General features: G+C 41.5%; 1 protein-coding gene across 1 annotated transcript; it reads right to left on the bottom strand.

Moving 5' to 3' along the window:
* Positions 1-343: 343 nt before the first annotated feature.
* ark2ca (arkadia (RNF111) C-terminal like ring finger ubiquitin ligase 2Ca) lies at positions 344-33,350 on the bottom strand. Its single transcript, XM_060828908.1, has 8 exons — positions 33,290-33,350; positions 26,175-26,475; positions 19,668-19,793; positions 18,115-18,241; positions 16,826-16,930; positions 9,783-9,878; positions 4,611-4,717; positions 344-461 (listed from the first exon to the last, which is right to left on the bottom strand). The coding sequence occupies exons 1-8, from the start codon at positions 33,348-33,350 to the stop codon at positions 344-346; spliced, it is 1,041 nt and encodes a 346-aa protein (XP_060684891.1).
* Between the last annotated feature and the right edge of the window lie 24,275 nt (positions 33,351-57,625).

The following is a 57,625-nucleotide window of genomic DNA, read 5'->3' as shown; positions in this document are numbered from 1 at the left end:
GCAACATTGAAAGTTTATGAATAACTTAAGTTAAAATATGCTTGCCCATTAATGATTATAGAAAAAATTCTAATACGAATGATAAATCCCACTATCCTCTGGGAGAACCAGCTCCCAAAGTTCAGTGGTCCAAATGGCTATGTCAATCATGCCCTATTCTAAAGTGACTAAAGCCCTCATTTAACACAAGGCCACCATTGTTTGATTCAGATTTTGCAGTTTCAAAAATAGAACACTCAAAAGGCAATGCGTGGTTACAAGGCTAAACTCCCCACCCCTTGGCATGTTGTGGGATAAAGGTGTTTCCTGCTCATGTGGAATTCTGTTGCGAGCATTTGCTCAATCAGCTGTCTGGTAAGAGCTGTGCTTCAATGTCTACTCGGCATATCGGGCACTTCTTACTGGTAGCCAGCCATTGGTCAACACAGACTCGATGAAAGAGGTGCATACAGGGAAGCCGCCTAAACAAAACACAAAACAAACTATTAACTGCTCAGCATGTTACCATCCGTAATCTGTGACCTACACATGAAACATTCTCGTTATTGTTTGATTTATACCATTTAATTGTCTTCATGCAGTTCGTCATCTTCTGAAGTATACTGCCATACTTTGGCCATGTATGAAGTCTTCATTGCAAAATCTGAATAGTCTATTCCCAGCTTAATCACCCAAAATTCTTCATAAGGACATTACTTTATGGGAACAAGATCAGGCCATTTACTGTTTTTCCATAGAGCTGTTCAGAATTTGACAGGGTATGTGAAAAGAAGCTTTTTTCATTGAAAGGATGGTCAGGATACAGCTTCAAGGAATTAGCAAAAGAATGAGTAGGAAGCTGTGTTGAACATGTTTTAGAACAGTAATTTGCTCCAATGTGGAATGCTGTTCCTCTAAGGTTCATGGTAGCAGATTGACTAATAATTTACAAAAAGGGACTGATAAATCCCTTGGGAATGGAAACATTTGTGTGCCATGAGGAAAGAGTTAGGGTGTAGGAGAAATCGAATAATGCTTTCAAAGAGTCGTATGACATGATGGACTCCCTATCTTCTGTATGATCTCACAATATTTTAAGATTGTTGCTTACGTTTTCTTCCATTATTCTATCATATTGATATCCATTTTAGCTGCATTCTCATCTCACTTCTAACTTATGTTTAAATCTGGTGTGAATTTTGAAATCACCTTCAGTGCAAATTTGTTTTCGATCATATTTTAAATCCTCTTCATATTTGAGAATTGGCTAATCTCCAAAGTTCTTCATGTTTAAAATTTGAACAAGTTCCAACTTATCAATCTTTCATCAGCCTGAGTAGAGATTCAAGTACAGATTTCAGATGGAGTTTGGGTTCAGAATTCAGTTTGTATTACATTCGAACTTCGGTTCGAAACAGTTTCCAGATTAGTAGTTTGGTTTGCAGGTTTGAATCCAAACATTATGTAATTTTAAAGACTGAGGAAAATAATCTAAAAAAGAGTCCAGAGTTGGAGTGCTCAGAAAAGGCAGGAAATTGGAGTTGATGATTGTAAGATCAGCCATGACCTCATTGAATGACTCATGGACTGAAAGGCCTACTTCTGTTCATTCATCTTATGGAATCGAGAACAATGATTCAAATAAGATCATCTATTCATCTTCCAGAGAGCTATTTTGTGTGTCCCATTCCCTGACAAATAGTTCCCTTTTTAAAATTATTCCTTCCACTGCCATTTCTAACTTCTTTTCCAGATCATCACAACCTTTAAGGTTATAAATAAATAATGTCATATCCCTTTAACTTCCTCGCTAAGTCTTAACTCCCTAAGTATTGATTATCAACACTCCTCTCCTTGGAAACAGCTTGAAAATTATCCTATCCAGACAGAATCACAGGAGGCCATTCAACCCATCATGTCTGCACTGGTTTCCCCAAATCTCTGTATACTATTTCTATGTAAATAGTCATCCAAAGTCCATTTGAGTGCATCAATTGAACCTCCACCATAATTACAGTACATTTCATATCCTAACTACTCGCTATGTTACAGAGTTTTTTTCTCCCCATCATTCTTGCCTCATTTTCACATCACTTTAAACCTATGCCCTCTTGTTCTTTTCCCTTTAACAAGTGAGAACTTGTATCGATATTTTCCAGCCCACTCATGATCTTGAAAACTCCAAATCACCTGTCAGCCTTCTCCTCCCTAAGGAGAACATTTCCAACATCTTCAAAATGCCCTCATAGCTGAAGTTTCTCGTTCCTGGACAGATTGTTGTAAATTGCTTCCGCACTCTCTCCAATGCATTCACATCTTTGCAAGGTTTGTGAAGGTTTGTAGGTCAGGTTGAGGTTTAGGGTGTAGGTTTGCTCGCTAAGCGGTAGGGTTGATATCCAGACGTTTCATTACCTGGCTAGGTAACATCATCAGTGGCGACCCCCAAGTGAAGCGAAGCTGTTATCTCCTGCTTTCTATTTATATGTTTGTCCTGGATGGGGTTCCTGGGGTTTGTGGTGATGTCATTTCCTGTTCGTTTTCTGAGGGGTTGATAGATGGCATCTAGATCTATGTGTTTGTTTATGGCATTGTGGTTGGAGTGCCAGGCCTCGAGGAATTCTCTGGCATGTCTTTGCTTAGCCTGTCCAAGATAGATGTGTTGTCCCAGTCGAAATGGTAGTTTTTTTTCATCCATGTGTAGGGCTACGAGGGAGTGAGGGTCGTGTCTTTTTGTGGCTAGCTGGTGTTCGTGTATCCTGGTGGCTAACTTTCTTTCTGTCTGTCCTACATAGTATTTGTGGCAGTCTTTGCATGGAATTTTGTAGATGACGTTGGTTTTGTCCATGGGTTGTCTTTTGAGTTTTGGTGGGTTTGTGTGCTACTAGGATTCCGAGGGGTCTTAGTAGTCTGGCTGTCATTTCTGAGACTTCTTTGATGTATGGTATGGTGGTTAGGGTTTCTGGCTGTATTTGGTCTGCTTGTCATGGTTTGTTCCTGAGAAATCTGCGGACTGTATTTTTTGAGTATCCGTTCTTCTTGAATACGTTGTATAGGTGGTTTTCCTCTGTTTTCCGAAGTTCGTCTGTGCTGCAGTGTGTGGTGGTTCATTGGAATAGTGTTCTGATACAGATTCGTTTGTGTGTGTTGGGATGGTTGGTGGTGTAGTTAAGTATTTGGTCAGTGTTTGTCGGTTTTCTGTAAACGCAGGTTTGTAGTTCTCTGTCGTTCTTTCTTTCGACTGTGACGTCCAGGAATGCGAGTTTGTTGTTGGTTTCTTCCTCCTTGGTGAACTTTATGCCTGTGAGGGTGTTGTTGATGATGCTAAATGTCTCTTCTACCTTGTTTCATTTTGTGATGACAAAGGTGTCATCTATGTAGCGGACCCAGATTTTTGGTTTGATGGTTGGTAGGGCTGTTTGTTCTAGTCTTTGCATTACTGCTTCTGCCATGAATCCTGATAGTGGAGATCCCATGGGTGTGCCGTTAGTTTGTTTGTAGATTATGTTGTTGAAGGTGAAATGGGTGGTGAGGCACAGGTCCACTAGCTTCATGATGTTTTTGTTGGTAATGTGATTGATGGTGTAGTTAAGTGTGTGTGATGATCTCTTCTAAATGTGTGGTGTTTCCTTTGCCAGGTCGATGTTGATGGAGGTGAACAGTGCTGTTACGTTGAATGAGATCATTGTTTCGTCTTCCTCTATTTTGGTGTTTTTGATGATTTTTAGGAATTCCTGGGTGGAGTGGATGGAGTGCTGTGATTCTACTACTAGGTATTTCAGACTTGCGTGTAGCTCTTTGGCCAGTCTGTAAGTTGGTGTTCCGGGTAGGGAGTCTATGGCACTCCAACCACAATGCCATAAGCAAACACATAGATCTAGATACCATCTATTAACCCCTCAGAAAACGAACAGGAAATGACATCACCACAAACCCCAGGAACCCCATGAAAGCAGGAGACAACAGCTTTGCTTCACTTGGAGGTCGCCACTGATGATGTTACCTAGCCAGGTAATGAAACGTCTGGATATCAAACCTGCAACTCAGCGAGCAAATCTACACCCTAATCTTTCCTAAAATATGGTGTCCAGAATACTCCAATTGAGGTCTAACAAGTGTTTTGTACAAGTTTAACATCACCTCCCTGTTCTTTTACTCTCTGCTTGTAATAATAAAGCTGAGAACTCTGTATGCTCTTGCCTTCTATCTTGCCATCTTCAACGACCTGTGCACACGCAACCCCGGGTCCCTCTGCTCCTGTACCTCATTTAAAGTTAAACCCCTTATTTTATTAGGCTTTTCATGTTCTGCTGACCAAAGTGCATAATTTCACACTACTCTGCATTGAATGGCATCTGCCACCTATCCACCCACTGCACCTTGTCAATGTCACATCAACCAATGCCCTCTTGAAAGCCTCAGCTGGACATTGTCAATAATATGCATTCTTCACAGAAGTAACAAAACTTACACCAATCATATGATGTTGCAGATTGTCACTGATTCTTGTTCCCTGTAAGAATAATCATGGTTCTATAAGACAGTGCATCCATCACTTTCGTAAAACGCCACAATTTTCAGCCTTACTCTATGACTCTGTTAGCACTTTGCAATTTCTCTCACTTTTGACCTACCGGACATCTTCACCCTCCTCCAGCATACATAAACAGATCGTACATTTCTCATCAAGGTCTGTTTCCTCCTCATCCTCTTTTGGCTCCTTGAGATTCTGTTGCATTCTCTGCAGAAAGAATAATAATTAATAGAACCATGCGTTCATTGATACAATGGAGTAAATTGCTTATTTCTCTGGAATACAATGATGAATATTTTGCCATTTTAAAATTAATTGCAACTTCATGCCTTTTATCTTTGGTACCCAGATTCAATTCCAAGTCGCTTGATAACATAGGATTACTCACTACCATGGAACAGTATCTGCAATATAATTATGAGCAAATTGCTAATACATTTAAAGCAAAAATGATACTGACTGCACAAACAGAAATTGCTGTAAAAACTCAATCGGTTGGGAAGCATCTGTGGAGAGAAAGGAGAGTTAATGTCTTGGGTCCAGTGACTCTTCTTCAGAACTGATTGTATCACAATCTGAGTTCTTCCAGCAATTTCTGGTTGGGTTACTGATTTCCAGCATCCTCAGTTGTTTAGTATTTTTTGATACTGGCTGTGTTTGAGGGTCTGATAGAACTATCTGAAACTAGTAAATTGAGGACACTGTAAAGCAATCAACTTCTCTAAAAGCAAATCACCAAAGGCCTCATAGAGGTTTATGAAATCATGAAGGGCATGGATAGGGTAAATAGGCAAGATCTTTTCCCTGGTGTGGGGGGAGTCCAGAACTAGGGTTTAGGTTGAGAGGGGAAAGATTTCAAAGGGACCTCAGGGGCAACATTTTCACGAAAAGGGTGTTGTGTATATGGAATGAGCTGCCAGAGGAAGTGGTGGAGGCTGATACAATTACAACTTTTGAAAGGCATCTGGATAGGTATATGCATAGGAACTAAAGGTCTGTTTCCATGTTGTACACCTCTATGACTATGACTCTATGACCATTTTCAGAGAGGTAAATATACTATCTATTTATATGTTTTCCAAGATGGCAAATATCTGGAAAACAAAGAAATACCTTATGATCATCATTGTGGTATTTTTGGTGCCTAGAGGTATTCGCTAGGATATGGTACTGGGGTAAGGTTTGTTTGAGACAGTTTGCTGTCACTAATCCTCCTTTCTCTGTGCATTGTCGTGGAGCTGTCCAGTGTTAACGTCAGAGAATACACCATCATAGAGTATCTACTAGACTTAAAGAAGGTTTATTGCATGAACGAACCTTTTAACTTTTCTATGGTACCACCTACTTCTTTTAAAGCTACCTGGAACTACAGTTGAAACGCCGTAATCTGTAAGGCTATGGGCCAGCTCCTGGAAGGTGGGACTTGAATGGTCAGCTAGTTTTATATTGGTTATTGACTTCGCACACATTAACGGTTGAATGGCCTCTTTCTGAGCAGATCTGTCTTTTTTATGATAGTAATTAGTACAGTTATAATTCATAAAGCATAATTACTAAGACTTTAAGGAGCTAATACAAATACATCTGCTGCCTCTGAAGGAGAGACTAGAACTCCTTGTCGCCTCCACAAATTGCAGAATGTCACTGACTGACACCAGCAGAATGAGTACCAATGAAAAATGAACAGTAACCCCTTCAGACTGATTATTTAATGCAACAACCTACAAATAGGAAGGATAGAAAGGGGGGCAGAAGAGGAGGGGAGTGGTGTTTTTGATAAGGGATAGCATTACTGTTGTACTTTGGGAGGATATTCCTGGGAATACATCCAGGGAAGTTATTTGGGTGGAACTGAGAAATAAGAAAGGGATGATCACCTTACTGGGATTGTATTATAGACCCTCAATTGGTCAGAGGGAAATTGAAAAACAAATTTGTAAGGAGATCTCAGTTATCTATAAGAATAATAGGGTGGTTATGGTATGGGATTTTAACTTTCCAAACATAGAGTGGGACTGCCATAGTGTTAAGGGTTTAGATGGAGAGGAATTTGTGTACAAGAAAATTTTCTGATTCAGTATGTGGAATTATCTGCTAGAGAAGGTGTAAAACTTGACCTACTCTTGGGAAATAAGGCAGGGCAGATGATTGAGGTGTCAGTGGGGAAGCACTTTGAGGCCAGCAACCATGATTCTACTGGTTTTAAAATAGTGATGGAAAAGGACAGACTGGATCTAAAAGTTGAAGTTCTAAATTTTGATGGTATTAGGCAAGAACTTCCAAAAGCTCACTGTGGTGCAGACGTTCTCAGGTAAAGGGACGGCTGGAAAATGGGAAGCCTTCACAAATGAGATAACAAGAGTTCAGAGAAAGTATATTCCTTTTAGGGTGAAAGCAAAGGCTTGTAGGTGTAGGGAAAGCTGGATGACTAAAGAAATTGAGGGTCTGGTTAAGAAAAAGGAGAGATCAAACGAATCCTGAGAAGAGTATAAAGGGAGCAGGAGGGGCAAAAAGGGGAAATGAGGTAGCTTTGGCAAATAGGGTTAAGAAGAATCCAAAGGGGTTTTATAAATACATTAAGAACAAAAGGGTAACTAGGGAGAGAATAGGACCCGTCAAAGATCAGCAAGGCAGCCTTTGTCTGGAGTTGCAGGAGATGGAGAGATATTAAGTGAATATTTTGCATCAGTGTTTACAGTGGAGAAAGGCATGGAAGATATAGAATGTGACATCTTGAAAAATATCCATATTACAGAGGAGTTGGTGCTAGATGTCTTGAAATGCATAAAAGTGGATAAATCTCCAGGACTACTTGATCAGGTGTACCCTAGGACCCTGTGGAAATCTAGGGAAGCGATTGCTAGACCCCTTGCTGAGATATTTGTATCATCCATAGTCACATGTGATGTGCCAGAAGACTGGAGGTTGGCTAACATGATGCCACTATTTATGAAAGGTGGTAAAGAAAAACCAGGGAACTATAGATCGGTGAGCCTGACATCGGCAAAATGTTGGAGGGAATCCTGAGGGACAGGATGTACACATATTTGGTAAGGCAAGGACTGATTAGGGATGGTCAGCATGGCTTTGTGTGTGGGAAATCATGTCTTGTGAACTTGATTAAGTTTTTTGAAGAAGTAACAAAGAGGATTGATGAGGGCAGCATAGTAGATGTGATGTATATGGATTTCAGTAAGGCTTTCAACAAGATTCCTCATGGGAGACTTGTCAGCAAGGTTAGATCTCATGGGATACACGGAGAACTAGCCATTTGGATACAGATGGCTAGCTCAAAGGTAGAAGACAGAGGGTGGTGTTGGAGTGTTGTTTTTCAGATTGGAGGCCTGTGACCAGTGGAGTGCCACAACGATAGCTGCTGAGTCCACAGCTTTTCATCATTTATATAAATTATTTGGATGTGGACAGAGGTAGTATACTTAGTAAGTTTGCAGATGACACCAAAATTGAAGGTGTAGTGGATAGTGAAGATGGTTACTTCAGAGTACAACAGGATCTTGATCAGATGGACCAATGGGCTAGGGAGTGGCAGATGAAGTTTAATTTAGATAAATGTGAGGTACTACATTTTGGAAAAGCAAATCAGAGTACCTCCAAATCAGAGCAGGACTTGTACACTTCATGGTAAGGTCCTGGGGAGTACTGCTGAACAAAGAGACCTTGGAGTGCAGGTTCATAATTCCTTGAAAGTAGAGTCACAGGTAGATAGTGAAGAAGGCATTTGGTTTGCTTTCCTTTATTGGTCAGAGCATTGAGTATAAGAGTCAGGAGGTCACGCTGTGGCTGTATAGGACATTGCTTAGTCCACTTGTGAAATACTGTATGTAATTCTGGTCTCCTTCCTATCCGCAGGGGCAACTTTTTCTCATTGAGGGTGGTGTATGTATGGAATGAGCTGCCAGAGGAATTGATGCACTTAAAAGGCATCTGGATGGGTGTATGAATAGGAAACATTTAGAAAGATATGGGCCAAGTGCTGGCAAATGGAACTAGATTAGTCTAGGATATCCAGTCAGCATGGATGAATTGGACCGAAGGGTCTGTTTCCGTGCTGTACTTCTTTATGACTGTATGACACTAAATAGATAGATGGGCTGATAGGTGGTAAGTAATATTTACATTGCAAAAGCATCAGACAATGCCCATCTCCAAAAAGAAATAATGTAGCCATCATCCTTAACAATCAATGGCATTACCATAATTGAATTATTCACCATCAATATCCTGGCCATTGACCAGAAACTAGGCTAACTGTGTAATCACTGTGGCTACAAGATCAGATCAGATGCTAAAAATCTTGTGGTGAGTAACTCACTTCCTGACTCTTCATATCCCATCCACCATCTACAAGGCACAAGTCAGGAGTGTGATGGAATACTCCCCACCTGCCTGGATGAGTGCAGCTCCAATAACTCTTAAGAAGCTTGACACTATCCAGGAAAAAGGAGCCCTATTAATTGGTACCACCTTCAAGTTAAACCCCTTTCACCACAGATGTTCAGTAGCAGCAGTGTACGAGCCACAAGATGAACTGTAGAAATTCACTAAGGCTCTTCCCTCAGGATCTTCCAAACCTTCAATCTGGTACCAAGGTACAAGATTCCATCCTACGTGCTTCTTTAGCACAGGAAGCACAATGAATACTTATTGAACATTTAAAGCTGTGAAACATTTTAAGATTTCAAAATCAAGGTTTCAATTTAACAGGACATTGAATTGCATACATTAGCCTGATATTCTATACATTAGAAAGTCAGCTATACAGTGATAGACACCTTTTAATTCCAACATCATGGCTCACATTCACCCCACCCATTTCTAACTCTATACCTATCACTGTCCTTTTAGCAACAAACTACCAAACATTCCTCATTCCCTCTGAAGCCCTCTGAACTGTTACTTTCTCATCTGATCCTGAAGTCTCCTCATACCTTTATCCTGTCCTCATCTTTTATTTCTTTCTAAGTTTCTTCCATCTCTCAGACGTTTCTTCCATTTTCTTCTCCAGACTGCTACTTAGATCCTCTCTCATATTCTTTCAGACTCATACCCCTACTCCATTCACATTCGCTCCATCACTCTGTCCTTCTAGTCAATCTCATTATTATCACATTCCTTAACCCAATCCAGTAACAAGCACACCCCCACTGTTTGTCTTTCAATTTTCCGTACATCTCTCCTGTGATCATAAATGAAGGTAGTGCAACAAAAACGTTGAATGGCTCAAGTAGCTGTTTGTAGGATCCATTCTCACCTTCTTGTACTTGTGTGGGAAGGTGCACCTCTCGATCACATTCTGCATTGCTCCACGGTTCACAGAACCGAGTCTGTCCTCTAGTTGTAACAGTTCCTGAAACCAGCAAAACACAATATATTATGACATTAACATATTCACAAGGGTTAAGCATAATGCCTGATGTCACCATGGCTTTCACACCATGTCAATCTGCCATTGTGGATTCAGGGCCAAAAAGATGCCTAGAATAACAATAATGCTTTGTTTCTCTCTGAGTTAAAATCTAGGACTGTCCCAGTAACTGTTAGTCACTCATGTGGAATCTGGGAGTCAAGATTAGAGTCGTGCTGGAAAAGCATAGCAGGTCAGGCAGCATCCAAGGAGCAGCAAAATCAATGTTTTGGACAAACGCCCTTCATCAGGAATGTTGCCTGACCTGCTGTGCTTTTCCAGCACCATTCTAATCTTGACTCTAATTTCCAGTACCCACTTCTGCCTAGTTGAAATCTGGGAGTGTTTGTCATGAGCAGTCACTCATTTTGAAATTTCAATTTTTTTTTGCAATTTTAATAAACTCTTTCCTCCTTTAAAGTAAGAGTAAACATCTCAGCCAGACTATGAGGTAATATAACTCTTAACCTTTTAATGGATTTTTTAAAACTACTTCCTATTAACCTGGAAGATGGTTGAGGCAGTCTTCATATTATCTAACCACACCTCATGCCAGGCCTGTAGTTTCTTCAGACTGATGGCTACATGGAAATCATCATGTTCATGGAACACAGAATTATCTGTGTCCATATGTATTCAAAGTTCTACATATCCAGGGTGGTACATATGACCATAGTACCATAAGATATAAAAGGATAATTAGGCCATTTGGCCCATTTGATCATGGTTGATATATTTCCCAACTTCATTCTCTTGCCTTCTCCCCATAAATCTTGATCTCCTTCCTAATCAAGAACCTGTCTATTCCTGTCCTAAAGATACTAAATGACTTGGCCTCTACAGCAGCGAGTTCCACAGATTCCTCATCATTTCAGTTCTAAAGGGTTGTCATATCACCCTAAGGCTGTGCCCTAGTCTCTCCTACTCATGGAAAAATCTTCTCCACATACACCCTAACCAGGTCTCTATCTAGCCAATCTTCTATTCATGCCAGTACCTTAACCTAACACCATGGGGTCTTATCTTATTTAGCAGCCTCCTGTAGAGCACTTTATCAAAGTCCTTCTGGAAATTCAAATAGATCAGTCCACAGGCTCTCCTTTATCTCACTTGCTCATTACTTCCTCAAAGAATTCTAAGAGATCTACCCCTTTGATAAAGCCAAGTTCACTCAGCCCCATTTTACCATGCATTTATGAATACTCCACAATCTCATCCTTAAAAATGGACTCTAAAATCTTACAGAAAGTGAGGAGTGCAAGTGCTGGAGATCAAAGTCAAAAAGTGCAGCACTGGAAAATAGGTTAGGCAGCATCCGAGGAGCAGGAGAGTCGCATTTCATGCATAAGCCCTTCATCAGGAATGTGGGGGCAGTGGGGGGGGGGGAAGGGGACTGAGAGATAAATAGAAGAGGGTAGGGCTGGAGTGAAGGTAGCTAGGAAGGTGGATGTAGGTGGAGGTTGATGCTAATAGGTCAGATTGGAGGGAGGAGCTGAGTTGGAGGGTTGGATCTGGGATACGATGAGGGGAGGTGAGATGAGGAAATTGGTGGAATTGACATTGTGTGTGGTTGGAGGGTCACAAGGCGGAAAATGAGGCATTCTTCCTCCAGGCCTGGGGTGGCTAGGATTTGGCAGTGGAGGAGGCCCAGGACTTGCATGCCCTTGGCGGAGTGGGAAGGGGAGTTGAAGTGGTCAGCCACACGGAATCAATGTTGATTTCACCAGTTTCCTCATCTCCCCTCTCCTCACCTTATCCCAGATCCAACCCTCCATCCCAACACCACCCTTTTGAACTGTCCTACCTGTCCATCTTCCTTCCCACTTATCTACTCCACCCTCCTCTCTGACCGATCACATCAACCCCCACCTTCATCCACCTATTATCTTCCTAGCTACCTTCCTCCAGCCATACCCCCACTCCCATTTATCTCTCAGCCCCCTTGGGAGCCCCTACATTTCTAATGAAGGGCTTACGCCCGAAACATCAACTCTTCTGCTCCTCGGATGCTGCCTGACCTGCTGTTCTTTTACAGAGCCACATTTTGTGACCCTAAAATCTTACCAGCTATTAAGGTCAGATTAACCAGCCTATAATTCCAAGTATTCTGCCTCACTCCCTTCTTAAACAGAAATTTTATGTTAGCCAGTGACATTCCAGTCCTCTGGGACCCCGAAAGATCACTACCAATGCCTCTCAATCTCCTCAGCTATCCCCTGCATATTCTAGGGTGCACTTCATCTGGTCTGGTTGATTTATTCACTTTCAGACTTTTCAGCTTCCCCAGCACCTTCTCCTTAGTGATGGCCATGACACTCACTTCCGCCCCTGACCTTGTTGAAGTTCTGGTGTGCTGCTGGTGGTTTCCACTGTGACATTGATTCAAAGTACCTATTCAGTTCCTATGCCTTTGTTTTGTTTGCCATTGTTACTTCTTCAGCCTCATTTTCAGCAGCCCAATGTCCACTCTTTTCTCTTTTAAATTTCTAAAAAAAAAGCCTCTGGTAGTTTTCTCCTACGTTACTAGCTAGCTTACTCTCATATTTCATCTTCACCAACTTTTTGCTTTTTTAGTTGTCTTCTGCTGGTTTTTACAGGCTCCTAATCCTCTGGTTTCCCACTAATCCTCATCACATTTTTGCTTTCTCTTTTGCTTTTATGCCATCCCTTGACTTCCCTTGTCAGCCATTGTTGCCTCATTCTCCCTTTTTTTTAGATTGGATTACTTACAGTATGGAAACAGGCCTTTCGGCCCAACAAGTCCACACCAGCCCTCTGAAGAGCAACTTATCCAGACCCATTTTCCTACATTTACCCCTTCACCTAACACTATGGGCAATTTAGCATGGCCAATTCACCTAACCTGCATATTTTTTTTGGACTGTAGGAGGAAACCCACACAGACAAGAGGAGAATGTGCAAACTCCACACAGACAGTTGCCTGTGGCAGGAATTGAACCCGGGTCTCTTGTGCTGTGAGGCAGCAGTGCTAACCACTGTGCCACCATGTACATTTCTTCTTTCTTGGGATGAATTTCTGCTGTGCCTCCCAAATTACTCCCAGAAATTCCTGCCTTCTGCTCCACCATCTTCCCTACCAGGCTCCCCTTCCAGTCAACTCTGGCCAGCTCCTTCCTCATGTCTTTAATCAATTCTAATGTCATCACATCTTATTCAAGCTGCTCCCTCTCAAGCTGCAGGGTGAATTCTAATATATTATGGTCACTGCCCTAGAAGAGGGCATCTGTTAGAATACAGTGATAGTTTCACTTCTTTCATGTGAAAGAAGTGAAACTATCACTGTATTCTAACATGAAAGGTTTAACAGACAATCAATTTTTCAATGTATAATTTCAGTTACATCACACTGCAAATTTTTGCTATAAATTTTGTGTTAGGAATGAGCCCTCCACTATCACCTGATGAAGGAGCGTCGCTCCGAAAGCTAGTGTGCTTCCAATTAAACCTGTTGGACTATAACCTGGTGTTGTGTGATTTGTAACGATATATTTCCATGGCTGTCAATAACAGTGAAATATTTAAAACTGAGATTACAATGAACTCAAATTCAGCTGGAAACTGGACATGAATATAACACCATTTCCTTTTAATGTGTTTGTATGTAAGGTAAAACATTTCCACTTTCAGTATTTACATTCTGCATTGAGCCTTCTAAGTTCAGCTATAGTTCAGACTGGAAAACAGACAGTGTAGCAAACCAACTGATTTCTGTAAGAACATCTTGTAACCTCATAGTGAAGGCGGCATTTGGTATGCTTTCCTTTGTTGGTCAGAGCATTGAGTATAGGGGTTGGGGGGTCATGTTACAGCTGTACAGGACATTGGTTAGGCCACTTTTGGAATATTGCATGCAATTCTGGTCTCCTTCCTATCGGAAGGATGTTGGATGTTGCCAGGATTGGGGATTTGACCAAGAGGGAGAGGTTGAATAGACTGGGGCTGTTTTCCCTGGAGCATTGGAGGCTGAGGGGTTTACAAAATCCTGAGGGGCATGGATAGGATAAATAGACAAAGTCTTTTCCCTGGCATGGGGTGAGTCTAGAACTAGGGGGCATAGCTTTAGGGGAGAGGGGAAAGATATAAAAGAGATCTAAGGGACAACTTTTTCACACAGAGGATGGTACACGTATGGAATGAGCTGCCAGATGAGGTGGTGGAGGCTGGTACAATTACAACATTTAAAAGGCATCTGGATGAGTATATGAACAGAAAAGGCTTGGAGGGAAATGGGCCTCGTGCTGAAAGGTGGGACTAGATTAGGTTGGAATATCTGGTCAGCATGGGTGAGTTGGATCAAAGGGTCTGTTTACGTGCTGTACATCTCTATGACACTATGACTCTAACTGGCAGACAGTCACAACAGTACACATAACATGTGGACTCCTTAAAGGTAAAATTTCTTAAAGACAATGACACTTTCCTTTCAAACACATGTTTAACTATTTGCAATAACAAGTGAGCCTATGAGTCTGTATAACATATGGATAATCTGTTCACACACCCAGATTCCATGATGGTAACTTTGGAAATGTTGTTTATTTCCACAGTCATCAGGTTTATTGTTTGTTATTGTTATTTGTGCTATCAAGCTTTTTCTCATTGTCTGCAGATGTTCGAGAGTGTGTTTCTCTTGATGTGGATTTATTCTAGATAAGCCATTGACTGATTTTGTTCCTCAAGTTATTTCTAGTGGTTCAGATCTTCTTGGTATTTACTATTTTATTCATTTGAAGCCTCTAGCTCATTTTGAGTATTTTAGTTTTATATCTGGGATTCCTCTTTCGTCTGAAACAATTTGTTCTTTCTGTTTTCTTTTAAGGCTGAAGGTTTTGCACTTAGTACAAAAACAGAAATTGCTGGTGAAACTCAGTGGCTGCGGCAGCATCTGTGGGAAGTAAGCAGGGTTAACATTTCAAGTCCAGTGACTCTTCATCACCAGACTTCCCACAGATGCTGCCACAGCCACTGCGTTTCACCAGTAATTTCTGGTTGTGTTTCAGATCCACAGCTTTTTGCTTTATTTTACTCTTCCATCTGCTATTTCAGTTGCTTGGTCTTCTCTATTTCCCTTGGATGAGGACAGATGCCGACCCTGGAATAAATGAGGTTGATCTGTTACATGTTGATGTGCTCTGAATGTTGAACTCCAATCCTTCCCTGCGTGCAGATTATGATCGTGTTCTTGCTTTGTTCTTCACATCCCAGCAACATCACTGGCAATACAGATGCATTCCGGTGTAATGATGTAATGAGGCCCTTGTCACCTTTAAAGAACACACAGCCTGAAGGGGAATCAATAAAAACTGTGTCGTCTAAATGGGCTACTAAATGTCGTGAGCTCCTGGGACTTCTGTACAAGATGTTTTGACCAGTCACCATGCTTAGCATCGAACTTCAGGAGGCACTTTGCATCTGCAAATCTCAGATATAACTTCTTCCAAAATGGGTATTTTGTAAGGGTGCCATTTCAAAGCTGTGATTAGGCGTCAGGAATTGATGCATACTTTCAGAGATCCATCCTTCTTTATGATGTATGTTATTGAGCTACACCAGTCTGCGTACTGCTGTACTCTTTCAATGAATCCATCTTGTTCATATCTAACTCAATCCTCAAATTAGCTTTGAAGTGGACCCTGCATTTACATGGGCAAAAGTGAGAACTACAGATGCTGGAAACCAGAGTTTAGATTAGAGTGGTGCTGGAAAAGCACAGCAGGTTAGGCAGCATCCGAGGAGCAGGAATATAGGGCTTTTGCCCAAAACATCGATTTTCCTGCTCCTTGGATGCTGCCTGACCTGCTGTGCTTTTCCAGCACCACACTGATCTAAACCCTGCATTTACATGGTGAGGCAGCTTGCATTTTTCCTATGTTGCAGCTTCCTTGAAACTGCCTATTACATCAAAACACTGTAGATACTTCGATATTAAGTCATGAATCTGAACTTGCTCTGTTGTCTAATGTCTGACTGATTCCATGGATTGTGACAGTGCTGGATCAGGGCATTGCAGGAAGCTCTGGCAATTGCTGAATCAGCAGCATCCAGGCAGAATGATCATATTTGCCATCCAACACTAACGATTGTGTATGTGGAATTGGTCAACCATTACATGCTGGAGGTTTTACCTTCATTGGTTTCACCATGTCTTCCTATTTCTGTGGACATTGGTCAAACCTTTTAGGTTGCAAGGTCCAGTGCAGCAAAAGTGCAGCAGGTCAGGCAGCATCCAAGGAGCAGGAGAATCGACGTTTCGGGCATGAGCCCTTCTTCATCCTGCTCCTTGGATGCTGCCTGACCTGCTGCGCTTTTCCAGCAACACATTTTCAGCTCTGATTTCCAGCATCTGCAGCCCTCACTTTCTCCCAGCGTAGCAAAGGCTACCATGGAACTCCGACCAAGTTCTAACAGCTGGGACGCCCTCATAAATTGCTTGTTTTTTAATAAAATAATGATTTAATAATCAATCACTCAACAATTTTTCAAGTGTTAGATTGTTTAAAACAGTAGAACACATAATAGAGTTATAAAGCAAACATAACTGATTTCTATTTGTGAAATTCTTGTGCAACCCTCCATTATAGAAAAATCACATTTTAGAAACAGCACTTAAAGTGTTTGTGATATAATCACGTTACATGTTTTCAAAGTTCATGCTTTAGAAACAGTATCCCCAATTTGTCAATTGCATTGCAGTAAACTTGTGTTAACAAAATGTGCAGAACGACCTGTACATACTGCATACTCCTTAAAGGTGAAGTTTTTTAAAGGTAAAGTGTGCATACCAAGAAATCTTCTGCAAAACCCAAGTAAAAAGTCAAAGACAACAATAAGCAAACTCTCTGAATATCTTTGAACATAATGTGACGCACCTCATAACTTTCCCTAACAGCAGGACTCTGCCGACCCCCATTTAACCCTTGCAGAGCCAATAGATGAAGTTGTGGATAAGAGTAATTCCTCAAGTCAGGAATAATCTGGAAAACACAGACTTTTATTATTAAGGATGAATAAATAACCATCTACTGAGCTTTAGAGACCAGAACGGTCCCGCTATTGTGATCGTAATTTGTGATCTGAAGTGAGGTAGCTATTCTCTGCTACGAAGGTGGCTAGAGAACTTTATTTGATTTGCCAAATTTCGCCCACACTCCTCTCTCTACCAAGTGGTAACTGTTTGGAAGGTTTATGATTCTGTAGCTCAGCACTCTTTAGCTATGAGTCCAAACAGTAATATTTCAACCAAAAGAAGAGGTGGTTAGGTGTTGCAGCTGAGCTCAATCCTGTCCTCAAACTAACATACGCACATTTCTAGCAAAGTCCAAAATAGCTCAGGAAACCTGATTCATCTCTTCTCTCCAACTGAGGATTTCCAACCAAAGATTATTTTTCTTTATTCCTTTTTCATGGGAAATAGGCATCACTGGCAATTGAGCATTTATTGGCTATTGGCATGCTACGCCATATCAGAGCACGATCAAGAGACATATGTAAGCTGTACTGGATAAAGGCAGCAAATTTTTTCCAACAATCAATGGTAATTTTGTGGTCACCATTACTGAGGTTAGCTGTCAGCTCTAGGTTTTATGAATTGAATTAACTATATGGTATTTGAACCCATGAACCCAGAACATTAGCGCGGGTTTTCCTCATCATGCAACATGTTCAATACACCACTGTCAGCATTTCACCTGTGGGTAACCAGTGCCACCAAACCCAAGACCATCTACTAACCTGGAATGGAAACCAAAACTGTGATCGTGGGTCTGTAGAGTTGTTACAAACTGGTTCCACCAACTCATTAAGGCATCAGGGAGCTGCATAAATTGACAGGGTATTGTTGGAACATAAATCCATGTTTAGTGTTTGCCTGCAGCTCCATGAAAAGCCATGTGGCACTGCATTATTGAAATATGTTGCCATGATGTAAAGGGCATGCACCTATTGACATTTCCCCTCACCAAGCATGCAATAAGCCTTGTGGTATAGTGGTATTGCTCCCATCTCTGGGCCAGGAAGCCTGGGTTCAAAGTTCCACCTGCTCCAGAGGTATTTAATACAATTTCTGAAGAGGTTGATTAGAAAGTATCTACAATAACAGCAATAATGAAAGAGTAGCCAACATTGAGCATAAACCAAAACAAAGCAGAGTAATCCTTACCACAGATGCTGAAGACATACTTCGAGAGAAATGATGTATCCTGGGTGTTGCTAGGTAATGGTGTAAACGATGTACTGGGAGGGGCTGGTACTGAGTATGGGGCAAACCAGCCTCTACACTGATATCCCTTCAAAAATAACAAATAGGCATCAAGAGAAAATGATAACTGCAGAGATGCAAATATTGTGTTTTTTCAGATTTTGTCAACTCAACTAATGGCTAGGAAATCATCATACCCATTGTGAATACACCACCTACACTAAACCATGTTGGAGAAAAACAATGATTGGGTATAGAATGCTGGCATGAGCACATTGACCCAAAATAAAAAGGCAAATTGCAAACTAAGATCAAATTCAGTCAACTTCACCTCTTCAAAGTATTGAGAGAACTATCAGGTCACAGTCTGTGTATTAGGCCATTTAGGACTGAGTTGAGGGAAATTCCTTCATCCAGCAAGTGGTGAGCCTATGGAATTCTCTGCCACGGCACTTGTGGCCAGAACATTGAATGTTTTCATGAAAGAATTTCATGAAAGAGCTAAAGGAATCAAAGTGTATGGGGAAAAAGGATGCTGAGTTGGATGATCAGCCATGATCACACTGAATGATGGAATGGGATCAAAGGACCAAATGGCCTACTTCTGCTCCTATTTTCATGTCTGTCTGTATCCACCTTTCAATACTTTATTCATTTCATTCATCTTGACAGCTCTGTATTATCTTTCCTTTAGCAAAAACTTTGCCCACTTTATACCAATCTGAAGGACAGACTCCCACAAAGGACATTTCTGTACAAATATAGAAATCCCATCCAGACATAGCATTCAAATATCTAAATATACAAGTAGCTCCTACCCCTCAAAATGAATTATTCTCTGTTCATGGCAAACACATCGACCAATACTGAAAAATACATAGCTAGCTCATACCAACCAGGACAGAAAACACAATGAAGGAGAAAATGTTTGACACTAGGTCATATTTACATATCTCATTCCAACCACTATGTAACTTCTGAGCTCCTAATGTCCAATTACTCTAACCTTGCACTGAGTTTTTCAATTCATCATTTCGTAACTATTTTAATTTGATTTTAAGGAGTCAGCCATATAATGTGCATCTATTGTTGCCCTTCAATGTTAACTTTCTACGAAGAGTACTTTAATAACTAACTGACTTTAATGTGTGACTGGAAATTGTACTGTCCAATAATATCAGAATGCTGACTGGACTTGTATGTTTTTATTCTGGATTAGTGGTGCTGGAAGAGCACAGCAGTTCAGGCAGCATCCGAAGTGCAGTGAAATCCTTGTATGTTTTTATGACAATATTTTAAATGAAGCACTAATCCACGGTTTTGCAGTTTGACTCAACCAAAGGCAGAGCTGTGGATATCAAAAAGTTAGCATTTGTGTAAGAATGGTGCAAGTTCCATTTATCAGTCTTTACAAAATATTATCTTGAATCAAAGAACAGACTAGCACAAGGTCTACCCGTCTAGTCTTCACAACAACAAATCAATAAGGCATGTGAAACATGCCTGGGACTTACCAGTCAGTGCCTTCAGTCAGGTACCTGGGCTGTGTTCCCAATGCTGAAGCAGGATGGAGGTGGTTGCTGAAGTCAAAACCTGCTCGGAGACGGTGGGGATAAGGAGGAGCTCTTTCCTGTGTCCGTCTACAAAGTAATACAACAACACTAGAGGAAGTGACATCGAGGGCAGGCAAAAACCATTCAGGCAAATCTAACCCCATTTTCTATGAGTTTGACCTATTGACATCTAGTCAAAAATGAATCATATTAAAAAAAATTCATGTACTTGCAAGGAATTGGGTGGCAGGAGACATTTAGAAAACCTAATCTTTTATCTCTGGGACTTTGGTTAGATGAAAACCCAAACTTCTTTTCTCTAAAACTAGTGTGCCTGAAAAGTATTTGAGCAGTTTTAACCTAGATTCTAATTAACACAGCTGGGTTCAACACTAGAATTCAACACTTGCCAATACTTATGCTAGCCACTAGACTGCCCCTTGAAATGACAGGTTTATTCAATGACGAGAGATTGAGATGTGTGGGGCATTATTTACAGGAACTTAGAATAGCAAGAGGGAATCTCATTGACGTGTAAACTTCTAACAGGCTGAACTGATCGGATGCAGAGATAATATTTTCCCTGGCCTGGAGTGGGTCTGCAACAAGGGGTCACACTCTTAGATTAGGCAGTAGGACATTTAGGATTGAGATAAGGTGAAATTTCTTCTCTCAGAAGGTGGTGAACCTGTGGAATTCTCTACAGCAGAGGGCTGTGGAGGCCAAGTCACTAAATATATTTAAGAAAGAAATAGATAGAATTCCAGAGACTAAAATTATCAAAGAGTATGGGGAGAGAACATGAGTATGGCATTGAGATAGAGGATTAACCATGATCATACTGAATAGCAGATTGGGGTTGATGGGTCAAATGGACTATTCCTGTTCCTATTTTCTATGTTTCCTCAATATAATGTCAGTTGGGAGCTAAGTGTGGTTCTTGGAAACTATGGTTGAAGATTTATCGAGAGCATGTATTTCAGAGAATTTAATCTGCATTCTGTCTGTGATCATGATCTAGGAATTCTGAGTCTGATACTGAATGGAAGGATGTACAATGTTGAAGTGTTTCATTTTCTCACACTATATGCCTGACTTGGCAGGCATTACATTCATCGAATAATTGATAGAAAAACATTAATGACACAATTACTCAATGGGCTGTGACTACTATGTCTGAAGATTGAATGAGTGCAGTGTTTCTAACAATGCTTTATAAAATCAGAAATTCTAAAATTGCACTATGAAAGACTAAATTTGTTCTTCTAAAATTGCTCTGCTTACCATTATATTTTAATGGACTAAAATTACACGTTTGAGGGGCATTTAGGAATGGCCAATAAATAAAAAGTGAATGCCCACGTCTCAGGAATAAATAAATGAAAAAGCAGTCAGTTTGCCAAGCTTACCATTTCTGGTATCTTTCAACATAATTTAAATTGAATTCCATTGTATAACTTGAAGCTTAAACTCTTCAAAAGTCATCACATAGTTTTATATTTAACCTTTTTTAAAATTCCACAGGTTGACCGCCCTGCTATGGAGAAATGTTTCCATAACTCAGTCCTAAAGAGTCTAACCTGTATCCTGAGACTGTTTCTTGACACTATGACCCCTTGTTCCAAACTTCCCAACCAGGGAAAACATCCTCCCTACACCCAGTCTGTCCAGCCTATTAGAATTTGATATGTTTCAAACAGATCCACTCTCATTCTTCTAAACTCTAATGAATACAGGCCCATTTGAACCGATCTTTCTCATATGACAATCCTAGTATCAGCCTTGTGAACCTCTGCTGCATTCCCTCTATGGCAAATACAGAGGAACCTTGATTATCTGAAGGACACGGGTGGGGAGTATTTCGTTCGGTTAATTGAATTCCGGATAATCAAATGCCAGATAACATAGTTTAGCTGAGCATCGGGACATTGCAATCTTGCCAGACAATCTGATATTCTGATAACAGAATGCCGAATAATTGAGGTTCCTCTGTATAGCCTTTCTTAGGCAAGGACACCAAAACTGGACATAATACTCCAGGTATGGTTTGCATATTTGCAGTTAGGTATCCCTATTTCTGAACTTAAATCCTCTTGCATTGAAGATCATAGCATTTCCCTTCCTAATTATTTGCTACACCTGCTAGTCTGCTTTCACTGACCGGTACAAGGATACCTACATCCCTTTACACATCCATATTTCCCAATATACCACCATTTAAATAACATTCTCTTTCTGTTTTTCAAATCATTTCATACCATTTATTGCACATCGCTAATCGGCCTCAGATGAATAGTTTTCCTTGCATTGTGCAAGAATCTTTCATCATTTTCCATACCTTGGTGGCTTCTCTCAATTAAGTATCAATTACAAAAAGTTCTGTGCCATAGTTCCCCAATTAATAGCTTCTATCTCAAACTCATTTATTGTTTGATCCTCCCATCTTGAATAACAAAAACATTGAAAATGAGCCTAACTTTTTCCATAGGTGCTGTAAAAGTGCAGTCAAGCTCAATAATAGAATAAACTTTAAGATATTTTACCCTAATGCACAAAGCATTCAAAATAAGGTCAACAAACTGTCAGCGTAAATTGATGTAACTGAATGTGATCTCATAGCCATTACAAAGACATGGTTACAAGGAGATCAAAACTTGGGGGCTTAACTTTGAAGAATATTTGACCTTTCAGAGTGACAGAAGGGATAGAAAAGATGGTGGGGTAGCACTGAGAATAAAAAATGAAATGAGGACAGTTGTGAGAGATGATCTAGATGAAATGATGTGGGGAGGTAAAAATCAGCAAGAAGACATTGGTAGGAGTAGTGTACAGACCACCAAACGTCAGCCATGCTGTGGGAAAGGCTATACATCAACAAATAATAGCAGCATGTAAAAAAATAGAGCAGCAATTATGGGTGGTTTTATTCTTAATATTGATTGGGTTAATCAGTTTGGAAAGGGTAGCTGCAACAATGAATTTACAGAATGCATTAGGGATAGTTTCCTTGAGCACTGTATCATGGAGCCAACCAGGAAAGGGACTGTCCTGGATCTGGTAATGGGGAATGAGGTAGATTTAATAAATGAGCTTTGAGTTAAAGATCCACTAGGAAATAATGATCATAATATGCTAGACTTCAATACTCAGTTCAAGAGTGAGAATCTTCAATTGGAAACAGTTGTATTTTACGTAAATAAATGGAATGACAAGAAATGAGGATAGAACTGGCTAAAGTGAACTGGACTGATAGATTAGCAGCAAAGACAGGAAGCAAATAGTGGCAGACATTTTAAGGAGGGAATTCATGGCTCTCAGTAAAAAACACATTCCAGTAAAGAGGAAAGATTGTCAGAGAGAAATGGCTAACCAAGGAAGTTAAGGAGAGTATTAAGTTGACACAAAAAGCAAAAAGGAGGTGAAAGTCAGTGATAGTCCCAAAGACTGGGATAAATTCAGAATCCAGCAAAGGAGGACTAAAAAGATAATAAAGACTGGGAAAATAAACTATGAGGGCAATGTAGTGAGGAATATAAAAACTGACAATAAAATATATAAAAAGGAAGAGACACGCCAAAGTGAACATAGGCGCTTAGAAAATGAATCTGGAGAGATGGTTTTGGGGAACAAGGAAATAGCAGAGAAGTTAAACAGATAATTCAAACATCCCATTGATACTAAAAAAAATACAGGGAGGAATTGATTACGAACACCAGCACAAAATAAGTAATATGAGAGAAACTGGTGGGGCTAAAGGCAGATACCTGGCCTGATGGCTTGCATCCTGGGATCCTGAAAGAGGGAGTGACAGAGACAGTGGATGCATTGATTGTAATTTTTGGAAAACCTTGGATTTTGGATAAATACGAGGGGATTGAAAACCTGCTAACATGATACTCGCAGTCAAAAAGGAGGGAAGGAAAAAGTAGATTGATTAACCTCATATCCAACACTGGAAAAATATTGTAGTCAATTATAAAGGAGTTAATAACAGCACATTTTGAGAAACATAATCTAGACAAGCAGAGTCAGCATAGCTTTAGGAAAGGAAAATCATGTGTAACTAACTTATGAGAGTTTTTTGAGGAAGTCATAACCAGAGTGGGTGGACGGGAACCGGTAGATTTATTGAATTTGAACTTCCAGAGGCATTCAACTAGATACCTCATAACAGGTTAAGTCACTAGATAAGAGTCCATGGTATTGGCGGTGCTATAATGGCAATCTGTGACCAGTGAGGTTCCACTGGAATTAATGTTGGGACTGCAACTGTTTACAATATAGACAATGACTTACAGGAAGGAAGTGAATGTACTGTGTCCATTTTTGCAGACAAAAAAGTTTACAGAGAGACACTGATGGATTAAGTAACTGGGCAAAAATTGGTGAGTAAAATGTGGGAAAGTACAATGTTGTTCACTTTACAGAACAGAACATTATTTAATTTGAGAAAACTGCAGAAAGCTACAATGCAAAAGGACTTGGGGGAGCTTCTGCACAAAACTCAGCAAGCTAGCACACAATTACAGCAGGTAATCAGGAAGGTTCATGGAATGTGGGCTCTTATTTCAAGGGGTTTGGAGTACAAAGTAGAACAAAGAACAGAGAAAAAACACAGGCCCTTTGGCTCTACAAGCCTACGCTGACACAGTTTGCCCTTCTCTACTAAAACTGTCTTCACTTAGATGTATAAGTGTATATGAATATGGAAGTCGTACTGCAAATGTACAAGGTGCTAGGGAGAGACCACACCTGGAGCACTGTGAGCAGTTTTGGTCCCCTTATCTAAGGAATGAAATCATTTCATTGGAGGTAGTTCAGAGAAGATTCACCAGAATGATCTTCAGTATGAAGGGTTGTCTTAAGAACAAAAACTAAACTGGTTCTACTCACTTGAATTTGGAAGAATGAAAGGTGATCTTATTGAAACACTTAAGATTTTTAAGGGGCATGACAGGGTAAATGCTGAGAATATGCTACCCCTCATATCTAAGTCAAGAGGGCATAGTGTCAGAATAAAGGGTGCTGATTTAACATGGAGATGAGGAGGAATTTCTTCTCTCAGAGGGTATGAGTCTTTGGAACTTCTTGTGACAGAGAGTTATGGGGGCAGAGTCCTTGTCTATATTTAAAGCTGAGACATATAGATTCTTGATCACTAGGGAAACCCAGGGTTACAGGAAAGGACAGTAAAGTGATAGTGAGGAATTTTGGTTCAGCCAAGATCCTGCTGAATGGCAGAGCAGGCTCAAAGGGGCCAAATGGCCTACTGTGGCTGCTATTTCTTATGGTATCATGCCCTCCGGTATCTCAAGAAGTAGACTTCAATTGAGAAACGCTGACATTTTTAACACTTTCTGTGACCAAGCTGAGACAGCTACATGGCACTGTGGCACAGTGGTTAGCCCTGCTGCCTCACAGCGCCAGAGACCTGGGTTCAATTCCACCTCAGGGACATTCTCCCCGTGTCTGCGTGGGTTTCCTCCGGGTGATCCGGTTTCTTCCCACAGTCCAAAAAAAATGTGCAGGTTAGGTGAATTGGTCATGCTAAATTGCCCGTAGTGTTAGGTGAAGGGGTAAATGTAGGGGAATGGGTCTGGGTGGGTTGCTCTTCGGAGGGTCGGTGTGGACTTGTTGGGCCGAAGGGCCTATTTCCAGTTAGTGGGTTAGTACAGTGGCTCAGTGGTTAGCACTGCTGTCTCACAGCATCAGGGACTTGTGTTCAATTCTAGCCTCAGGTAACGGTGTATGTGGAATTTACATATTCTCCCGGTGTCTGTGTGGGTTTCCTTTGGGTGCTCTGGTTTCCTCCCACAGTCCAAAGTTGTGCAGGTTAGGTGAATTGAGCATGCTAAATTGCTCATAGTATTCAGTACTGTGTAGGTTAGTTGTCTTTGCCAGGGGAAACGCAGCACAATAGGATAGGGGAATGGGTCGGAGTGGACTTGTTGGGCCACATGGTCTGTTTCCATACTGTAGGTGTTCATACAGTACAGAAAAGGTCCTTCAACCCATTGAGTCTGTACCATAAAAATATTCTACTATTAAACGTGTCCCACTTTCCTGCACTAGGCCCATAGCATTGAATATTGTGCCACTTCAAGTGCTAATCCAAGTATTTTTTTCAAGGTTGCAAGGATTCAACTCCTCCTAGGCCATGCACTCCAGACCCCAACACCATCTGGATGAAACGTTTTTCCTTAAATCCCCACTAAACCCTTTGTTATTGATGTTTTGACCAAGGAGAACAGCTGCTCTCTATTCACCCTGTCCACCCACCTCATAAACCACATAATCTGTACACCTCCATCATAGTAAGTTCAGTTCTGAATTGAACTGTTTTGTAGACCTTATTACTGGACCACACTCACAGGGTCATGTTGGTTGGGGGAGGGCTAACATCCTGCACATGAACCTACTACAGTGTTAATACTTCAATATCATTGCTTATCAATGGCTTTCACATACCTGGGGAATGGCAACAGCCTTCGGTGCTGAGCCTCCAGGAGCTGCTGGTGTAAGAGATATTGCTGGTGTAATGACTGAGGTAAGAAGCTCGGAACGTCCTGGAACTGTGGGCTTGGTAAAGGTGTCAAAGGCTGGTGTACCGGCACTGCAGTCGTGGTGTGCTGGTGTGATGGAGTCAGTTGATTGCTCAGACCTGGCTGAGATTGGACAGAGTGAGACGAAGGGAACTCAGATTGTGGAGGGAGGTGAAGGTGTCTGCAGGACGTGACGTGCGACTGCTGTGACCTTGGGAAAGGGCCACCTGTAGAATTAAGAAGCACCATTATTGTGGCGTTACAATTCAGGACTGACTCATTCGCCTGGAAGATCTGTGGGAGATTAGAGAGATGGCATAAATAGTTAAAATTATTGTTTCCAACAGGTTTGGGGATTGGGAATATCTGGAAGAAATTGAAGATCATAAGTGGAGGTTTAGTGACTATCCTAGTCTGGATTGGAATTCTCATGGCAGATTTCAATTTCCCATGTGACCACCTGATGGACCACCTCATTCCTGATGAAGGGCTTATGCTCGAAACGTCGAATTCCCTATTCCTGAGATGCTGCCTAACCTGCTGTGCTTTAACCAGCAACACATTTTCAGCTGTGATCTCCAGCATCTGCAAACCTCATTTTTTACTCGAAGATTTTAACCTACTGCGAATCCTCTTGCAAGGATGCCTTCCTTGAAGAAGCTCTCTTCCTCCCTCTACAAGGATTTCAGTGAGTCTCTCTCTCACTGCACCCCCCAGGTCATCTCCTCTGCACAGAAACTCTTCAGCCACGTTCTCAAACAGACTCGTTACCACAGCCACATCTCCTTCCTCAGCACCTGCCTAAGGAACCGACTGATCCCAGACAGACTCCGAACTACATTCCAACCAACAAAAATTGGACCCAACCAGGACAACCAGTACCTACAACAAATCTGAAGCCTCCAGCAACAGACCTCCCTCCGGATCCTCCGCTCCACCCTTGCAGCCATGCGTCGCCACTTACACTCTCTGCCTCATTCCTGATGAAGGGCTTATGCTCAAAACGTCGAATACCCTATTCCTGAGATGCTGCCTAACCTGCTGTGCTTTAACCAGCAACACATTTTCAGCCACCACCTGAAAACCTCTATTGTTAAAGAAATCTTTCAGTGATTTGTTATGTTTCTGTATCCATGAGTAAGAGAACAGAAGACTGTATTCAAACAACTCTAGGACTGGAGATGGGAATGTAGAGTACAGAACTGGGGACAAAAATCACCTGAGGATTGAAAGACAGCAAATCAACATAGAAACCTCAGTGCTCCTTCCTCCAATTAAAACAATAATTTGTGTTTATCTGGTGCCTATGTTTATCTATAAAATGAAGGATGACATTGGGCCACCAAAACAAAATTACATCAGCTGACGACAAAATTTGGTCAAAGACATTAGTTTCAAGGAGTGGCTGAAAGAATCGGAGTTAAGGCAAGTCACCATAGTCAAACCAGACTATAGGGTCTCATCATTAGAGATAGACAACTGGTGGTGATTTAACCTGAGGGCCACCACACCTCAGGCAAGGGGAGAGGTTGAGAAGGAGAGCCCTTCATGGTATCATCAGCCAGTACATGATTGAACCCAAGCTTGAAGTTAGCATCTCACTGCTTCACAAACGAACCATCTAGCCACCTGAGCTAAACAAATGACCAGGAGTCAAGTACAAGAAGAGAGAGTTTAGCACCTTAGGCTGCTGATGCCAATGGTAGAGCAATTAAAATTTGAAATTTACAGACAGCAATCGAAGAGCACAGATTATTCAGAGGATTGTGGGATTGGGGAGATTATGGAGATACAAAGGGGCAAGAAGGGATTTGAAACTAAGGATGATAACTTTAAAATCACTACATTGCTTTCACCTACATAACTTTAATAGGAAGAATTACAAAGAGTAATTTGATAATATGCTATAGTAGCTGAAAATGTGTTGCCGGTTAAAGCACAGCAGGTCAGGCAGCATCCAAGGAACAGGAAATTCGACGTTTCGGGCACAAGCCCTTCATCAGGAATCAGATCCTGATGAAGGGCTTGTGCCCGAAACGTCGAATTTCCTGCTCCTTGGATGCTGCCTGACCTGCTGCGCTTTAACCAGCAACACATTTTCAGCTCTGATCTCCAGCATCTGCAGATCTCACCTTTTACTCGAATATGCTACAGTAGAATGGATGGGGTGGGGTAGGAAACCAGCAAAGGCAAGAGCTAGCACAAGGGTTTAGTGGGGATGGGGGATGAAAAAGGCAGGGAGAGTTGAATATATGGGAGTTGTAGAATGGCAAGTGGGACAGGATTAGCAGAAGGGATTGGTATGGCTTGAGAGAATGGAATAAATTGGCTCAAGGGATTCACTGTGGAATTCACTAATGGAAGCAGTCCTAACTTTTCCAATTTGTCCTGCTTTAAAAGTCCTCATCCATTCTCCTGATTCGATTCTGCAGCCTCTCCAATGCCTCCACGGTGAGATACTGGTGTAGTGGTAATGTCATTAGGTTAGTACTACAAAACCCCAGGCTAATGCTATTGAGAAAGTGGCTCAAACCCACCCTCACATAGCAGGTCATAAAAATTTGAATTCACTAACAAGTTTGATTATTGTAAAAACCCTTCTAGTTTACTAATGACCTTTAGTAAAGTTATTCAGCTTAAGGGATGGGTAATAAATGTGAGAAAGCCAGTGACATTCACTTTCCATGTATAAAATTCTTTGTAAGGCATTTCACCCAGACATGGATATAATATTCTAGTTCAGGTCATACTGGTACTTTATATAAGTTTCAACAGAACCTCTTTATTCTATGCTCCTTAATAAAGATGAGGGGTTGAATCTTAAGTTATTTTGCCTGTCAGTTTTGCCTAATTTCGTTGAGGATTTCTCTCTGCAAGGTCTAGCCAATTTTCAACATTCATGAGTAGCAAATGTACATGGGTTGGAGATGTGCCACGAGTGTTCTTAGAGACTGGAACATAGCAGGTGCCAATGTCTGTGGACACGGGGAGCATGTGGCACGTGCCCATGGACCATGCCCTGAGAGGCTGATGTCTGGTGTCCACCATGAAGGGTCTTTGGAGCAAACTTTGAGCTGAAGTTGCCAGGTTCCTGCTCTGGTTTCCAGACTGATCATTCCCAACATGAAACTGCAACAGAAAACTGCACATTAATGGCACAGGATCTGCAGTTATTAAGATCACTAACTACCAATGACCTCAACTTAACAGGCAACTCAACGCTGCCTCGGAATCTTGCCTTGTCACCCAGAACTTAGTTAAACGATGCAGCAAGCTGATCCTAACATCAAGATAGGTTCCATAGACTTCTCATGCAATTTCCCTACAATTCTGGCATAGCCCATGTCGTTCAGACCTCAACAATATTCCACCCTAGGATATTGCATACTTTATTAAATACACTTTCAACCTATCTGTCACCTTCAATGACATATACTGACCAGGTTCCTCTGTTCTTGTACACTCTGGAATTGTGCGCTCTTTATTATACCCAGATAATAAGATATTGATAGGGCAAAGAGTGTCCGAGGATTCAGCAATGTGTGACGAGGTATTGAAGACTTTCTGTGTGAACCAGAAGAAAGCAAAGACTCATTTGTGAATGGCTTATACCAACCATGGATTCTTGAGGAAGAGCTAATCCAAGACTGGATAACATTGTGTGAAGAGGCAAGGGGTGCTGTGAGGGTGCTTTCAGACCTCCTGCAGTCAAAATCATTGCAGCTCGCTAGGCAGTGGGTGCTGCAAAAATAGACCAAGCTCCTCATTAGAGGGGAATGAGAATTTGCAACCAACAGTCGGTGGTTGGTACAGCTGCCCAATTGCAGAGATTTCAATACACCAACTGACACTGGTAGAAGAGAGCACTGTCACCATCAATACCTACTCTTCCAGAAGAGGCACTAAAGAATGTCTCATTACCAATACATTGAAGTTATTAATTGTGTTTAGGGGACCGTGCTGCAGCGGGAATTGGAAAGGCATTGCATAATTTGAAGGGTAAGGCTTCTCCAATAAGAACTCGGAAGGTACCTGAAACAAACAGGCAAAGAGCCCGAGAGAAGTTTGGCAGCAACCAAGTGGAAACTGGGGGGCAGTCTCCCTCCAACTCACTTCGGGGAAGAACATTGATGGGGTTACTTAAGAGACCGGTCCTCAGTCAAATATAGACTGCCTATCCAACATCGGGAAGATAAGAGTCAATGATGCTCACAGAAAGTAGGAAAAGGGTAGGTCCACTCAAAGACAAAAGAGAGAATTTATTGTAGAGGCAGAGGAAGTGGATGAAGTCCTTAATGAATACTTCACATTGGTATTCACTAGAGTGAATGGTAAGGATTATGGTAAGATTAGGGAGGAGTATGTTGAGATTCTAGGGCCTGTCGATATTAAGAAGGAGCTGATGTTGTTTGACTTGAAAAACATTAAGGCCAGGGCCTGATGGGATCTATTCCACAATACTCAGAGAGGCAAGGGTGGGAATTGCTGGGCTTTGCCAAAAATATTTGTATCCTCTTTGGCCACAGGTGAAGACTTAAAAGAATGTCCCTTTGTTCAAGAAGGGCAACAAGAATAATCCAGCTCATCAGACTTATACCAGTGTTAAGGAAATAATTGGAGAAGATTGTTAGGAACAGAATTTACTTGCATTTGGAAAGGAATAGACTTATTAGGGACAATCAGCATGGCTTTATGTAGGAAGGTCTTATCTCACAAATTTAACTGAGACTTTTGAGGAAGTGACAAAGATAATTGAAAAGCCGAGGGCAGTGGATGCTATCTACATTGATTTTACTACAATATTCGACAAGGTCCCTCATGGTAGGCTAGCCCAGAAGCTCAAGTCACACGGAATCCATGGTGAGGTAGACAAAAGTCTTCTTGGTCATAGAAGACAGAGGTTAGTTGTGGAGGAGTGTTTCTTTGGTTGGAGGATTTGTGACCAGTGGAAATCTGCAAGGATCAATGCTGGGACCTTTGCTGTTTATAATATATATAAATGGATGAAAATGTAAATGGTCTGATTAGTAAGTTTGCAAATGACATGAAAATTGGAGGAGTTGTAAATAGTGAGTAAGGTTATCAAAGGATATAGAAAGCTTGGAAAGTCAGGTAGAGGAATGGCAGATGGAGTTTGATCTGGAGAAATGTGAGGTGATGCATTTTCATGAAGTTCAAATTTAAGAGAAAAGTATACAGTAAATGGCTGGATCCTTAGGAGCATTGATGTACAAAGGGACCTTGAGGTCCAAGTCCATAGCTCCCTGAAAATGGACAAGGTGGTAAAAAAAGCATATGGCATGCTTGCCTTCATTGGTCAGAGCATTGAGTATAAAAGTTGGCAATTCATATTACAACTGAATAAAATCTTAGTTAGGCCATACCTGGAGTATTGTGTGCAGTTCTGGTCACCAATTTATATGAAGTATGTGGAGGCCTTGGAGAGGGTGCAAAAGAGGTTTACCAGCATGCTTACCTGGATTGGAATATATTCACTATAAATAGTAAAATGAAAGCAGCTATCAATAGGCGCACACCAGAATTGCAAAGTGGGTAATGCATAGAAGGTCTTACTGTAAGATAGTAATGCAGGGATTCTGGTTAGCTCTGTGGCAGTCTCTGAGCATATTCACAACACCTCACTTGGCTGCTGTTCAGAGATTCCCTGTGTTGGGAACGGCACTGCAAGTGGCCATTGGGACATTATTTGTATTTTAATTTCACTCATTAAGAATCTCCACCATCAGCCCCAAACAGGGCCTCATTTCAGATAATGAAAGACCTGCCTAGAATAACATTGCAAAACCCTCCAAAACAAAACAAAGTGAAAAGAACATCCCCGTGTGGGTGATCACAGAAGACAGGAATCCCATTGAACAAAAGGAAATGGAAAGATGAGACTGAGAGTGAAATGAAGGCAGCTCCTCCTGGCTGTTCACAAAGTAAATCCCCCATGTGGTGTCAGCTGTGCACTTAAGAAAGTTCTCTTGTTCAATCTCAACATTATGTCCCTCAGGGCCAGAGTTAAAGTGATGGGACTCAGTGCTCCTGGCCAGAAGTGAAGAAAAGTCAGCCCTGGGTTACAACCATGACTATCAAGGACAGGCTGGGCTTTGAGTATTTCAGTAGCCTGAGAGCACTCAATAACAAGATTTACAATTAGTAGGCACCAGCATTGGGGAGGACCCTGGAATTGAACCTCAGCTTCCATCAGCTCCTTCAGAAAATGAGAGGGGGAGGAAATAAAAGTCAAAAGCGATTATATTGTCACAAGCTCTCAACCATTAAGAGAGAAGATGGTTTCATCATAGGTTAAAGAGGTCCCTGTTAGACGTGGAATTACAAATCATTGTCAGATAAAGTGGTCTCAATCAGTACAGGAATCAAAACAATTATTTATTCTTCTTCCTTAAGTGCCAAAAGTGAAAAACAATGGAAAAGGGTAACAAAGAAGATAGTATCAGATCCATATTGATCCATGAGCACAGCCGGAACGTGTGCTGTAATATGTGCTTGACAATGGGGAGAAAGCAGGTACTTCTCAGTATAGACAGCAGAGCACAAAGGCAGCCAAAAACCTACAATACCACACTTCACACAGCAGCACATATATGCAGTACATACATACATACATACATGTGTGTGTTTATATATATATGAATCAGAGTTAACAGAAAAGTGTGCGATTAACTCTATTACGTTATTGAAAAATAAATGAGTTGTACTAATACTATATTTCTGAGAGGAAATGAAAGAGGCAGGTTAATAAAGCACCGTTCCTACAAGACTGATCTTCATGTATTACACAAGGTTGCTTGCTTACATTAACAAATACCAAGAATGCAACGAAATGTATAAATCAGTATTTGTCTATAAATTCAAACACAAAGAAAATCTAATCTGTCTTGCAGAATTAACAAGGCTACATATTACTCACAACGTAGTCGATATAATTAGCAAAAGTGGAAATAATATCAGTTGTCACATAAAAAAGCGGAATGAGGGTTATTTTTGATCATTTCTTTCCCCTGAAGGTAGTACCTCTGTTGTTCACAGATCCAAAAACTGGAAGAACAAGATATCCGACATGTACTAGCACCATCCTGGAGCCTTTGTTGCTGACGGCCGCTGAGACAGATGGCCCATGGAGCTGCTGCCCTCCAATCCCCTATATACATTCAAATGTGGAGCTGTGCCTGCAGCTGCCTCTCATACAAAGAACAGCAGGGCAATCATGAACACTCATTATCCAGAGACTTTATATCCTGTGGCACTCCAGCCAGCCAATCGGGGTTACTGACCCTATTGTACATGACCCCCACCTCCCCCCCAGTGTAGCTCTCCCTGTACTCCCCTCCCCTCCCCTCCCCACACACACACATACACACAGTCTCCCACTCTTTCTCTTCTATAGTACATTTGTGTCAGTATTAATATATATGTGTACATGAGTTTGAGAGAATTTGGCTGCATGGGTATGACAAGCAATTTCATGTTTCAGAACTGTTGATGGTACAGGTTGGCTACAAAATACAGTTTCTTTTCAGAGATGCTTTCAAATGAATGACCTTTGTCAGCAACTTTGTCAGACTAAGGGGTGACTTGATTGGAGGCTATAAGATGCTGAATGGCTTTCATAGCATCTTATGGTTGGCTTAGTGGTTATCACAGCTCTTGGCACCCAGGTTCAATTCCAGTCTTGGATGACTGTCTGTGTGGAGTTTTTACGTTCTCCCCATGACTGCATGAGTTTCTTTGCCCAGTCCAAGGATGTGCAGGTTCGGTGAATTGGAGCCTCTGGGTGTGATGCTCTTCGGAGGGTTGGTGCTGAATGGCCTCTTTCCATGCTGTAGGGATTCATGAATCTGGAAGTAGAGGCAGCGTTTTAAAACAAAGTGTTTCTTTTTTAGGAAAATGTTACGGAGAACCTTTGGAGGGTTGTGTGACTCTGTCTTAGAGATGGCAGAGGTGGGGTAATTGAATCTTTTAAAGACCGGTGAATAGATTCATGTTAGGCAGAGAAATCAGAGGTTAACAGGAGTCGATTAGAATGTGGAAGTTGAAACACAACAGAACCACCATGATCTTACTGAATAATGGAGCAGGCTTGAGTGGCCAAATGGTCTATTCCTATTTAAAACCTTAAAGAACTGCGGATGCTGGAAATTATGAGGAGAGATTATTCAATTGGTAACTTTTTCACGCAGCAGGCGGTGTGTGTGTGGATCGAGCTGTCAGAGGAAGTAGCGGAGGCTAGTACAATTACAATATTTAAAAGGTATCTGGTTAGGTATATGAATAGGAAGGACTTAGAGGGATATGGGCCAAGTGCTGGCAAATGGGACTAGGTCAGATTGATCAACATAGGCAAGTTAGACCAAAGGGTCTGTTTCCGTGTTGTATGACTCTGTGACTCTATGACTCTCAATTATGTCTGTTTTCTCTAAGAATTTAGAAGGTTAAAAGGTGATCTGATCAAAGTCTGCAAGATATTAACAGGAAAAGACAGGGTAGATAAAGAAAAACTATTTCCACTGGTTGGAGATTCTAAAACTAGGGGCATAGTTTGAGAATTAGGGTCTGAACTGACAGATGTTAGGAAGCACTTTTACACACAAAGAGTGTTAGATGTTTGGAACTCCCTTCCACAATTGACTGTGGATTCTGGATCCATTGTTAGTTTTAAGTCTGAGCAACAGTATTATGGAATATGGACCAAAGGCAGGTATTGTGTTTCGGCTTCAGATCAGCCACAATCTCTTTGAATGGCAGGACAGCCTTCAGGGGCTGAATGGCCTGCTCCTGTTTCTATGTTCCTACATTTCCTATGAAACCTGCCATTCTCATCCAGTCTGGTCTGATGACCACGTGACACCAGATCCGCACCACTGTGCTTGATTCTTAAATGCCCTTTGAAATGATGTCGCCATTCAGTTCAAGGGCAATTGAGAAAGGCAGTCTTGTCAGTGACACCCACATCTCGCGAAAGAATTAAAAAGATTCCTGAAGATTTCAACTTGCTCTTGAGGATCTAGCTCCATTCAGTCAAGCTTTTATTTTGCTGTTTCTCATCAAAACTGTGCCAATCACAGTTAACATCATCATTGCTCTGAGTCACAGAGCCTGAATATCATGTAAGTAAAATAAATCAAAAAGAAACAGTTATCTCCCTGTCCCTCCAGTAGCCTGCCCTTCTGGTTCTTTGCTGAAACTGCATGTACTAATCTCTCTACACTTTTTCCCATCTTTGTCATTTCTAGTTCGTATAAGAGGAAATTGACAAAATTGTTCATTTTTCACCATGACCCTTCCTGGTAATCATCTTGGTAAAGAAACTGTCTCCAACAACAACATATTGCATTTATGCAGCACCTTTAATTTAGTAAGATGTTTCAAGGCCTTTTACAGAAGGCTTATAAAATACATCACACCACATGAAGAGATATGAGGCCAGCTGACCAAAAGCTTAGTTAAAGTGTAAGCTCTAAGCGGAAGAAATTGAGGTAGACAGGCAGAAATGTGTAAAGAATTGATCTAGAGCTTGATCCTAGACAAATGAAGGCACAGCCTCCAGTGGTAGTGTACTTAATATCCAAGTTACACAAGACCAAAGTAGTGCAGCTATCCCAGAAGGCTGTGGGGCTGGAGGAGATAGGGAGCAACAAGGTCATTGAGGGAATTTGAAAACAAAGGTGAGAATTTTAAAATCAAGTTGTTACCTGTAAAATTGTGGCTCAGAGAGCACATTACAGAGAAACAGGATTTTGTGCGAGTTAAGATATGGGCAGCAATGCATTGGATCACCACAGGTTTACAGGCAGAGGGACTTACAGGGAAGGACTGCAATAGTCAACATGGTGGCTCAGTGGTTAGTATGCTGCCTCACAGCGCCAGGGACCCAGGTTCAATTCCAGCCTCGGGCGACTGTCTGTGTGGAATTTGCACATTCTCCCCGTGTCTGTGTGGGTTTCCTCCAGGTGCTCTGGTTTCCTCCCACAGTCCAAAGATGTGTAGGTCAGGTGAATTGGTCATGCTAAGTTGCCCATAGAGTTAGGTGCATTAGTTAGAGAGAATGAGTCTGGGTGGGTTACTCTTCGGAGGATCGGTGTGGACTAGTTGGGCCAAAGGGCCTGTTTCCACACTGTAGGGAATCTAATCTAATCTAATCTAAATCCAAAGACATCAAAGGCATGAACGAGGACTCTGGTAGCTGATGAGCCAAAGCAGCAACAAAGTCAGGGCATGGAAAGTAGTGGACTTGCTGATGGCATGAGTAAGAGGTCGAAGGCTTATCTAGGGGTTGATTGCAGCAAAACATTGTGAACAGTTTACTCTCAGACTGTTGCCAGGGAGAGGAATGGAACCAGGAGCTATTGGTTGGAGCTTGGACAGGGGTTCAAAACTATTGAGTCAAGCTTGAGTAGTGCTGGAAAAGCACAACAGGTCAGGCAGCATCCAAGGAGCAGGAAAATCAACATTTTGGCCAAAAGCCCTTCATCAGCCCTCCAAAACTATTGACTTCAATACTCTCAGTATTTAACTGGAAGATGTTGCTGTTCACTCAGTGCTGAGGTTCAGGGCAGCAGTCTGGTAAGTGAGCAATAGGGGAACAAATCAGGAGAACTCTGGTGGACAGCAGAGTCCCGTATATCCATTCTATTTGACCAGTCTAACCTTTTATCCCTACTGTCCCTGCTGCTTGAACATCAACTGAAGAAGACATTGCATTGGTATCTCAATACACCTCAGAGTTTTTAACAGCCAAGTTATTGTTTGAGGTTGTGGTCATTATCAGGAATATGGGAACAGGAGTAGGTTATTCAGTCCAACGAATCTAGCCCACCATGCAATATGATCATTACTGATTTTTAATTTATTATTGTCACATGTACCGGGTATAGTGAAAAATGTTGTTTTGCATGCATTACAGGCAGATCATACCATACAAAGATAATAGGGTGATAGAACAGAGCATGGAATACCAAGTTACAGCTGCAAAGAAGGTGCACTAAAAGCAAGATGAAAATTAGATTTAAAATTTGAGAGGTCCATTCAGAAGTCAAATAGCAGCAATGAAGAAGCTGATCTTGAACCTGTTGGTACGCCTGTTTAAGCTTTTGTATATTCTGCCAATGGAAGAGATTGGAAGAGATTAAACCCAGGGTGGGGAGGGGTCTTTGATGATGTTGACTGCCTTTCCGAGGCAACGAGAAGTGTAGATGGAGTCAATGGATGGAAGGCCGGTTTGTGTGAAGGTCTGGGCTGTGTTCATAACTCTCTGTAGTTTCTTATATCTCTGTAGTGTCTCTGTATTAAGCCACAATGCAACCAGAATAGAATGCTTTCTATGGTGCACCTATAAAAGTTGGTGAGAGACTTTATGGGTGTCAAATTTCCTTAGCCTCCTGAGGAAGAGATTGTTGTGCCTTCTTGACCATTGCATCAACGTGGGTGGTCCAGGACAGATTAATGGTGATTGTTGCTCCTAGAAACTTGACCATCTCAATCTTCTCCACCTCCACTCCATTGATGGAGATAGGGTCATGTCCTCCATTTTTCTTTCTGAAGTCAATGACCAGCCCTTTCATTTTGCTGATGTTGAGGGAGAAATTATTTTCGTTGCACCACACCACCAAGTACTCTCTCGTTTTCTTTTATTCTGTTCTTCACTAATTGTGCTCTGTGGGTCAGGAAGTCAAGGATCCAGTTATAGAGGGCAGTGCAGAGGCCTGGGTCTTAGAGTTTAGAGACTGAACACTTCAACACCTTTAAACCTCCTAAACTACAAGACCCTGCATACCACTGGTCATCAGAAATTTTTCAATCTCTATTTTAACTTGGACTTTTCAAGTATTTTACAATATCCAACAACCCACAGATATCCAAAGATTCATCTCCCTCTGAGTATAAATATTTCTCCCATTTCAATCCTAAATAGTCCCTTATTTTAAAATGATGTCCCTGGTTCTAAACTCTCCAAACGGGAGGGGAAATATTTTACGTGCATCTATCCTGATTTCATCTCCACCATAACCCTTCACCTCCTTCTCTACCCAAAATCTCTCTAACTTTGTCTAGAATAAATAAAGCCTCCACTCCATTCTGGAGAATAACATTCCACAAGACCCTTCTCATTTTTTGATCTGTCTCCAACTTCCCTCACCTCCTTTTATCTGAAGGTACTGACAAAAGGGAGGCAGGTTGTTGGGCAGTGATTATACCCTGTTACAATAATTATGTATCATTCTCGGCTGTGAAGAAAGGCTATTTGTTAAATATGGACTTTGACTATTAGTTACATAGCTTCAAGTACATCAGCATGATATGGTATATGTGTTTGCAACAAGTGGCCTGATTTTTTTCGCACAGATGGGAAGGCTCGCCATCGAAGTGAAAATGGCGACGAAGGCTCATGTTCAGAGGCTCTTCTTTGTGCTAGTAGGGTGACCAAAATATGGTTTGTACAATTTGAACTGGTAGGAAAAGGCCCAAAGGCAGTTTGCATTCATTGGAAAGACAAGGTATGCTTTTAGATATGGCCCTGAAACACCTTTGCGGGAGGTCTGATCCTCCTTCGGAGAGCTATGATGCCATTTGGGATTGTTTAAGACAAATATAAATTAGCATAAACAGTGCATAAACTCATTGGTATTGTCAGACTCCTGGGAATCGTAAGGAAAATGTCAAGAAATATACTAATGTAGTTGTCGAAATAACTGTCAAGAAAACTGTTAATCTGATAAGGAAATTTGATCTTTCTTCCGAACATTTGAAAATAAATGTTCATAGTCTTAACTCCATAATTGAACAGATTTAAATAGATATAAGCTTGAGGGTTCTCCTTCCAGGATATATGCTAGATGTCTGATTTCATAACCTTTCATTATCACAGTGGTGTGCCTGTTAGTTTGATTTATAGCTCCAAGTGGTTAGAAACTTTGAAGTGGGACTATGAAATTGACTTCTTTCTTTTGTAGGGAATTACAAGTTAAATATAATGAGTTTATTTCCATCAATGAGATTTTTTAAAAAACTGCGAATTTATCAAGATACTTTAGTACTTTATTTAATCTCAACATCAGTCCTGAAGTCTACCCATGGTGGATACTGGATGTGTTGGCATGGTAGATGCAAGCAGAAAGGGTGAAGTCCATGGTTTAGCTTTAATTGGCTCTAAATTGGCATAGAGCATTAAATGGCCTTGGGGTGGGCATTAGTTGACATAGAGTGTCTGAAAGCTTTGGGTGGGTGGCTATTGAAAATGAAGTAACATGGATTAGGGTGGGCAGTGCATGGGTTAGATGCGTTCGAGGGATGAAGGCTGGTTGGCTGTTTTTAATTTTAAATATTTTCTCATTTCTTGCTAATGGATGCTGCCTGACCCATGCTGTGCCTTTCTTAGTGGCATGCTTTATCAACCTCGATTCCAACAGACATCGTGAGTCCCAGTGAAACTCCCTCTAAACTGTGCCTTTGCCCCCGTTGTCCTGGCCTGTCAGTGGGACACGACATATCCGAGAATGAAGATGGTGGTGTCTGGGACATTGACTTGAGGTATGATTCCTTGAGTATGATTATGTCAGGCTGTTCCTTGACTAGTCTGTGAGACAGCCCTCCCAGGTTTGGCATGAACCCCCAGACGTTAGTAGAGTGAAATTTGCAGATTTGTTAGAGCTGTTTCTGCTGTTGTCTTTTGGTACTAATTCAATGCCAGAATTTGGCATTTGGTTTTGTTTCTACTCTCCAGAGGAGCTAAGAGTGACATCAAGGCTGCATTTGACTAAGTGTGACATTTGTGAGCCCTCGAGAAATTAGAGTCAATGTGAATTTGGGGACAATTTGCCACAGTAATGGCAGGTCTGTCAAAGCCCCTGAAAGTTTGCTGTATACCTGGTGTATTGTGTGCAGTTTTGTTCCCCTTACCCAAGGAGGAATATAGGAGTATGGCAGTGGTTCACCAGCTCAATCTATGGGAAGGTGAATTTATCAAGATACTTTAGTACTTTATTTAATCTCAACATCAGTCCTGAAGTCTACCCATGGTGGATACTGGATGTGTTGGCATGGTAGATGCAAGCAGAAAGGGTGAAGTCCATGGTTTAGCTTTAATTGGCTCTAAATTGGCATAGAGCATTAAATGGCCTTGGGGTGGGCATTAGTTGACATAGAGTGTCTGAAAGCTTTGGGTGGGTGGCTATTGAAAATGAAGTAACATGGATTAGGGTGGGCAGTGCATGGGTTAGATGCGTTCGAGGGATGAAGGCTGGTTGGCTGTTTTTAATTTTAAATATTTTCTCATTTCTTCAACAAAGTGCGAATCACATAGTGCCCTGACCAGCTGTTGCAGACCCGGTCTAGCAGCTATGTCCTTTAGTTTGATCAGTAGTGTTGCTGCCAAGCCACTCCTGATGGTTGATATTGAAATCCCCCACCCAGAGTACATTCTGCTTCCAGCGTAGAGGAATAATGATTCATCAGCCGAGAGAGGACTGTGGTAATCAGCAAGAGGCTTTCTTGCTCATGTTTGACCTGATTCTGGTGACTGGCTCCCCACCAATATCTATTTCAAACCCACTGACTCCCACAACTACCTTGACTACAACTCCTCCCAAACCCCCTCCTATAAAATGAAGGGGATTGGAAGAGATTATACCCAGGATGGAGAGAGGTCTTTGATGATGTTGGCTGCCTTTCCGAGGCAACGAGAAGTGTAGATGGAGTCAATGGATGGAACGCCGGTTTGTGAGAAGGTCTGGGCTGTGTTCATAACTCTCTGTAGTTTCTTATATCTCTGTAGTGTCTCTGTATCAAGCCACGATGCAACCAGATATAATGCTTTCTATGGTGCACCTATAAAAGTGATCCCCTACTCCCAATTCTTCCACCTCTGCCGTATCTGCTGTCAGGATGAGCGATTCCACTCCAGGACATCCCAGATTGCCTCCTAGTCCCAGGACCCTAATTTTCCCTCCCTTGTGATCAACAGTGTCCTCAACTGCATCTCCTCCATTTCCCACACCTTGTCCCTCGAACCCCATCCCAACAAAAATAGAGTGCCCAGGTCCTCACATTCTACCCCACCAATTTCCAGTGTATCATCCTCTGCCACTTTCACCATCTTCAGTCAGATCCCAACATCAAAAATATATTTCGCTCCCTACCCTTACCTGCATTCTGTAGGTAGTGACCCCTCCGCAACTCCCTCATTAGGTCCACACTTCCTACCAACCCCATCTCCACACCTGGCACCTTCCCCTGCTTCCATAAGAGGTGCAAAACCTACGCCCACACCTCGCCCCTTACCTCCATCCATGGCCCCAAAGGATCATTCCAAATCCAGCAGAGATTTATTTGCATATCCTCAAACCTCATTTATTGCATCCATTGCTCTCAATGTGGTCTCCTCTACATTGGACAGAACGAGTACAAACCCATGGAACAGTTCAGGGAACATCTCTGGTCCATATGTACTATCCAACCCATCTTTGTGGTCAACTATTTCAACTCCCCCCTCCCACTCCCCACATGGCATGTCCACTCTAGACCTCCTCCACCACCTACACAAGGCCATCCACAAACAGGAGGAGGAATACCTCATCTTCTGCCTCGGAGCCTACAACCACACAACCTCAACATTGAATTCACCAGTTTCCAAATCTCCCCACCCCGCCCCATTCCAGATTCAACCCACTGACTTGGCTCCACCCTCCTGACCTCTCCTACTTGTCTTCTTTCCCACCTATCTGCTCCACCCTCCTCACCAACCTATCACCATCACCTCCTACCATTGCCCATTTATCACCATCCCACTCATCTTTTCCCTCGCCCCATCCCTACAGTTATTTCTCAGCCCCCTTCCCCCTACTCAGTCCTGATGAAGGGTCCTGCCCAAAACATCGACTCCCTTGCTAATGGATGCTGCCTGACCCATGCTGTGCCTTTCTTAGTGGCATGCTTTATCAACCTCGATTCCAACAGACATCGTGAGTCCCAGTGAAACTCCCTCTAAACTGTGCCTTTGCCCCCGTTGTCCTGGCCTGTCAGTGGGACACGACATATCCGAGAATGAAGATGGTGGTGTCTGGGACATTGACTTGAGGTATGATTCCTTGAGTATGATTATGTCAGGCTGTTCCTTGACTAGTCTGTGAGACAGCCCTCCCAGGTTTGGCATGAACCCCCAGACGTTAGTAGAGTGAAATTTGCAGATTTGTTAGAGCTGTTTCTGCTGTTGTCTTTTGGTACTAATTCAATGCCAGAATTTGGCATTTGGTTTTGTTTCTACTCTCCAGAGGAGCTAAGAGTGACATCAAGGCTGCATTTGACTAAGTGTGACATTTGTGAGCCCTCGAGAAATTAGAGTCAATGTGAATTTGGGGACAATTTGCCACAGTAATGGCAGGTCTGTCAAAGCCCCTGAAAGTTTGCTGTATACCTGGTGTATTGTGTGCAGTTTTGTTCCCCTTACCCAAGGAGGAATATAGGAGTATGGCAGTGGTTCACCAGATCAATCTATGGGAAGGTGAAATTGTTTTATGAGGAAAAATTGAGGAGACGGGGTCTTTATTCCCTAGAGTTTTGAAGAATAAGGGGTGACCTCATTGAAACTTATAAAATTCTTATGATGTACGACAGGGTGGATGTGAAAACGATGTGTTTCCTGTCTGGTGAATCTAAGATTAAGGGATAAAATCTCAGATTAAGGATTGAGTAATTAAATCAGAGATAATGAGAAATTGCTTCATTCAGAGGGTGTTGAATCTTTGGAAATCCATAGGACTGTGGAAATTCAAACATTGAGTGTGTTCAAGACATTAATCTCTAACCAATAAAGGCCCAATGACTTCTGTCATTCCTCAATATCACCTGGAAAGTCAAATTTTTCTGGCCAGGAACTGTACTGTTGTATCAATACCATGGTTACAAAAGCCGCACAGAGGTCAGATACTCTGCTCTTCTCCAGACCTCCTGTCACCTCTTTCCTATATTCCTCTGTTTACCCCACCCACATCACATTCAAGGCTGAAGGACAGCATGCAATTCCAGAAGCAGCTCACAAATCCAAGAAAGAAAATGAGGTCTGCTGCAATTGGATCGAGGCAAGCCAATGCTTTAATATTTGACAAAAACGTTTTAAAAAGTGCTTTAACAGAAATCAAACGAACAATGGTGTATGTGCCTTTGGAAAATTGGGCCAGATTAGGCCATTCAGCCCCTCCAGCCTTTTGCCCTCCCACAGGATACTGTAAAGTCAGTAAAGAGTGTTGCAATTTCTGAGAAAATAATGTATCTAATAGTGAAACCACTGTATGTTTTTGTAATGCCACACTTGGAGGTGAGTATACATACAATTGGGCACCACACACTTTTGAGGGTCAGGACTGTTCAACTGTGTGTCCAAGACTGAAAGAAATAACTTGGGTTTATATAGATCCTTTCACAACCTTAAGATGTTCCAAAGCACTTTGTAACTGACGAAGTTCATTTCAAATTGCTACGCAGTGATTCAATGTCAGGAATATTACTTATGACAGATGTTGGGAGTGCTGTAATAGAATCATAGTCATTTTGTACCGCACGGAAACTGACCCTTTGGTCCATCTTGTTCATGATAACCAGTTACCCTAAATAAATCAAGCCCCATTTGCTAGCATTTAACCCTTATTCTTCCAACCCTTCCCATTCATATATCCATCCAGATGCTTTTTAAGTGACATAATTGCCCGAAACATCGATTCTCCTGCTTCTCAGATGCTGCCTGACCTGCCGGGCATTTCCAGCACCACATTCTCGACTCTGATCGCCAGCATCTGCAGTACTCACTTTCACATAATTATACCCACCCCCCAACACTTCTTCTGGCAGCTCATTCCATACATGCACCACACTCTGCGTGAAACATTTGTCTCTTAGGTCCCTTTTAAATCTGTCCCGTCTCACCTTAAACCTATGTCTTCTAGTTTTGGACTCCCTACCTTGGGAAAAAGTCCTTGGCTATTCACTCTATCCATGCCCCTCATGGTTTTATAAAAAGTTGTCCTGCAGTGACTGGTCAGAAAGGAGACCTTGGAGGTTTGAACCAATATCAAACACATAGCTCTCAGTCCAATCAATCTTATGAGTATCTTTGTTTTCTTATCATATTCTGGCAGATCCTATCTTAATGTTTTTGAGAGCAGCCTGTTTATTTGGAATTGTATAGTTTTAATAGGAGTTTTGAGCAAGCTTTGTGGGAATTACCTTCATTCCCTTAATAGCTTCACTTTCCTGTAAAAGAAACATAATGATAAAATAGAAATACATAAAGGAATAGAAGAGGCTGAAAGGATATGAAAGAAAGACATAAAATGTTATTATCTTTTGATCATTCGCTGAAGTCATTTAATGGACTCAACTTGTAAATTTTAATCATGTTTTTGTTTTGAATGAACTACTCAGGGCAAATTTTTCCTAAAAGAAAATCACACCTACATTTAGTCCAATGATGAAATTATCAAGGGGCTTTTCTACAATTTGTTATTGGCTGGGTCATTAAAAGCTCAATGATAATTATCAAAACTGAGCACTTTGTTGGTGAAAAGCTGCAGTTCCCACATATAACCACGTGATGGAGATGTCTATGCACTTGTTGTGATGCATCGGAGTCTTCTAGTGCTTGAAGTTCTGTGGGTATTTCTGTTAGCTACCACAAAATATCTTTTTTACTGAAGTCCATTTCACTGGTTCAGGAACATAAATCCCCAGTGCACTGCAATATCCATACGGTTAAACTCTTACAGACAATTTTAAAAGCCTTGATCAGCTACTTTATCTGAAAGAGTGAATTGTATGAGAGAGTTGGGTAGACCCCAATCAGTATTGCATTGCAGCATCAGCCTAAACAACAAGCTTAACTCCATGCTTGGTTTTTGCAGCAAAGTGCAATGCACTTAACCCACTTCCCATTAATCACCGTGGTGCTCAATTTTGCTGCCTAGCTTGTGTTTTGTTCACCTGTGGAACGTGGGCATCACTGGTTGGACCAGCAGTTATTGCCTGACCCTAGTTGCCCTTGATAAGGAGAACTGCTGTAGTCTATCTGCTGTGGGGTTGACCCACAATGCCATTAGGGAGGGAATTCCAAGATTTTGACCGGGCAACAGTGAAGGAATGGTGACATATTTCCAAGTCCAGATGGTAAGTGGCTTGGAGGGGAACTTGAAGGTGGTGGTATTTCCTGTATCTGCTGCCCTTGTCCTTCTAGATAGACGTGGTCATGGGTTTAGAAGGTGCTGCCTGAGAATCTTTGGTGAATTTCTGCAGTACATCTTGTAGATAATATACATTGCTGCTAATGAGCATCAGTGGTGGAGGGAGTGGATGGAAGCAGACATTAATGAACCAGATTGGTCTTTACCACACAGTCATTATTAGACTATGATGGTAGGATTTAAATCCGTGTCCCAAGAACATTACCTGGGTTTTTGCATGGCTGATCCAATCACAATACTACTACACCATTGCTGCTGCCTCACTCAAGCTCCAGTTGATGGAATCTATCATTAAGGTTTTCATGTGGTTTCATAGCATACGCTTTCACCTGGATTATGCAGATACATTAATGGAAATTACAAGTAGGTCAGAGAGCTCTGCTAATGGTTATGTGGGTCACTGTGAGACTAAACTTTAAGCCATAGTGATTTTCACTCTGTGGAAAACTAATTGGTCTCTGTCTGAAAATTGTCTCAGGTATCCCCAGGGTAACCAGAACAAAATGCTTACACAAGTATTGGTCCTGGAATCTTGCTAAGTGGTAGAGAACGAGTCTGTGTACATAATCACTAGTACAGATTTGAGCAGAATCAGATTTGACTTTGATTGACCGGTCATCCCTCATCATCCTGACTCTCACATGAATGGCAACTTTTGATAAGGTCCTGTTCGGGGAAGCTGATAGCAAAGGCAAGAGCCCATGGGATTCAAGGAAACTTAGAAAATTGGATCCACAGTTGGCTGGGTGGCAGAAAGCAGATAGTAATGGTCGAGGGGTGTTTTTCTGACCGGTAGTCTGTGTACTTTTGGATCCTACAGGGGTCAGTGTTGAGTCACTTACAGTTTGTGTTTTTTATAAATGACTTAGAATTGAATACAAGAGGTTGATCAGTAATGGGTGGGGTGGTAAATAGTGAGGAGGATAGCCTTAGACTACTGGAGAGTACAGGCAGGCTGGTCAGATAGACTGATCAGTACAAACAGAATTTAATCCAGATAAATGTGAGATGGTGCACTTGGGCAAGACAAAATGATGACTCTCAACACTAATTGAGATCACTCAGATAAATCAGCCAGTTAGATCTGTTGCAAAATAACAGTACATATGTTTCAGTACAGGCAACAACAATAAATCAAACTAAAACTAAAAGTTAACTCAATGATCCTTTATTCTGGCTACAACTAATTAACAAACAGAACTTCAGCTAGTAATACAAATCAAGCAAAGTAAAGCGTAAGACTCATGACCAAGCTTAAATACTCCCCTTGAATGTTAAACTGGCCAAGGGGGTCACTAATCACTGGATCCCGACATTAGAGATGGTCATTCTGGGATGGCTGTTCTCTGGATTTGTCACTGTCTGTGCTCACTTGGTTCCCTTTTTGTAGGGTGATTGATTACATCCTTTCCGTTGAATACTCTGTAAACTTTGAAGCTTTGCATGTTATCTCTCTCTTTCATGTCCTTGGTGTCTTCACTGCTGATTGCCAGCTGTGACTAATTACCCCACTGAGAAGTGGTCACTTATCACCCACGTAGATGATCGCTTATCACTCAAAACCACAGAATCTTGTCAGTTGTTGCAGTTAGCATACTTTGAGACTCCTTGCTGTCCACTTTGATGAAGTTTGAGAGAACCCTGGGTCCAAAAACAGTCAGAACCTGGGAAGCCATAAGAATCAGAGGGATCATGGTGTCCACTGGACTCTTAAAGTATCAGGGCAGGTGAATAAAGTGCTTAACCTACATGGTATACAGATGGATAAAGTGTTTAAAGTTCATGATATACAGGTATATAAAGTGTTTATGATACATGGTAAACAGGTGTATAAAATATTTAAGGTACATGGTATACAGGTGGATGAGGTGTTTAAGGTACTTGGTATACGGGTGGATGAGGTGTTTAAGGTACATGGTATACAGGTGGATGAGGTGTTTAAGGTACTTGGTATACAGGTAGATGAAGTGTTTAAGGTATATGGTATACTTGTGTTTATAACAGAGTTTAAGAGCAGGGAGGTTATTCTGGAATTATATAAAATATTGGTTAGGCCATAGCCAGATTGTGTGCAGTTCTAGAATCCACATTACCATAGGGATGTGATTGCACTGAAGAGGGTGCAGCAGAGATTTACCAGGATGTTGCCTGTACTGGAGAGATTTGACAGACTGGGGGACATGAATGAAATAAAACTGAGGGGCCTAGATAGGTTAGACAGGAACAGACTTTTCCCCTTGATGGAGTGATCACTGACCAGAGGTATAGATTTAAGGTAAGGGGCAGAAGGTCTAGAGGAAATGTGAGTAAAAGCTTTTTCACCCAGAAGTTGGTGGGAATCTGGAATTCACTGCCTGTAAGAGTGGTTATGGCAACAACGTTCATAACTTTAAAAGTACTTAGATGTGCATTTGCACGGCTAAGGTGTTCAAGGTCAAGTGCCGGGAAATGGGGTTAGAATAGTTCAGTTGCTGTGCAGCCACAATGGACAAAGGGTCTTTTTCTGTGTGGTAGATCTCTATGACCTGGGTGATAATTACTGACTTCTGGTGCTATTTTGCCAGTCGGTATCTATAACGATTGAAGAGAAAATTGGAAAAATGTGATGGGGACCCATTCTGAGGGAAGTCTACAGATACCAGAGACATGGACATTGGTCAAAAAAGCTCATGGATGATTTTGGAAACATAGAATGATATAACAGAGGGAGTCTATTGGGTCTCTTGTATCATAGAGTCATATAACATGGATACAGACCCTTCAGTCCAACCAGCCCATGTCGACCATAGTCCCAAACTAAACTAATTCTATCTGCTTGAGCTTTCCCTGTATTCCTCCGAACATTTCTTATTGATGTACTTATCTAAATGTTTTTTAAACATTGTAAATATACCCACATCCACCACTTTCTCTGGAAATTCATTCCACAAAAGAGCAACTACCTGTGTAAAAAAAATTGTTTGTCATGCATGTTTTAAATCTTTTGTCTCACTTGAAAAATATGCTCCTTAGTCTTGAAATCCCCCACTGCAGCAAAAAGGCACTTGCCATTCACTTTATCTATTGCCCTCATGAATTTATAAATTTCTATAAGATCACACCTAAAGTACCCACAATACAGTGAAACAAAGTCCACACCTATCTAGCCCCTCCTTCCAACTCAAACCCTCCATTCCCAGCAACATCATGGTAAATCTTTTCTGAACCCTCTCTAGCTTAATAATAACCTTCCTATAACAGGGTGACCAGAACTGGACATAGTTCTCCAGAAGAAGCCTCATTAATGTTGTGTACAACCTCAACATGTCATCCCAACAATGGTCTGAGTAATGAAGACAAGTGTGCTAAATGCCTTCTTAACCAGCCTGTCTATCTGTGACGCAAACTTCAATGAATATGTATCTGAACCCTTAGGCCTCTCTGTTTTACAACACTACCCAAGGCCTTACCTTTAATTGTATAAATCATGCTCTGTTTGACAAGTGGACTTGGATTGAACCTTATATGCACAAAAGTGAGTCTTTAGAGCTAATTACAGCATCCCAGACGCCATCAGTAACCTGTCCGAAATAATCTCAACATTATGTACCAGAGGGAGGAACAGGCAAGGAAAAGAGGAAATCTCTCTCAACAAAAAGTCTGGAGGGATCACTTCAATACCTCTGCTAATTTATTTCCTGAGTGGCTACTGATTTTGTCCATTTATTAAAGGCAAATAACATCCACAAATTTGTCAAGAAATAATGGAGGACTGATGAGGACAATGTGGGTAATATTTTGGATATGGACTTCCAGAAATCCGGTCATTAAAGTGCCACATAATAGAATTGTTGACAGGGGTCTTGTGACACTATGGTAATATCCCTACCACTGGGCCAGAAGGTCCAGGTTAAAGTCCCAGCTGCCACAGAATGTGCTGTAACATGTTCAAACAGACAGGTAATAACAAGGCAGCCATGCCATTAAAGAGGCAATGGCAACATGCATATGAGATTGGTAAAGGGACAAAACGCTAACGGGAATGGTGAATTGGGATTCAAATACTGTGGGAGTTACACACTGGGGTTTACCACAGAGGTGAATATTGGGCACATCGCTCTTTCTGATAATAAATCAATCCCTAGACCCTCCGTTCCACCAAAATAACTTCCCTGGATGTATTTCCAGAAATATCCTTCCTCGGCACAACTGTAATGCTATCCCTTATCAAAAACGTCACTCCCCCCCTCTCTTGCCTCCGTTTCTATCCTTCCTGTAGCATTTGTATCCTGGAACATTAAGCTGCCAGTCCTGCCCATCCCTGAGCCATGTTTCTGTAATTGCTATGATATCGCAGTCCCATGTTCCTAGCCATGCCCTGAGTTCATCTGCCTTCCCCGTTAGGCCCCTTGCATTCAAATAAATGCAGTTTAATTTATTAGTCCTACCTTGTCCCCGCCCACCCTGACTGTTTGACTCGCTTCTCTTCTCAACTGTACCAGTCTCAGATTGATCTGTTTCCTCACAATCTCCCTGGGTCCCACACAGCCACCTTACTAGTTTAAATCCTCCAGAGCAGCTCTAGCAAATCTCCCTGCCAGTATATTAGTCCTCTTGCAATTTAGGTGCAATCGTTTCCTCATTTCTGAAGGCTTCCCATTTTCCAGCCATCCCTTTACCTGTGAAGATCTGCCCCCAATCAGCTTTTGAAAGTTCTTGCCTAATATCGTTAAAATTGGCTTTTCTCCAATTTAGAACTTCAACTTTTAGATCTTTTACAATCCCAATATAAGAAAAGGGATGATCACCTTATTGGGATTGTATTATAGATCCCCTAATAGTCAGAAGGAAATTGAGAAACAAACTTGTAAGGAGGTCTCAGCTATCTGTAAGAATAATAGGGTGGTTATGGTAGGGGATTTTAACTTTCCAAACGTAGACTGGGACTGCCATAGTGTTAAGGGTTTAGATGGAGAGGAAGTCGTTAAGTGAGTATAAGAAAATTTTCTGATTCAGTATGTGGATGCGCCTACTAGAGAAGGTGCAAAACTTGATCTACTCTTTGGAAATAAGGCAGGGCAGGTGACTGAGGTGTCAATGGGGGGGCAATTTGGGGCCAGCGACTATAATTCTATTAGATTTAAAATTGTGATGGCAAGGATAGATCAGATCTAAAAGTTGAAGTTCTAAATTGGAGAAAGGCTAATTTTGACAGTATCAGGCAAGAACTTTCATAAGCTGATAGGGGGCAGATGTTTCCAAGTAAAGGGATGGTTGGAAAATGGGAAGCCTTCAGAAATGAGATAACAAAGGTCCAGAGAAAGTATATTCCTGTTAGGGTGAAAGGAAAGGTTGTTAGGTATAGGGAATGCTGGATGACTAAAGAAATTGAGGGTTTGGTTAAGAAAAAGAAGGAAGCATATGAAAGGTATAGACAGGATAATTGAGTGAATCCTTAGAAGAGTATAAAGGCAGTAGGAGTATAATTAAGAGGGAAATCAGAAGGGCAAAAGGGGACATGAGATAGCTTTGGCAAATAGAATTAAGGAAAGTCCAAAGGGTTTTTACAAATACATTAAGGACAAAAGGATAACTAGGGAGAGAATAAGGCCGCTCAAAGATCAACAAGGCGGCCTTTGTGTGGAACCGCAGAAAATGGGAGAGATACTAAATGAGTATTTTGCATCTTATTTACTGTGGAAAAGGATATGGAAGATATAGAATGTAGGGAAATAGATGGTGACACCTTGCAAAATGTCCATATTACGGATGAGGAAGTGCTGGATGTCTTGAAACACATTAAGGTGGATAAATCCCCAAGACCTGATCAGCTGTACCCTAGAACTCTGTGGGAAGCGATTGCTGGGCCTCTTGCTGAGATATTTGTATCATTGATAGTCACAGGTCAGGTGCTGAAAGACTAGAGATGGGCTAACATGGTGCCACTGTTTAAGAAGGGTGGTAAGGATAAGCCAGGCAACCATCGACCAGTGAGCCTGACATCGGTGGCGGGCAAGTTGTTGGAGGGAATCCTGAAGGACAGGATGTACATGTATTTGGAAAGGAAAGGACTGATTCGGGATAGTCAACATGGCTTTGTGCATAGGAAATCATGTCTCACAAACTTGATTGAGTTTGTTGAAGCAGTAACAAAGAGGATTGATGAGAGCAGAGTGGTAGATGTGATCTATATGAACTTCAGTAAAGCATTTGACAAAGTTAGATCTCACGGAATACAGGGAGAACTAGCCATTTGGATACAGAACTGGCTCAAAGGTAGAAGACAGAGGGTGGTGGTGGAGGGTTGTTTTTCAGACTGGAGGCCTGTGACCAGTGGAGTGCCACAAGAATCGGTACTGGGTCCACTACTCTTTGTCATTTACATGAATGATTTGGATGTGAACATAAGAGATACAGTTATTAAGTTTGCAGATGACACCAAAATTGGAGGATTAGTGGACAGCAAAGAAAGTTACCTCAGATTACAACAGGATCTTGACAAGATGGACCAAGAGGCTAAGAAGTTTAATTCAGATAAATGTGAGGTGCTGCATTTTGGGAAAGCAAATCTTAGCAGGACTTATACACTTAATGGTAAGGTCCTAGGGAGTGTTGCTGAACAAAGAGACCTTGGAGTGCAGCTTCATAGCTCCTTGAAAGTGGAGACACAGGCAGATAGGATAGTGAAGGCGGTGTTTGGTATGCATTCTTTTATTGGTCAGTGTATTGAGAACAGGAGTTGGGAGGTCATGTTGCGGCTGTACAGGACGTTAGTTAGGCAGATGGTGTGAAACTTGAAAGGATTCAGAAAAGGTTTACAAGGATGTTGCCAGGGTTGGAGGATTTGAGCTATAGGGAGAGGCTAAACAGTCTGGTGCTTTTTTCCCTGGAGTGTCAGAGGCTGAGGGGTGACCTTATAGAGGTTTACAAAATTATGAGGGGCATGGATAGGAAAAATAGACAAAGTCTTTTCCCTGGGGTGGGGAAGTCCAGAACTAGAGGGCATAGGTTGAGGGTGAGAGGGGAAAGATATAAAAGAGACCTAAGAGGCAACTTCTTCACAAAGAGGGTGGTACGTGTATGGAATGAGCTGCCAGATGAAGTGGTGGAGGCTGATACAATTGCAACATTTAAAATGCATTTGGATGGGTATATGAATAGGAATGGTTTGGAGAGTTATGGGCCAGGTGCTGGCAGGTGGGATTAGATGGAGTTAGTATAGCTGGTCAGCATGGACGGTTTGGACCGAAGGGTCTGTTTCCATGCTGTACATCTCTATGACTCTAAGACCCTGTGCCATCAACTAAAGGGAACTGCTTTCCTTCTTCTGTTCTATTTAAATCTGCCATAATCTTGTACACTCTACCAAATCTCCCCTCAACCTTCATCGGTCCAAGGAAAATACCCTGGTTTTTCCAAGCCAATCTTGTCTCTAAATTCCCTTATCCAGGAACCGTTTCAATTCTGACTTGGAAATATGATTGCTATTCCTTCACTGTTGCTGGATCAAAATCCTAGGAAGACTCTTACCAGTTGGGTTCCCCTGGCAATGATTCATGAAGGCAGCTCACCACCAGCTTTTCAAAGTCATTGAGGGATGGGTAATAATATTATCAAGCTGGAGAGATTTCAGAAGAGATTTATCAGGATGTTGCTGGGTATGGAAGGCTTGAGTTATAAAGAAAGGTTGGATAGGCTAAGACTTTTTTCACAGGAGCACAGGAGGTTGAGAGGTGACCTTATAGAAGTTTATAAAATAATGAGGTGCCTTGTTAGAGTTTTTCCCAAGATGGGGAATTTCAAGGCTAGGGGCACATTTGGTGAGAGGAGAGAGATTTAAAAAAGACAAGATAAATTTTTTACACTGAGGGTGGTTTGCATGTAGAATGAACACTCTGAGGAAGTGGTGGATGTGGGTACAGTTACAATGTTTAAAAGACACTTGGATGGATACATGAATAGGAAGGGTTTGGAGGGTTATGGACCAAGAACAAGAAGGTGGGACCAGTTTAGTTTGGGATTATGTTGGGCATGAATAGGTTGGACCAAATGTTGGACCATGTTGTAAGACTCTATGACCATACTGCCTAAAGAATCTCAAAACCAGGTCAATAACTTGTCTCAGTTCCATGAACTGTAGTCATAGTTAACAGAGAAGCTAACATCACTCTCTTCAAACGGAGAAGATTAAGGAGGGATTTGATAGAGATGTACGAAACTATGAAGGGTTTTGGATGAATAGATCCACACCTTTGGCACTAGTGAGACAGTCAATGCTCAAGGAACTTCTATCAAAGATAAATTCTCAGGTGATTTTGTTTTAAACACAAGATATTATGATCAGGAATGACTGCCTTAATTGGGAATGAAAGCAGATTCAATAATGACATTCAAAGAAGAACTTAGTAAATACTCAAAAAGGAACTTTAATTCAGAGCTATTGCAGAAAGAGCAGAATAGTGGAACTAACTGGATACCTCATACAAAGTGACAGCATTGGGTGTGATTGGATAAATGGCTTTTTTGACCAAAAGATTTACGCTGAGCTATCCAGCCAAGAAGGGTGTAAAATCTCATCTCCTTGGATTAAAACAAAATAGAATTAAGATCAAGAAGAAAGAGCATGCTTCTGACAGGTGTACTGTCAATTATAGTTGAGAATTAGGCTGAATACAGAAAGTTCAGGTGGGAGGTGATAAAGCAAGTAAAAGCAAAGAGGGAATATGAAGGAAAACTGGCAGATTGCAAAAAGGGAAATCCCATAATCTTCCATTGGCAGCTAAATAGTAACAGAATGAAAAGGAGAGGGCTGATAACTGACCAAAAGGAGATTTGTGGCAGGTATCAAAACAAAACCCCTTTTTGATTTCACCTGATGTGTAATTTAATCAGGGATTGTTAGACAGCATTCAGAAACATGAGTTCTGCAAGGAGGTACTGAAGTAGTTACTGATAAATCTACCAGTTTTAGGTTTTACATCAATCCAGTTGAGGTTAACTAACTACTTTTCATCATTTATACAAATGATTTGAATGTGAATATAGGAGATATAGTTAGTAAGTTTGCAGATGACAGCAAAATCGGAGGGGAAGTGGACAGCAAAGAGGTTTACCTCAGATTATAACAGAATTTTAATCGGATGGACCAACGGGCTAAGGTGTGGCAGATGGAGTGTAATTTTGATAAATGTGAGGTGCTGCATTTTGGAAAAGCAAATCTTAGCAGGACTTATACACTTAATGGTAAGGTCCTAGGGAGGGTTGCTGAACAAAGAGACCTTGGAATGCAGGTTCATAGTTCTTTGAAAGTAGAATTGCAAGTAGATAGGATAGTGAAGAAGGCGTTTGGTATGCTTTCCTTCATTGTTCAGAGCATTGTGTATCGGAGTTGGGAGGTCATATTGCAGCTGTACAGGGGATTGGTTAGGCCACAGTTGGAATATTGCGCACAACCCTGGACTCCTTCCTATCGGAAAGGTGTTGTGAAACTTGAAAGAGTTCAGAAAAGACTTACAAGGATGTTGCCAGGGTTGGAGGATTTGAGCAAGAGGGAGAGGCTGGACAGGCTGGGGCTGATTTCCCTGGAGCATCACAGGCTGAGGTGTGACCTTATATAGGCTTATAAAATCATGAGGGGCATGGATAGGATAAATGGAAAAGGTAATTTCCCTGGGGTGAGGGAGTCCAGAACTAGAGGGTATGGGTTTGGAGTGAGAAGGGAAAAATATAAAAGGGACATAAGGGGCAACTTTTCATGCAGGCTGGTACAATTACAACATTTAAAGTCATCTGGATGGGTATATGAATAGGAAGGGTTTAGCGGGATATGGGCCAAATGCTGGCAGGTGGGACTAGATTAGGTTGGGATATCTGGTCGGCATGGATGAGTTGGACTGGAGGGTGTATTTCTGTGCTGCACTTGACAATGACTCTACAATCTTCTTTCAATGATCAGGACATGCACTGCTGTACAAACTTCTTGAACACAATCCAGGACTGCTCTTCTTCCAACTATCACTACTTCAGTTTACATTTAGGTAATTATATGCCCCCCTTCATGATTAGAATGTTTGTAGAAATACCTTGTAGAATTGTTCCTCTTCATCTGACCCATTAGTGGGTGATCTTTAGACTATACTAATCAATGTAATTGCTATTTTTGTTTCCTTGCTGTAGCCAAATAGAAACCACATTTAGATCTATCAGCATCTGTGGAGGCGGAAAAAGTTAACATTTCAGGTCAGGACCTTTGATCAAGACCATTTACAAAAGAAAGGCTGGGTTCTAATGAAAGGTCATTGACCTGAACATTGACTCCATACAGAAACTGCCATATTTGCCAAGTATTTCTGACATTTCTAGCATCTGCAGTATTTTTGTTCAGGTAAGCGACAATTACTTCATGAAAAAGATGAGCAAAGATCCTTCAATGAACCCCGTTTCCCCAAAGCCTTTTTATTGGTAACTTGACCCATTGTCTGAGATAAACACAAGTTAGAAGAGAGACACAGATGGCAGTGAGATGAGGAGTTATTTATATTCAGTAAGCTCTAGCAGTTTGGGGGAGGGTTAGTGAAGTTCAATGTAACGATGACCTTCAGCTGTAAGCTGCCTGTCTGCCTGCCTGCTGCTTGAGGCATCGGTTACAACGCATGGAAGTGGGAGCTGATGACGGTACTGCTGCTGACAGTCTGCTGTCCAATGATGTACTGAATAGAAATTTAAAGGGACTGACTACAAGTAAAAAAGTTTACTTGAAACCGCAAGTTTTCAGAGATCCCGCTCCTTCCTCAGGCGAGAGAGAGAATACATCAGTCACAAAATTTATAGAAAAAGAGTGAAGGGTTATACAACTTATGCGAATGCATTGAACAAACCTAGATGGCTATTAAGTCTTTAATCATTTAGATTGGAGGTGCAGGTTTCAATTGACTAATATGTAACTCCCTGCCCTAAGATGTTGTATGGTCCGTTGATCTTTTACTGTAAATTCTGTGTCTGATGTATTCTCTCTCACCTAGCTGCCCGAGGAAGGAGCAGGGTCTCCAAACGCTTATGGTTTCGAATCACACGGTGTCATGTGATTTTTGACTTTGCCTCCCAGTCCAACACTAGCACCCTCACATCACAGTCAAAAGGAACTGACTTCCACTTACCACTATAGGTGCAGCTCAGAATACTTCAGTTTCATTTGCCTTCATTTCACAATTTGACAGTTTCAACCATTAATTACAATGAAATCTGGGGCATAACCAAGTAAAACATTTTTCGAAGTATCACCAATGCATACTGCACTAAGTCGTACAGTGCCAGATGATTCGGGTCAAGATGCACCGAGTTTATTTTGCTGGCCTGTTCCATCAGCTGCCTATATACTAACTCTCTCTTCTCATTTAAGATACTTCTTAAAGTCTCTATGACAAAATCTCAGTGGCTTAGTGCCAAATGTTAAATGACGCTCATGTGAAGTACTATGGGGTAACTTACAGCATTAAAGGCAGCATATAATTGCAAGTTGTTGTTGCTTTTACAGTAGGCCTCAAGTCCTAGTTGTCCAGGCTAAGAGACAGGGGTTGTAGCTGTTGATCATTATTAAGTGAAGCCAACACAAAATTGTGGAAGTGAAATCAAACTGAACTATAACCTCCTCCAGTCAAATGACTTGTACCCCTTGCTGGCCAGTGATCGGAAGGATCAGGAACAAGGTGATTGCTGGGCCACTTTGGAAGACAGTTAAGAGTCAACTACATTGCTGTGGGTCTGGAGTCACATGTAGGCCAGATCAGGTAAGGATGGCAGATTTTCCTTCCCTAAGAGGCATTAATGAACTAATGGGTTTTTATAAAAAAAATGTTGATTACCAGGTTTCCATAAGACTAGCTTGTATGCTTTACTTTATTAGTCAGAGTATTGAGTATAGGAGTTGGGAGGTCATGTTGCAGCTGTACAGGACTTTGGTTAGGCCACTGTTGGAATATTGCGTGCAGTTTTGGTCTCCATCTTATCAGAAGAATGTTGTGAAACTTGAAAGGGTTCAGAAAAGATTTACAAGGATGTTGCCAGGGTTGGAGGATTTGAGCTATGGGGGAGGCTGAACAGGCTGAGGCATTTTTCCCTGGAGTGTCAGAGGCTGAGGGGTGACCTTATA

The sequence above is a fragment of the Hemiscyllium ocellatum genome, chromosome 1, assembly GCF_020745735.1.
Source record: "Hemiscyllium ocellatum isolate sHemOce1 chromosome 1, sHemOce1.pat.X.cur, whole genome shotgun sequence".
NCBI lineage: Eukaryota > Metazoa > Chordata > Chondrichthyes > Orectolobiformes > Hemiscylliidae > Hemiscyllium > Hemiscyllium ocellatum.
Note: the sequence above shows the minus strand (reverse complement) of the source record. Positions and strands in the feature narration are given on the sequence as shown.

Coding starts and splice junctions, on each gene's coding strand:
- ark2ca (XM_060828908.1), bottom strand. CDS start 33,350: ATGGTGCTAGTACATGTCGGATATCTTGTTCTTCCAGTTTTTGGATCT. Junction 19,794..26,174: donor AGGCTGTTGCCATTCCCCAG/GTATGTGAAAGC, acceptor ATTACTTTGTAG/ACGGACACAGGAAAGAGCTC. Junction 16,931..18,114: donor GTATGTCTTCAGCATCTGTG/GTAAGGATTACT, acceptor TGTGTTTTCCAG/ATTATTCCTGACTTGAGGAA.